At 40.1% G+C, this 72,089-nt stretch overlaps 1 protein-coding gene across 1 annotated transcript; it reads left to right on the top strand.

Moving 5' to 3' along the window:
* The first annotated feature begins 60,729 nt into the window (after positions 1–60,729).
* LOC104210518 (uncharacterized) lies at positions 60,730–70,420 on the top strand. Its single transcript, XM_009759431.2, has 8 exons — positions 60,730–60,872; positions 61,042–61,538; positions 62,352–62,730; positions 63,252–64,642; positions 65,698–65,811; positions 67,995–68,149; positions 68,770–68,880; positions 70,162–70,420. The coding sequence occupies exons 2-7, from the start codon at positions 61,128–61,130 to the stop codon at positions 68,816–68,818; spliced, it is 2,499 nt and encodes an 832-aa protein (XP_009757733.1). The 5' UTR covers positions 60,730–60,872; positions 61,042–61,127; the 3' UTR covers positions 68,819–68,880; positions 70,162–70,420.
* The last annotated feature ends 1,669 nt before the right edge of the window (positions 70,421–72,089 follow it).

Here is a 72,089-nt window from a genome sequence, read left to right as displayed (position 1 = left end):
CAATATTCACTGAAATTTATAGTTCAAAATTAGACGTTGGATTCTATTTTTGCAATAGTAATTTATTTTCTTGAATGTGTTAGACAATTCATATAGTATTTTTTGTTATTAAAGAAATAGTATAACTTATATTTTGTTCGCGAAGAAATAAAAAAATAATCTTCTATTAGTTACGTGACCATATTTGTTTCTCTTCGAAACAACTTGAAAATGACGAAAAAAAGAAGAGCGAACTTGAAATAGTTTTACAAGGAAAAAATAAATTCACATTAAATCATGAAATGCTATATGTTCTTGCATAAACTAAAAAGGAGCCATAGTAATTTGTAAAGTTGAGATGATAAAGTTATAGAATCAGAACTAGGTTTAAGTTAAATATATAAAATAATAATTGATGAATTATATGGAGCAGAATTTCTTTCTTTAGTTGTAACGACCCGATCAGTCGTTTTAAGCTCTAGCGCGTCGTTCAGCGATTTGAGGTCATGAGCAACTTCACTTTAGGTATTATGACTTGTATGCATGGTCGGAATTGAATTTTGGGAAGTTCGGAGTTGATTTGGAGAGAGAATTCTCATTTCGGAAGTTTTAAGTTAAAAGAATTGACTAATATTGAATTTTTAAGTAAACGACCTCGAAATCGGGATTCGGATGTTCCAGCAGGTTTGTGTGATGATTTTGTACTTGGGCGTATGACGGATCGGGTTTGGAAGACTTGGGAATGTTTCGGCACCTATTGTGGAAGTTAGCATTTTTGGAAGGATTTCATAAGTTTGGGGTGAAGTGAATTTAAGTGTTATCGATGTCTGTTTGGGATTCTAAGTCTGGGAATAGCACCATATGGTGATTCGGGTATTAGGAGCGCGATCGGAAGTGGATTTGGAGGCCCATAGATCATTTTGGAGTCATTTGGCGAAAGTTAGAAATTTGAAAGTTTTTAGAAGTTTGACCGAAAGTGGACTTTTTGATATCGGGGTGGGAATCTGATCCCGGAAGTTGGAGTAGGTCCGTAATGTCAAATGTGACTTGTGTACAAAATTTGAGGTCAATCGGACGTGATTTGATAGGCTTAAGCATTGAAAGTAGAAGTTGAACTTCTAAGGTTCATCAAGTTTGATTTGGGGTGTGATTCGTGATTCTAGCGTTGTTTGATGTGATTTGAAGCCTTGAACACGTCCGTATTATATTTTTAGACTTGTGCGGGTATTTTATTTGGAGCCCCGGGGGTTCCGGTGAGTTTTGGAGTAGCTTCGGAGCATTTTGTTGAGAAGTGGGATTGTTGGTGCTGGTGGACCGCATTTGCGAGATGGAGCTCGCATTTGCGAGCCTAGGCTTCTGAGGGGAAAGTTGGCATTTGTGAACCTTGCATTTAAAGAAAATGAGTCCTTTCGAGCTCAAATTCAGAAAATGAAAGTAGCGGCAAAAAATCCAGCCCGAAGCGATAGAGACGAAAAACTCATCGCTAACCTGAAGCAGAAAGTAAATGACTATAGTTTTGATTTGAACAACTCAGAAAGTGAACTAGCCAAGGCTCGAAAGCAATTGGCTAAAAACGCAGATGAACGAGTATGCCTGGTTAAGCAGTTGAGAGAAAGGTACGACGATGAGGTCGCAGGGTTAAAGAAAAGGGTCATCGCCTCGGAAAACAAAATGATCAAACATGCAAAAGACTTCAAAGTTGAAAGGGAACATTGTTATACAGCATTGGCGCAATTAGAAATATATTTGCAACAACTTCAGGAGCAAAATATGCGGCTGAGCAAACTTTGGAAGCCAGGGCCCAACAGATTGGGCGTTTGTTACAAGAAAAAGGCATCATAAGAGAGAGAATTAGAAACATCGCTGACTACATCATTATGAAGTGCCAGATCTGTGAGGATATGACTCGCACTACCTTCTTTGCAGCAGTAATGACATTTGTTAAACAGATAATAAGCGACTTGGATCGACTTCAAAAGGAGCTTGCATATAGGCCCGCGGCGAGACCGAATGATGTCCCGCGGGCACCAGGAGCATTGATATATTCATGATTCTTTCCGTTCGAGTCTGCATTTCCCTTTTGTTAGCGTCTGTCAGTCATGTTGAGTTTGTGTTTTCTTTCTGCTAGAGTCCGTCGAGTTGTTTTCGAGTCTATATTTTCTTCTGTTGGAGTATGATGTCTATTTTCGGAGTCTGTATTTCATCTTTGCATCGAAATCTGTTAGTCTTTTGGAATTTGTTAGTTTTGAGTTTGTAATGGAAGCATTTGTTGTTTTATTTTATGAAAACTAAAAATCCCAAAATGTTTTATTTCGCACTTATCTCCAAGAACTACGCTTGATCTGATTCATGCGGGGTCGTGATACGTAGGCAATCTCTATAGGATTTGACCGTAACCAAATAAATAAAAAAAGAGAGAAAATAAGAAATCAAGAGAGAGTGAAAACAAAGAGAGAACAGAAGCAAGAGTGAAAGGAAGGAAACGAAAAAGTAAGAAAAGGTCGGGATGACGCATGCAACCGATCAAATACATAATAGAGACGGTTAACTGTTTAGGTGCATTCATGCCCAATGTGCGGTTACCAATCTGTTAAAGCCTAATCGCTAACAAGGTTGTTGTTTGATGTATTAAGTCCAGGCAGGTGGTTAGTTGACTGGCATTCTGGAAACTCACTCATACAACACCCGATCGAAAGACAGGCTGAATATGGCCAACTAGGAACCGGAAACAAGTATTTTCGACCCATCGAAGAGGTGGAAGAAATGAACATTAATGCGATGAGGGAAGAAATGTATAAGTTGAAGCAGCAGATGGCTGAAATGTACCAAGCCTCGGCGAAAGGGCACCCACCACCAGTTTATCCCGCCAACCCTACTTATATCCCACCATCAGCCCAACCTCCAGAGCCTCCCACTGTGAACTCATCTCCAGCCTTTCCCCTCTACCAACAATGTCATGGTGCCACTTCCCATACTTCTCAAGCTCCACCACCCAAACAAGTCACATACCCTTCTCCACCAATTACACCTATTTTGTGGCACCTCCACCTTCTACGTTACACCGATCTTCCAGTGAACCCATGTTCCAAACTCACGACAACCAGTACTATCTCCCTGAACCCACCTTCAAAGTTCCAGAACCATATCCTTACACCCCTCATCTTGATATCCCGATAGAGACCGAGAAACCGCCCAAAAATCCCGAGCATGAAGAGATGATCAGAAAGGTCAAAAGTTTAGAACAATCATTCCGAGATATGAGGGGTTTGGGAGGTCAAGTAAGTGTGGCCTATAAGGATTTATGTCTGTTCCCAGATGTTCAGTTGCCAGCTGGATTCAAAATGCCCAAGTTTGATCTGTACGATGGGCATGGTGACCCGGTAGCACACTTAAGAGGATTCTGTAGCAAGATGAGAGGAGCAGGTGGAAGAGATGAATTGCTGATGGCATATTTCAGCCAAAATTTGAGTGGATCGGTTTTACAATGGTATACCAGACAAGATCACAACAGGTGGTACACATGGGACGATTTGGCCTAAGCCTTTCCCTGCCATTTTCAGTACAACCTCGAAATCATTCCAGATCGTCTGTCGTTGAAAAAGCTTGAGAAGAAGCCCGGTGAGAGCTTCAAGGAATATGGATTCCGTTGGAGAGAGCAAGCAGCGAGGGTTGACCCTCCGATGAAAGAAATCGAGATGGTTGATTATTTCTTGCAGGCCTTGGAACTCACTTATTTCGGTCACTTGGTGTCAGCAGTAGGTAAGTCCTTTAATGAAGTCGTGAAAATGGGAGGCATGGTTGAAGAGGGACTCAAGTCCAACAAGATCATGAGTTATTCAGCAATCAAGGCGACCACTCAGGCCATTCAAAACAGTAATGGGGTGTGCTCGGGAAGAAGAAGAAGGAAAACATTGCGACCATTGAGTCGGGAGCTTGGGTTGGATCCAGGAACCTTCCCCGTTACTACAACCAGCCGTGACCCTATCCCCAAACTTACCCCTACACTCCATATAACCCACCACAACACTATTACCCACTACCAGATCCCCATTTTTCTGTCCATCACGCACAAACCTATACCCAGCCGCCCACTCACTCACAATGGCGTGCGCCAGCTCCACAAAACCCATACCAAGCTCCACAAAATAACTATCCGCCCCCAAAGGCCTATAGAAATCCTCCTGGAACGGGTTTTCGACTCAACCAAGCCTTTAAGAATGAGAGGTTGCAGAAGCAAAAGACTTTCACTCCATTGGGAGAATCATATGCTAGTCTATTCCACAGACTGAGACAGTTGGGTATGTTGAATCCAATCGAGGCTAAATTGACGAATCCCCCTCCCAAAAATTTTGACCGTTCGGTGAGTTGTGAGTATTGTTCAGGGGCCCCGGGACATGACACAGAGAAATGCTGGAAATTGAAAATAGCTATTCAACAACTCATTGACACCAATCAGATTGAGGTCCAAGCTCCGGAGGCACCCAATATCAATTAGAATCCCTTGCCAGCCCATCATGAAACAAATATGATTGAGATAGTGCATAGAGGAGGGGAGCCTAAGAAGCCTTCGCAGACCGTCATGATGATTCGGGCTAGTGAAGTCAGGCCATTTGAAAAGTCAACCAGTGAGAAGTCTGTGATAAGTTGAGCAGGGCAAATAATGAACCACCTGTGGAGGTCAAGAGGGGGTTCTCAAGTGACGTTGCAGGAAAACATGAAAAAGCAAAAGTGGTTGTGCCGGGAATGATGAACAAACTTGTGGTAATTTTGAAGGGCGCCCCCACAGATCATGTCATTATCAAACCGGTAACTCAATTACCAATAGTTAACAGCAAGGCAGTCCCATGGAATTATGAACGAGTGACAATGACTTACAAGGGGAAAGAGGTTAGAGAAGAAGTGTGTGAGACTCATGGTTTAACTCGATCGGGGAGATGCTTTGCCCTCGAAGAGTTGAGAAAAGCTAAGACCTCAAAAGATAATCCAGTGTTGGTGAAGAAAGCAGTGACTGAGGAAGAAGCAGAAGAATTTCTGAGAAAGATGAAAGTGCAGGACTATTCCATTGTGGAACAGTTAAGGAAGACACCGGCTCAGATCTCGCTCTTGTCATTATTGATCCATTCAGATGAACACCGTCGTGCTTTGATGAAGATCTTGAACGAGGCTCACATTGCTGACAAAATCTCAGTAAACCACTTGGAAAAGATAGCTAATAAGATATTTTCGGTAAACAAAGTCACTTTTTCTGATGACGAGTTGCCCGTGGAGGGTACCGAGCACAATAGAGCCCTCTATCTGACAGTGAAATGCGAAGATTCTGTGGTTACTCGGGTACTGGTTGACAATGGGTCTAGCGCGAACATCTATCCTCTCTCCACATTGAACAAATTGCAAGTGGAGGATGAAAGAATTCACAAGAACAGTATTTGCGTTCGGGGATTCGACGGTGGAGGGAAAGATTCAGTTGGGGACATAGTGCTTGAGCTCACAATAGGGACAGTTGAATTTACCATGGAATTCCAGGTGCTCGATGTGGCTGTTTCGTACAACCTACTGTTGGGACGACCCTGGATCCATGCTGCCAAAGCAGTCCCGTCTACTCTGCATCAAATGGTCAAGTTTGAATGGGATCGACAGAAAATTGTTATACGCGGCTAAGATAATTTATGTATTCCCAATGGTGCCATTGTTCCGTTCATAGAGGTTGACGATGGCAAGGGACCATGGGTTTATCAAGTTTTCGACACAGTATCGGTAGAGAAAATTTCGGAAGGAAAGTGCGCTCCAACTCCAAAGATGGTTGTTGCATCAGTCATGTTAGCTGTTGAAATATTGAAAAATGGTTTCATACCAGGCAAGGGTTTGGGTGCAACTCTGCAAGGTATTGTGCAGCCAGTTTCTCTTCCAAAGAATCTGGATACTTTTGGTCTGGGGTTCAAGCCTACCGTTGCAGATGTGAGAAGAGCTAGAAAAATGAAACAGAAAGCATGGGCATTGCCAAAGCCAATCCCGCGTCTGTCTAGATCATTCGTCAGGACGGGTATCAGAAAGCAACTGTTGTCAAAGGTTTCTGGACCACTGATTGGTGCCGATGGAGACTTAGAGAAGGGGTTCGAAAGGTTGTTCACCGAGATTAACATGGTTCAGGCTGGGGAAGGGTCCAGCAGGGCAGATGTTCAATTCGTGGGACCACGTGCCAAAGTTAACAACTGGGAAGCTACTCCTCTTCCTATCCGGAGGGAGTCTTGGTAGTGGGTTTTGATTTTCTTTTGTTGTCTGGATTATTCCAGGGTCTGTAATTCAGATATTATGTTCCATCCAGTTGGATGTGTTAAAACCCTGTTATCTTTAAATTCAATGAAATGCAATTGCTCATTTTCCTTCATTTCTTCTAATTTTATTTCTGTTTTCTTCGTTTTGTACAGTTCTTTTTATGCCGATATCAATGATATGACATGCATGAGGAATCTTCGGCCCAGTTTTAAAAGCCAATCTAACTCTGAAATAATAATACAAGAAATTGAGTGTGATGACGAGTTGGAATTTGATGATGATGAGGCCTATGAAGAAATTAGTGAGGAACTAAGTCATTTTGAGGGAAAACCCAAACCTAATTTGAACGATAGAGAAGCGGTTAATCTAGGGACCAAGAAAATGTCTGTGAAACTAAAATAAGTGTACATCTGGAACCTCAACTCAGGGAGGAGATAATTAAAGCATTGTTCGAATACAAAGATATTTTTGCATGGTCCTATGACGACATGCCGGGTCTTAGCACTGATTTAGTGGTTCACAAGTTGCCCACTGACCCGACATTCCCTCCTGTCAAACAGAAGCTAAGAAAGTTCAAAACGGATATGAGTGTAAAGATCAAGGAAGAGGTCACCAAGCAGTTCGATGCCAAAGTCATTCGGGTCACCCGGTATCCCACCTGGTTAGCCAATGTTGTGCCTGTACCGAAGAAGGATGGCAAGACCAGAGTGTGTGTTGACTATCGGGATCTCAACAAGGCGAGTCCAAAAGACAATTTCCATTTGCCTAACATCCATATCTTGATCGATAATTGTGCCAAACATGAGATTGGTTCTTTTGTAGATTGTTACGCGGGTTATCGTCAGATCTTAATGGACGAGGAAGATGCAGAGAAGATGGCATTCATCACGCCGTGGGGAACGTACTGCTATCGGGTCATGCCATTTGGTTTGAAGAATGCTGGGGCAACCTACATGAGGGCAATGACAACGATATTCCATGATATGATACATTAGGAAATTGAGGTATACGTGGATGATGTGATCGTGAAGTCTAGAAAGCAGTCTGACCATGTCAGGGATCTAAAGAAGTTCTTTCGAAGGCTTCGCAGGTACAATCTCAAGCTTAATCCTGCAAAGTGTGCTTTTGGGGTGCCGTCTGGAAAGTTGTTGGGGTTCGTAGTCAGCCGCCAAGGCATTGAACATGATCTATCAAAAGTCAAGTCCATCCAGGAATTACCACCTCCGAGGAACAAGACCGAGGTGATGAGTTTGTTGGGGAGATTGAATTATATCAGCAGGTTCATCGCTCAGCTCACGACAACCTGTGAGCCAATCTTCAAACTGTTAAAGAAAGACGTTGCAGTCAAGTGGATAGATGAATGTCAGGAGGCATTTGATAAGATAAAGGGGTATTTGTCAAATCTACTCGTATTGGTCCCGCCAGAACCAGGGCGACCTTTGATCCTATATTTGACGGTTTTGGACAATTCATTCAGCTGTGTATTGGGTCAACATGACATCACTGGCAGGAAGGAGCAGGCCATATATTATCTCAGCAAGAAATTCATGTCGTACGAGGTCAAGTACACTCAGCTGGAGAGGACATATTGCGCCCTAACTTGGGTGGCACAGAAACTGAAACATTATTTGTCATCTTACACTACCTATCTCATATCTCGCTTGGATCCATTGAAGTATATCTTTCAGAAGCCTATGCCCACAGGGAGGCTTGAAAAGTGGCAGATCCTGCTCATAGAGTTTGACATTGTCTACGTGACTCGAACTGCAATGAAAGCACAGGCCTTGGCAGACCATTTGGCTGAGAACCCGGTTGATGAAGATTATGAACCTTTGAAAACTTATTTCCCTGATGAAGAGGTGATGCACATTGATGAGTTGGAACAAGTCGAGAAGCCTAGATGGAAACTTTTCTTTGATGGGGCTGCAAACATGAAGGGCGTGGGGATAGGAGCAGTACTTATTTCTGAAATAGGGCAGCACTACCCTGTTACGGCTCAGCTTCGTTTTTACTGTACCAAAACATGGTTGAGTACGAGGCATGCATTCTGGGTTTGAGGTTGGCTGTAGATATAGGTGTCCAGTAAGTCTTGGTCTTGGGCGACTCGGACCTCCTGGTGCACCAAATTCAGGGAGAATGGGAAACACGGGATTTGAAACTCATACCATACAGAAAATGTTTGCATGATCTTTGCCAGCGGTTTCAGTCAATAGAATTCAGGCATATACCAAGGATCCATAATGAAGTTGTCGATGATTTGTCTACTCTAGCATCAATATTACATCATCCAGATAAGGCTTATGTGAACCCTCTGCAGATTCAGGTCCGTGATCAGCATGTTTACTGTAATATGGTAGAAGAAGAACTTGATGGGGAGCCATGGTTCCATGATATCAAAGAATACATCAGGATGGGGTATATCCGATACAGGCCACAGGTGACCAGAAAAGAACAATTCGATGATTGACAAGCAAATTTTTCTTCAGTGGAGGGGTGTTATACAAAAGAACGCCAGATCTTGGATTGCTAAGATGCATAGATGCCAGACAGGCCACAGTTATCATGACTGAGGTACACTTCGAAGTTTATGGACCGCATATGAGTGGGTACGTTCTGGCAAAGAAGATTCTCCGAGCAGGTTATTACTGGCTCACTATGGAGCGAGATTGCATCAGTTTTGTGCGCAAGTGTCATCAGCGCCAGGTGCATGGGAGATTTGATTCATTCCCCACCATCTGAACTGCATACCATGTCGACACCATAGCCCTTTGTTGCTTGGGGCATGGATGTTATTGGGCCAATCGAGCCAGCATCATCAAACGGACATAGGTTTATCCTGGTAGCCATTGAATATTTTACCAAGTGGATTGACGCGAAAACTTTCAAATCTGTGACCAAGAAAGCAGTGGTCGATTTTGTGCATTCAAATATCATCTGTTGGTTTGGGATTCCGAAGGTAATCATCACGGACAATGGCGTTAATCTCAACAGTCATCTGATGACAGAGACATGTCAGCAGTTTAAGATTATACATCACAATTCCACCCCATATCGCCCTAAAGCGAATGGAGCAGTCGAGGCAGCCAATAAGAACATAAAAAGATACTGCGGAAAATGGTGGAAGGGTCCAGACAATGGCATGAGAAGTTACCTTTCGCCTTGTTGGGTTATCACACTACTATTCGCACTTCAGTAGGGGCCACTCCTTATTTGTTGGTGTATGGCACAGAGGCAGTAATACCCGCAGAAATTGAAATCCCATCCCTTCGGATTGTCGCTGAGGCAGAAATTGATGACGTTGAATGGGTCAAAACCCACTTGGAGCAATTAAGTCTGATTTATGAAAATAGATTGGCAGCAGTATGTCATGGCCAATTGTACCAACAGAGAATGGCCAGAGCATATAACAAGAAGGTATATCCACGAAAGTTCGAAGTGGGTCAGTTAGTGTTGAGACGTATCTTGCCTCATCAGGTTGAAGCAAAAGGAAAGTTTGCCCCAAACTGACAGGGGCCATTTGTCGTAACTAGAGGGTTGTCCAATGACGCGTTATATTTGACAGATGTGGAAGGGAAATATGTGGAAATGGCTATCAATTCCGATGCAGTCAAGAGATACTATGTATGATTTCTTTGTTTGATTGTACTTGTTTGTATTTGGCATATTTTGAAGATTGAAATGCGAAGGCGTTTTGTTCTGCTATCTAAACACTTGATCCCTCGTCACCCTTTTTGAGCCTTATTTATTTTCTTTCTTACCCCTCTTTCGGAATCAGTAGTGAATATCAGAAACACAAGCGTGAAAGATAAGAAAAGGAAGAAAAGAAAAAGAGAAAGAAAGGAGAGAGAAAGAAAAAAAAGAAGGAAAAGAAAGAGGAAAAGAGAAAAGAAAAAGAAAAACAATAAAAGAGAAAAAGAAAGCAAAAAAAGAGAAAGAAAAGAAAGAGAAAAGAGAAAACCACAACAACAAAGTAATTCCTATGACATGAACTACGTTCGATCTGATTCTTTTTAAGGATACGTAGGCAGCCTCACGGTTCGGTATCATCAAACAAAAATCCAAAAGCCCCAAGCAAGAAACTGGGGCAGAAGTTGTGGTTGTTGTGAGAAACCTGATTCCGAAAGTTGTAACTTAACCCATTTGAATTGTTTTGAGCCTTTTATACCCTTTCTTTCTAACCCTGTCCAAAATCCCACATTACGGTCCAAAGAAAGACCTCCTGATCAGTCTTTGAGAAATGCCAAGTCGAGCAAGTAAAGATAATTCATGTCAGGGGCAACACTCTGGTTCAAGCAGGAAAAATAAAATGAGAGAGTCTTATTGGTGAAAACCTTCACAGGCACCGTAAGGCGACGGGAGTTGAGAGAAATAAAATGAGAGAGTCTTATTGGTGAAAACCCTCACGGACACCTTGAGGCGAAAGTGAGTTGAAAAGTCAACAAGTGAGAAAGGCCTATTGGTGGAAAACTGTTTCAAGGCACTGCAGGATGAGCAAGGTCAAGGTTTGGGTAAAGTAATCAGGTCATGGAAATTCTGAGGCGATAAAGTACGACAACTGAAAGTTGATTAGTTGGACAGATTGGGCCAATTAATCCGAAATACATGTCATGATCATTGGTACCAGTTGTTCTACTCAGATAAGTTTCTTTTTCTTTTTCCCTTTGTAGCAGTTATCTGGTTTTGGATTCTTCTTATCCTTAACCCGCAAAGTCATTGCATTTCATTTTCTTTTGGGTTTATTTGTCTAAGAGGTTTTAATGTCAGTCTTGTCCCAAGTAAATGGAAAGGAGTTTCAAAGCTCACTACTAACTCCCAAAATTGCAAATCACAATGTGGTCAGAGCATACTAAAGACAACATGATGTAAGGTGGGGTACAAGGAATCACCGGAAGTTTCATCGGTGGAATGATTTAGCAATGTCATGGGAGATGCAAAGGTTCAGATAAAGGGGTCAGAGGTGTGAAACAACAACACAAGTATAGAACACTCGGTTCGTCAAAGGCCATGGGATTTGAAAGTCAGTCGGAAAGTCAAAGCGGTTCAGGGCCAGTTCGGGAAAGCCATTCAGAACAAAACAATGCAATGGAAAGATCTCCAACAAGAATGCCATCAGCTAACCGCCACTTTAAACTGACCAAATTTTCTTTGATTGAAACAGGGGCAGAAAATTCATTTGTTTCGGAGAAACTCTCCGTAGGGGAAAGAGCAAGCATCAAAACAGGTTTGACCATAAGCTTTCAGGACCCTCCTGGAAAATGGGACCTAGTTTAAAGTTCAGAAATAGCATAATCTAGCATAAATATATCCCAAGGGGATATACGTTGGCTTAGAAGTTTGCATGTCCCAGATAGGATTCAATTAGGAGTTTCCAGGACCCTCCTAAATAATGGGACTTAGCTTTAAGATTTCGATTGGATAATAACATTTAGCATAAGTTCTGTTGTAGGGTAGTATAATTCAGCCATGAAAGTTGTCACTCTTAAGATAAAACTTGACTTTTGATTTCAAGACCCTCCTAGATAATGGGGAGTAGTTTGAAGACCCTCTTAGATAACAAGATTTAGCAGAAATCACACGTTAGAAGATATAACTTAGATTTTAATTGCAGGACCCTCCTGAATAATGGGATCTAGCTTTCAATTCTTAGTAATACTTGGTAATACGATTTAGTTTTACACTCACATCTGTGCCCAACCACCAAACTGGGGCAGAAAAATTTTCTTTGTTTTATCTATTTTGAAGTCAGGAGACCACCTAGAGAGCAGGGAATACATTTCAAGTTGAAGTCAGGAGCCCGCCTGGAGAGCAGAGAATACTTTCAAGTTAGCAGTCAGGAGCCCGCCTGGAGAACAAGGGAGTATAATTTAAGTTTTAGTTTTCAAATTCTATGTTTTGTCTATCTTGAAGTCAGGAGCCCGCCTGTAGAGCAGGGAATACTTTCAAATGCAGCAGTCAGGAGCCCGCCTAGAGAGCAGGGAATACATTTCAAGTTGAAGTCAGGAGCCCGCCTGGAAAGCAGGGAATACTTTCAAGTTTAGCAATCGGGAGCCCGCTTGGAGAACAAGGGAGTACAATTCAAGTTTTGGTTTTTCAAAATTCTTATTGATATTTGGTAATATGATTCATTCTACACTTACACATGGGCCCAGCTACCAAACTGGGGCAGAAAAATTTTCTTTGGTTTGTCTATGTTGAAGTCACGAGCCCGCCTGGAGAGCAGGGAATATATCTCAAGTTGAAGTCAGGAGCCCGCCTGGATAGCATGGGAATACATTCAAGTTCAACAAACAGGATCCCACCTGGAGAGCACGGGAATGCATATCAAGTTCAGCAGTCAGGCACCCACCTGAAGAAGGGGAAAACATCTCATACTATAATTCAAGGCGGCAACAAAGGAATTTTACCGAAAGAATACAAGACAACAAGGTAACAAGAAACACAAGATCAAGTTTGAAGATCTAGATAAGATTTTGTAAAGAGTAGATCATAGTCTAGTCTAGCTTCTTTTATTTTTGACACGGTGTAATAAGGGGTTCAGTGAGCAGCAGCAGCAGCAGTGAAATTCCAGCTCCATGGTAGTCCCAGCTACCAGACATTCCCGAACTACACTGACCTAATTCCTTTTTAGCCAAGGATATGTAGGCAACCTCGGAAGCAGGGTGCGGTCAAATCTTTCAAAAATGCTTCCCACGGAGTATTCAAACGGGCAAAAATCGCTCGTATCCGCTCACTTATCTTTGCACGAAAACTCTTCGTGTTTCCGCGCAAAGAGGGGCAGCTGTGAGCACGTGATTTTTGCCCTATATGAATTACTCCAACAGATTCAAAACAAAATAATTTCTTTCAGTGTTTGCAATTTTGTTGGATTTCGTGGCATTTCCTGTTAATTATTTGTATTTATCTGTGCACGTTTATTTTATTTAATTCATGAAAAATACAAAAAAATATGTTCCATCTGCATTTAGGATTTAATTTTATATTTTTATATTAATTAGTAAATTAGTTTGTTTATAAAAAATGAAAATCACAAAAAATAATTCATTTTGCATTTTTAATTTTGAATTTTGAATTGTATAATTTTTCTTTAAATTTAGGCTTTAATTAATTATTGTAAATACCATGATGAGTAATTAATCTAATTGGGTAGGTTAATTTAATTTAAAAATTATTAATTAATTAGGTTTTATTTTAATTTTAATTTTGAAAAGAAAAGAATTTTGAAATTGAAAAAGGAAAAAGAAAGAAATGAAAGAAATCCAGATCTAGGCTAAAACCCATTTAATTGTCCAAGCCCAAATGAAAATCACCCAATACCCGGCCCAAACCCACACCTTGACCCGGTCGGTTTCCCCCCCAAATCCAAACGACGTCGTTTCATGGGCAACAGATCAGGACCGTCGAGGTTTCTTGATCGGACGGTCCTAAAGCCCAGGTCCCTTAGTATTTAAATGTCCAAACCTGCCTCCCCACCCCTCACTCATCTCCCTCACAACCCGCCCCTGCCAAACCCTAACGACGCTGCCCCTAAATCCCCCCACTGCCAGAGGCGGCGCCACCACAAACCAACCTCAGATTAACACCAAATACCCTCCTCAACTCCCTCAGTCCAAATCTACAAGCACTTTCCATCGAATAAGCCCAGAACGTCTCGAATCTTGATTTTAAAGAAAATCCTAGCGCCGCCCCTGTGTTCTCCAGTTGCGGCGCCACCTCGGTTCGACCCCAAAATCACACCCCTGAACCCCCATCTCTCCATCACCCTAAATCCCCACTTATATTCCCTCGAATCACCCCAGAACTCTCCGAATGTCAAATCTGAGTTCGAACCCTAAATTTCCGTCAAAGCTGTGGGCATGCATGACCTTAAGCCTCCGATTTGCTCGAGTTTGAAGTCTGATTCAACACGAATTGATGCTGCTCATTTGTTCTTGACAAAGAACAAGTGATTAGCATTAGTTCCGTTCAAATCAAGGTGTCCGACGCCATTTTGGGTTTTGCTAGGGTAAGTTTCCTCCCCTTTTTCTTTACAATCCGAGTTTACCTTCTGTTCCTCTTCTTTTCTTCTCCCTTTCTTTGAGTTTTTTACCTTGATTGAAATTTGAACAAGGTTCTGGACCTAGTTTCCCTTAAGATTGATTTTGCGTTTGTATCTGTTCCGTTGGCTTTTCAGCTTTCTTTTGTTGAAGTTTATGGTCTGGTTAACTTTCATCAGTGCCATGCTTAAATTTCTCATTTTTATCTTTGTTTTGGTCACTAAGCTTAATTAGTTAGCTTAATTAGTTCCCCTCCTGTTTGCAATTGTTAATTAATTGATTTGTTTGATTTTTGGTCTTCTGAATTTGTTTGGGTTTCGTCTTTGGGCTCTTAGGTCAGTCTAAGATCTCATGTTAAAAGTGTTCTGTTTGGTCTGAGTCTGAGCCCATGTCTAGTTAAGCATTGAGCCGTTCGGGGATACAAAGCCCATGTTCAAGTCTGGCCGGGCTTCAAGGTAAAATACAGGGGTAATAGGGGTAAATTGGGTAAGTCACTTAAGGGAATCTTGCTATAACTGACTAGGAAGCTGGGGAAGGGGTTGGTTCTGATTTTCTGTTCTTTTAGTAGGGGTATCTGAGCTATAATGAAAATTAAAAAAGGGTCAAATGTGCAAAGACTAATATCTGAAAGCTGCCCTAATAACTTGCCTATAAAGGCAACTTTTCTTGCCTTTCAAGGCGGACCCAAGAGAATTAACAGAAAAATCAGAAGAAAAACAACAGCGGTTGAAAAATCTCATAAAAAAATCACTGTTTCATTCAGTTTTCCTTTGTGATTCTTGAAGTCATCAATTTCTGGAATAATTTTCTTGACTCATATGGGGTAAAAATGGATTGAACTTGGTATTGAAAGAGCTGGTTTAAGTTTGTTGAATTGTTTACTGTTCCATCGATTCTTCTGAGTGGATTATCACTGTTTCAATTGCTGAAGCTGGGCTGACTATTACTGTTTGTTGCTGAATCCCTCATTTTTCTGTTTTGATTTTAATTCCAGGTACATTTTCTGAACTTTACTTGATGTAAGTCTCAGTATGAAGATGGAAATGAGAGGTTAAGGGAGGGCAGCAGATTTACCAGAGTTTTGTTTACTTTTTTTATTGTTTGTGATTTAGATCACATGAATCATTGTGCATTCTAGCTGGTTTCCATTTGAATGGTGAAGTTCCTATAGCTGTATTTGGTTTGAGACTATTGGAATGTTATGTAAAGGACTCAATCAAATTATTATATTCCAAATGTGTTTGAGCCTTAAATGAAGTAAGTAGGTGTGCTTGGTAGTGTTCTCATACTTGAATTGATGCTAACGAGACTAAAAGGAAAATGATTAATATTTGGTATGCTGTTAGAGGATTCTGTGGGGGTATTGAAACATAATAGTGTTGTTTGGAAATGAGATTGATTAGCTGATGTAGCATCAAAACTTTAAATTGATAGTCTGGGTACTGTCAATATTGAAAGAACTTGACTGAGCATATTTGATTGTTTTAAAGTCTTGGATATTTGATCTTTTAAGTTTTGTTGCTGAGAAGTCTAAATAAGGTTAAATTCCCATGTTAGCACTGTAAGCTGATTCAAGGCTTTAAAAATTAAGAGCCATGTGTCGCGTAGTCTCTCAAGAATTGAGTTCTAATTGTTTTCAAATCATGGAGTTACTAAAGCCTCTTGTAATTATCCATTGGTCCGTCAAAGGGTGATTTCAAATTGTTGCGTCTGTTAGTTCAGCATCAATTCCCGTTAATTCGGCCCCTGCTTGCATGCTGTAAGGACTCGATAATGAGTCCAGTTCGTTGCAGCTGCAGGTGATTTGAAATTGGGCTCACCTTGGGCCCAAATGCGTGGAAATAGGATCTGGATCCTTTTGACGCCATTTCAGCCCTGTTTTCTGATCATTAGTCCATATTAACTAAGGCCCATTCGCCTAAGTTGAACAAATCCCCCATCTCGTAATGTTCAATTAGTCATATTCTTAAATAATTTCAAGAGTTGCTATTAAATAGAAGATAGTGTGTGGCCCTTGTGTTTAATTTAGAGACCTCTTGATTAGAATAAATCGAGGTGCGCCGTGCCAAACAAAAATGACAAGTGCATGGCCTTCGTATGAATAATTTTATTTTGATCCTTAGAGTTCGAGGTGTTCCATTTAGCGAATTTTCCATGGTCCTCGCAAAGTTAAAGCGCATAGTTGCTTTAGGCGCTCTATTTTAATAATTTACCTTCCTAAACTCGGGTGCGCATTTCATGTGACCCAAATCAAATCTTAAAACGTTGAATAAAATAGTTTTAGGACTGCGGGTGTATTTCATGTCGCACGATCCGAAGACGTGTTTTAAACGACTTTCAATCTTCCTTAAAATGATTAAAAATGGTTAATAAGTTAACAATGCACCATAGGCTCAAACTTGTGATTAATCAGATAATTAGGCCAATGTAATAGTTGAGCGACCGTGCTAGAACCCTGTAACTTGGGAATTCCTAACACCTTCTCCCGGGTTAACAGAATTCCTTACTCGGATTTCTGGTTCGCAGACTATTGAACAGAGTCAACCCTTTCCTCGATTCGGGATTCAACCGGTGACTTGGGACACCATAAATCTCCCCAGTGGCGACTCATCTTTTAATAATAATCTCGTTTTGATTGTCCTTTAATTGGAAAAACTCCCTTATACTTATACCCTTTACGGGGTGTAGGTCAAAAGGAGGTGTGACACTTACTGTTATAAAGTAATGCCTTTTGGTCTCAAAAATGCTGGTGCAACGTATCAAAGATTGGTAACCAAAATATTCCAAGAACATTTAGGAAAGACTATGAAGGTCTACATAGATGATATGCTCGTCAAAACTCAACATTCAGGGGACCATATATCGCACTTGTCTGACACGTTTCAGATCTTGTGAAAATTCAATATGAAACTAAATCCTGAGAAATGTGCATTCGGCATTTCATCAGGAAAGTTTTTGGGTTTTCTTGTTTCTAACCGTGGTATTGAAGTAAATCCCTTGCAGATTAAAGTCATTGAAGAAATCTCTGACATGCTTACGAGTAAAAAAGAAGTGCAAAGGTTGACAGGAAGAATTGCAGCCTTAGGGAGATTTATTTTCAAATCATCAAAAAAGTGTTTTAAATTCTTTTTAGCTCTTAAAAAGCAAGATCAGTTCGAATGGACTGAGGAGTGTCAACAAGCACTCAAAAACTTGAAGACATACTTGTCAAATCCGATGTTGCTCGCAAAACCAAAGGTTGGGGAAAATTTGCTGGTTTATCTTGCTGTCTCCGAAGTAGCCGTAAGTGCTGTTTTAGTTCGTGAAGACTAAGGTAAACAATCTCCAATTTATTATATCAGCAAATCATTATTATATGAGGAGACTTAGTATCCTCAATTAGAAAAGCTTTCACTTGCACTAATCATGGCATCTAGAAAACTAAGGCCTTATTTTCAATGTCACCCTATTGCCATAGTAACTGCTTATCTTTTACGCAATATATTACACAAGCATGAGTTGTCAGGTAGGTTAGCCAAACGGGCTATAGAATTAAGCGAATATGACATCACATACCAGCCTAGAACCGCGATAAAATCTCAAGTGTTAGCAGATTTTGCGGCTAATTTTAGCCAATGAATGCAATTAAAAGCAGAAAAAGAATTACAGGTGTTCAACGGATCTAATCCAGGAATTTGGACCTTATTTACTGATGGCGGCAGGCTTAGGAATTATTTTGGTACCACCTACGGGTGAAACCATTCGACAAGCCATTAAATGTCATTCTATAACTAACAATGAGGTAGAGTATGAAGCTGTGATTGCAGGTTTAGAACTGGCACTAGAACTCGACATTAATCAGATTGTAATCAAAAGCGATTCGCAGCTTGTAGTTAACCAAATGCTGGGGACTTAAACAACTAGGAAAGCATGAATGCAACAGTATTTAGAGAAGGTACGGGATTTGATTAGGAAATTTCAAACCTGGAAGGTCACGCAAATACAAAGAGATGAAAATGTCGAGGCAGATGCCCTAGCCAATCTCGCATCTGCGGCAGACGTGGCAAGCAATGAAAATGGTTCCATAATTCATTTGTTTCATTCAGTACTCGATCTAGACAAAAATGAGGTAACTTTTAAAAACTTAACCTGGGATTGGAGGAACGAGATTGTTGCTTTTTGCAGTATGATACCGTCCCTGAAGATAAGAAAAAAGCTCACGCGCTTCGAAAAAAGGCTGCTCGATATTGTTTAAAGCAAGACAATCTTTATCGAAAAATGTTCGGTGGTCCCTTAGCAAGATGCCTCGGTCCTTCTCAGACGGAATATGTAATGAGAGAAATACACGAGGGGCATTGTGGGAATCACACCGGAGGAAGATCACTGGTAAGAACCATGATTAGGGCAGGTTATTATTGGCCTAAAATGGAAGAAGAAGCGGAAAATTTCGTGGCTAAATGTGATAAATGCCAAAGATACGGTAATAACATACATAGACCAGCAGAGTTGTTACATCCGATCATTGCATTGTGGCCTTTTATGAAATGGGAGATGGATATCGTGGGTTCACTACCACAAGCAAAAGGACATGTAAAATTCTTACTTGTACTCACTGATTATTTTACTAAATGGGTGGAAGCAGGAGCATTCAAACAGGTGTAAGAAAAAGAGGTCAGAGATTTCATTTGGAGAAATATCATATGTCGATTCGGTGTACCAAAGAAAATCGTGTGTGATAATGGCCCACAATTTATAGGCACACAAATCACAAAATTTTTTCAAAGTTGTCAAATCAAAAGGATTACATCTACGCCTTACCGTCCGGTGGGTAACGGACAAGCTGAATCAACAAATAAAGTTATTGTTAACAATTTGAAGAAGCGATTAGAAGAAGCTAAAGGCAATTGGCCAGAATTATTACCTAGTGTTTTATGGGCATACCGCACGACAATGAAAACAAGCACGGGAGAAACACCATTCTCATTAGTATATAGAGCTGAAGCTTTAATTCCAGTTGAAATAGGGGAGCCAAGCGTGAGGTATACGCAAACGTCAGAAGAATCCAATGAAGAAGAAATGCGCATAAACCTTGATTTACTTGAATGAAGAAAGGAAGCTGTACTAATAAGAATGGCAGCACAAAAGCAAGTCATGGAAAGATACTACAATCGAAGAGCACGATTAAGATACTTCAAGATTGAGGACTTCGTACTCAAGAAAGTTTTTCAATCCATGAAGGCGGCCAATGCGGGTAAATTAAGTCCAACCTAGGAAGGACCTTAAAAGATTCATGGTATTGTAGGGAAATGAGCATACGAGCTGGAAACAATGGATGACAAGATATTACCTTCACATTGGAATGTCGTTCACCTGAAGAGATACTATTTCTAAGGAGTACCCACGGTCAGGTATCCTCAATTTAAAATTCTATTTTTGAATTATTAAAATTTTACTAACGATTTTAGATGATAGGCAAAAAGCTATCCCGTACTAAATGATGAATCATGACCTGCAAGGCACGTGGAATAAATTAAAATTTTCGGTCTAGGGTTACACCTATCTGATAGAAATTGATACGGGTTAAGCAGTCTTCATCTATTATCATAACTCCGGAGTCCCGTATGTTTTATTCCTTTACAAGAAAAGGATCAAGTAAGAGAAGTAATCAAGTGATCGAGACTTCATACTTCAAAGCTCAAACACTTGGGGACCTATATAATATACATGGACATATGTATAAAGAATGCAAAGAAGATTGGGAGATAATCAAAGTTCAAGCCTGAAAAATTTATTCATTGAATGAGTCAAGTGCAGAGCAAAGTTACGAGCTAAGATCAAAGTTACAAGCTAAGGCTAAAGAAAAACCTTATCATAGTTAGGTTAAAGGCAATGTACTGAAACGGGTTATAAATAAAAACCTGTATGTTATTTTCTTTTTTGAAATCTGTTGTAAGGAAAACAATTACGAAAAAGTTATAGAAGTTACTTAAATACATGTAAGGTAGAAATCGACAAAGTTAACTTGTCGAGGTTATTCCAAAAAATATGTGTATTCCTATTTCTTTTATCGTATATTAACACCATTATGAAGTTGAGACGTCTTCTTCATTAAGTGTCGGATATAAAAGGGCCCTCTTTTATAAAATTCATGATTGATTTAAAACATTCATGTAATTAAGAAAGCATTTTACTAAATAAAAGTGCAAATTATCGAATAAGTCTTTAAATATAAAGGCAAGACAGAAGTTCAAAAAATAGCTACGAAAACTTCTTAATATTAAAAAGTTTAGACTAAGTATGAACTTAGTCATAAACTAAGAGTTGCTTATACAAAATGCCCCGAAAAAGGTCTGGGGACTTAATCTTTTCAAACCCTAAAAAAAGACCAAAGGTTGCAACCACATTCCACCAAAGAAAAAGAAAAAAAAAGTCACACATCATTGACTTGTCGCTGAGGAGTTGAAGAAGGAACCAAAGCATGGTCTTCAGCAGCAGCAGGCTCAATTTGACTTGAAGGAATTGGGGTACCCATATCATCTTCAACATCGCCAGAAGCTTCAGCCACGGGAGAAGGAAAGTTTTGGCTCTGCTGAGTCTTTTCAATAGTCTCTTTGATTTCGGCTAACTCAGATTCCAAGTTAAAATTCTCCTGGCTAACTTCAACAAGGGTATCATGGCGAGAATTTAAAAACGCCCAACTTACTTCAATTGTTGTTTTACCTTCAAGAATCTCGTAATCTCTTTCCCAGTCAGCAATTTCATTTTTTAGCTTCTCATGCTTAGCCAAGGCAGAATAATAAGAAGTTTGAAGAGAAGCATGTGAACTTTTTAAGGAACGAACTTTATCAGAAGATACCCGGAGGTCTTCTTGAGTTTGAGTCAGGGTCTGCACGAGTTCACCAGCATATGTTTCTTTCTTACCTAAGAGAGCCTTCAACTCTCTGATCTCTTCACTTGCTTTGGAGAATTGCTCGGAAAAATAGGTTTCAAGAAGATTCTTCTCTTTACCTGCTTGATTTGATGAAGCCTTTTCAACCGCCAACTCTGAAGTTAAAACCCTTACATGTTTCTCTAAGGAACATTTACTCTTTTCTAATATTTTCATGTTGATTTGAAGACTTTCAAACTGTTCCTTCCAATTATCCGCCTCCACTTGGTAGTCAGCGCTAATTGCTCTGAGAGGGAAACCCTCTTCATCATCTCCGTGCCAATTAGATTGACATAAAAAAAAGGGAAAGATGAGAACCCTAAAATAAAAAAAGGTAAAGTAAAGTTTGAAAAAGGAGTACCTTTAAAGAAGCATGCACTATATCGTTCATCAAAGTCAAGGAACTGTGGCCATCAAATTTAGATTTTTCAACTGCACCAATCAAAGGTTTCAACCACACATCAGCTCGACCTTATTTCCTCAAAAGGTTACCCTCAGCAGGAACTTCAATGGTAACTTGCCTCATAGCTTCACCTCTACTTGAGGAACCAACCTCGGTATGATGGATAGTTGAAGTAGGAACTGAAGAAGGAGGAAATGTAGAAGGAGTAAAAATAGCCTGGGGGAGTAGAAACAACTTGGGGAGGAGCAGCAACAGTAACAGTCACGACTGGCAAAGAGGGTATCAAAGGAACGGGTGTAGAAAAAGAAGCAGGGGGTGCTGCATCAGAAATTGGCCCAAAACTTTCACTACCAAACCCGCTGGCAAAAAACTGTTCAGCAGAAACATGAGCAACAGCGAGAGTATCATCATCAGAAATCACCAACGAGGCATCAACAGGCTCGGTGGAAGGAATAGAATGAGGGGGAGATTCTTCATCATCTGAAATAATTCTTCTTCTAGCCCTTGGCCTTTTTATCAAAGAGCCCTCATCTTGTTCTTCTTCCTCCCCCGAGTCTTGATCAACAGAAGCTTTCCTTTTTGATGAAGAACCCAAAATTATCTCTTGGGCCATTTCCATAGAAATTCTGGAAGCTGCAACGGCCTCAGCACTTACGCCTCGAAGTTATTCATAATTCCCACTTTAATAAGGTCCACTTCCCAAATATTCTATTGATGAATAAATGGCAAGTGAGGGGACTATCTGTATTGGAAAAAATTAAGTTTATATATGGAATTCATTATAAGGTGACATGTCATGACATGTGGACCAGTTAAAGAAGAACAAGTGATGAAGAATAATCAAAGAGGCACGAGCTTCAACAAGCACGGGCAGTCATTCAGATAAAGGCAAGGAAGGCAGGTGCTCGAACCTCTTTATGACGGAAGAGAATGAATCTGATAGAAATAAGGAATAGATACGAACTATTGGGCATTAAATACAGAAACATTAAGGAATCTGTATTGAATCAAATATGATTGTCGATTGTAACGTTACATTAAATGTCATTAAATGCCATTAATTGACAATAATGACTCAATTATAGAAGAAACGAAATGTACCACTTAGAAATAGCTATAAAAGGAGAAGATTGATCATTTGTAAGGACACGAAATATCACCGAAATATACCGATTTACTTTGTTTTTTGTTCATCTAATTATTATCAAAGCCAATTTCTTTTATTCATTTTATATATTGATTATCAGTAACCCGAGTTCTTCTAAAATAAAGTTTTGACCGAAATTACTATTTTTGGTTAAACACATTCTCCCCCTCATTTCTCAGTTAACTTTTCAAAATACCTATTTTAACATTTATATTGTCAACATTTATTTATTTTAATTTTTAATTTTTTACCTTTTTAGTATCATAATAATTTTCTCTTTTCTAATATTTATGCTATATATTTACGCTTTATTTATGCTATGAACATGCCCATATAATAACTAAATTTAAATTTTAAAATGGAAAAATAAAAATAATAATAAAGCATATAATTTAATAACATTGAATACTGAAAAGGTTGAGCAGAATAAAACATAAAATAAAATAATTTGCTCTTACCAATAATTTTGTTAATAGCAATCATATTTTAAAAATTTATTTACGCAATAAAGAATAACCTTATAAATATATACTCAATCCAGGATTCCAGGTAATACAATCTCTTACATTTATTAAAAGTAAAAGCAAATTTTATAACAAACTCCTAAAATATTATCTATTTAACACTAAGAAAATATAACTCAAATATATATTTAGTACGCGTTATAAAAAATAAAAATTGTAAAGTAGAATAAATTTTGTGATAAATTAAGGAATATTCTATTTGTAGTTAATATATTTAAGTTATAATTTATAATAAAATACAACATAATTTAAATTATAGGTAAAATCATAAAAATAGCATATATAATAAAAAAGGATAGAGGAGAGAATTGAAAATAAATTGGAAAAATGGACATTGTGTAGAATAAATGGGGAAGAATGATAATTTAAAGTTGAGAGGGGAGTTTGATTTTTAAAGCAAAGTTGGGGGTGTAAATGATTTTTAAAACTAGAACAATTAGTAATCGAATATTTTAACGAATGACTGAAAACTTTTATGGGGTAGTTTTTCCTTTTATTGAGTTAGGTACATGGTCAATATTATTTATTATTTTCAGGAACATATATTTTTAATTTATATATCAAATATAAATATTTTAATATTCTTTTATCAATTGAGAATGTACACGCACAACGTGCATATCGTAAAACTAGTATACTAACAGACAAAATTCGTTCTTCAAATTTTTTGTTTAATTTTGGTCTCTCAATATTAATTGTGAATAAAGAAAACATCTAGAATGTTGAACACGTTTGCTTTCTTCATTAAAAGTTTTCCTATCAATTTTTGAGATAAGAAACATGTGCTTCGTACTAATTATTCTATCTTGAATAAGTTAGATATCCCTTTATTTTAGTTATAAAAAAATCATTAGGCCATCTCCAACCCTCCCCTATTTTTTCATAATAGGGGCAACTTTTGTCAAAATGGAGCTCCAATTCTCCCTCATTTTTACCTCCAACATGGGGGATGAATAGTGATCCTCCAAATATGGAGAACACTATTCATCTCACCCATTATTACTGTTACGCGGCGCCTTCCTGAGATTCCTTGGAAGGGCGACGTAAGGCTAAGCAACTGATGTCAGTGCAGTTGCTATCCGCCAACTGAGGTCCCCTCCGTACGCTAGACTAGATTGTCAGTGTCATACGGGAAAACCAATGTCAAGAGCAATTGAGAGAACAGAAATGAGAATTGAGAATGAAAGAAAGCTTGATTGAATTAATGAAAGTTATTACAGAAAGGCAACGCGGTGTCGAGGGGGAGAGACACTAGTACAGAGAATTGTTTGCTTGCTAGAAAGTTTGATTGCTTGATCCCCCTAATAATACTTAAAAAAAATAAACCAAAGCTACAAGACTAGAATTGATTAAGCTAGAGAAACATAATGGAAGTACATGGAATAAAACTACTCTATATTTACAATGAAAAAGACTTAGTTTTCTATAAGGCAGAAACAGGTCCGTTGACAGCAGCATAGTCTTTGGCATCAGGGTCTGTGCATGCGGCGTTGTCTGCGCGCGCGGTGTTGTTGGCATCCGCCTGTGGTTGGGCACTGGCGAGGGATATCGGTGGGGCGACAGAGGCACATGCGCGCTTGTCACTTGGCGCGGCTAAGACCACGGGGCCGTCCGTGGCGCTAGGCATTGGGAGGCTTGCTAGGACGCCACGGGGCACGCCCAAGGGGTCATGGGGCACGGCTGGAAAGCCCCCCATGACATTCTCCCCCACCTGAGTTGGCGACGTCCTCGATGCCTTACTTGCAAGATAATCTTCAATTATGCTCTTGTAGGCTTTGAGGTTTGTTCCCAGTGTTCTCCTCTGCATCACAACCTTGCAATTTCACCAAGAAATCTTGGTGATCTTTCCTTGAGGCATGAATCACTCTATCATCAAGGATAGCTTCAACACGCCTTTTCCTGGTTGAATTGGGCCCTCGAATACTGGGTATTGTGAGCTGGCTCCGTGAAGGATCCTCCATGTCTTCCCGAAAAGGTTTCAGGAGGCTGACATGGAAGACAGGATGAATTTTCCACCAAGCTGGGGTATCCACCCGGTATGCAACTTTTCCAATGCGCCTTTCAATGAACAAGGGTCCAATGTATTTTTGCAATAGGCGAGGGTCATGGACCCCCGCAAATAAGTAACGTTTTGGAATTTTAACAATCACTTTGTCTCCTACTTGGTATTCAACAAAGCGACGATTCTGATCAGCATGCCTCTTCATCCGCTTTTGAGCCTTGACAAGATAGCTCTGCACTATCTCCAAATTTCGCTTCCACTCTTTTGAGAAGCTAGCAGCTCAAGGAGATTTAGACATATTTGGTGCATTGACTGTGTGTGGGAGTAGCGGTTGATATTCGGTAACAATTTCAAAAGAGCTTTTGTTTGTACTAGAGCTCTTTTGTGAATTGAAACACAGTTGAGCAACATCCAGAAGCTTCACCCAATTCTTCTGCGATCCGGTTACAAAATGACGGAGATATTCCTCCAACATACCATTGAACCGCTCCGTCTAGCCATCAGATTGCGGATGAAAACTTGAGTTGTGACTCAGCTTCGACCCAAGGCACTTAAAGAGTTAGGTCCAAAAGTTACTAGTAAAACGTGAGTCACGGTCACTAACAATGTCTTTGGGCAGGCCCCAATCTTTGACGACATGAGAGAAGAAGAGTCGAGCTGTATCTTCTGCTGATATATATTGCGGGGTAGCAATAAAGGTAGCATACTTGGAAAACCAATCTACCACAACCAAGATAGTTGTTAGATCTCCGACCTTGGGCAATCCGATGATGAAATCCAGGGAAATACTTTCCCAAGGTCTCTTTGGGACAACTAGTGGTTCCAAGAGTCCCGCTTGTGTTAAGCGGTCTGACTTGTCCTTCTGGCATACTAGACATGTCTTCACATACTAAGCAATGTTATCGGCCATTTGAGGCCAATAATATGCACGGCGAAGTAACGTCATGGTGTGTTCCTCACCGGGATGGCCGGCCCACAGAGTATCATGACATTTAGCCAGAAGAGTCCTTCGCAGATCTTCTCCTTTAGGAACATAAAGTCGGTTCCCCTTCACTTTCAGAAAACCATCTTCCATGTAGAACTAGTGAATCTTTCCCTGTCCTACCAAATCAACCAAATACTGTGCAGTAGGATCCTTGATGAGTAAATCCTGTATCTGGTCCTTGATGGAGGTGGCTACTTCGCTCCCCCTTAGGGTGGCGAGTAGGCACACCGATGCTAGATCAGCTCTCTGACTGAGCGCATCAACAACATGATTGGTCTTCCCACTTCGGTACTCTAGGTTGAAGTTGAATTCAGCTAGAAGTTCCTGCCACCTGGCATGTCGACCATTCAACTTCGGCTGGGTCATGAAATGGCTAATAGCTGTGTTGTCTGTCTTGACCATGAACAGGGTCCCCAGCAGATAGTGCCTCCAGAGCGCAAGCAGTGGACGACAGCCAATAATTCGTTCTCATGGGCGGCATAGCGCCGCTCTACATCTTTCAGCTTCCAAATTTCATACGCTACAGGATGCCCTTCTTGTAGCAAGACTCCACCGAGGGCATAGTCAGATCCATTTGTTTGTACTTCGAATGGTTTGGCCAGATCAGGAAGGGCCAAGACGGGGCTACTAGACATAGCCGATTTCAATGCGTTGAAGGCCTCTGCTCGCTTGGGTCCCCATTCCTAAGGCGTGACCTTCTTGAGGAGTTCTGTCAGTGGTACTGCAATGAGGGAGTAGTTTTTCACAAATCGCCGATAGAAATTGCATAGACCAAGGAACGCCCTCAAGGCGTGGATATCCTTAGGCGGCGGCCAATCTGTGATTGCCTGAATCTTCTGCTGGTTCATCTTGATCCGCCCTTCCTCGATGACATGTCCGAGGAAGTCAATTTGCTTTTAAGCAAAGGAGGACTTAGAGAGCTTCGCATATAGTTCATGCTCCCGCAATCGATCTAGGACCTTCCGCAAGTGCATCAGGTGTTCCTCCAATGTTTGTCTATATACCACAATGTCATCCAAGTAGACCACTACTAATTCATCAATGTACTCTCAGAAGACTTGGTTCATCAAAGTGCAAAACGTAGATGGGGCGTTAGTCAAGCCGAATGGCATAACTAGGAAATCGTACGACCCATATCTTGTCACACAGGTCGTCTTGTACTCATCACCCTCTGCAATCCGAACTTGCCAATAACATGTCTTTAGGTCTATTTTGGTGAACACCGTTGCACCACCCAGTCTATCGAACAAGTCTGCCATTAGCGGAATAGGGTATTTATTCTTCACAATAATTTTGTTTAGAGCCCGATAGTCCATACAGAGTCGTAAACTACCATTATGTTTCTTTTGGAATAACACAAGAGACCCGTATGGGGATTTGGAGGGCACGATAATCCCTGTGTCTAGCATTTCCGTCAATTGTCTCCGAAGCTCGGTGAGTTCGGGTTGTGACATTCTGTAAGGCGCTCGGGCGGGTGGCTTCGCGCCCGGCACCAGCTCAATTTCATGGTCCACAGTGCGCCTAGGCGGTAGTCGCTTTGGAATGTCTTGTGGCATGACATCTTCAAACTCTAGTAGTAGCTCCTTCACGGGCTCAGGAATGGGACCCGAGGAGCGTTTTACATCTTCAATGCAGAGGGTTGCCAGGAACGTGGGTTCATGTATTTTGACCCCCTTCTTCAACTGCAAGTCTGAGATGTTTTCAACGGCCATTTTCATGGGCATGTGTCGCACCTCCTTTTTCCGCACCTGCGGGGCGCGTAGGGAGTTTTCTCCAATTGAAGGACAGTCGAAACGGGATTTGTTTATTTGTTTCAGAGTCGCCACCTGAGAATTTTAAGGCGTCCCAAGTCACCAGTTTTAATCCCTGAATCGAGGAGAATATGACTCTGTTTGTTATTCTGCGAACCAGAAATCCTGAGTAAGGAATTCTGTTAATCCGGAAGAAGGTGTTAGGCATTTCCGAATTCCGTGGTTCTAGCACGGTCGCTTAACTGTTTTTATTCTTGGCTTATCTTGATTTTACATTTTTTATTGCAGGATTTTGTCACCGCTTCTGTTTATTGTTTCCAATTATATAAACGAATTACGCATATGTATATTCGTATTATATACCTTTTATAATTACAGAGGATCGTGCCACGTATACGTGTACACAATAAAATTGACCATATTATAGTTTTATTAAAAATCATATGTTCAAAATTTAAAATAAAATTAAGAACATCATCACCCTTGTATTTAGACAATGAACTGCACATCTCGGGTTATATGAGATTATTTTGACATCCTCGGAGAAATCTTTTTTATTAAAATGCTCACTCGAAGTTGCGCGAACGCATAATCTGAATTGCTTTAGAAATATAATCAGGTTACGCGAACGTATCCCTAATCACAAAAATATTCTTGATGGTAGTGTAAATTTGTTTACAAATGGTTTATTACATCCCTATTATTTTTATATGAAAGGTCATGGTAAATCACTATTTGAGACGCCTCTAAATTTCTTGAAGAGAATTCTCAATTTATTGAGTGTCAACCACAGATTATATATATATATATTTTATGAATTATATTCCGCAAAAACCATTCGTATTTATGGAATAAGAATGAACAACGCGTAATTAATACTACCATTTTTCTCGTAAATGCAATACCTATGTGCCAAAAATGAATTGCGTATGAAACTAAAAAAAATTGATTTATGAAAGGAAGAGATGTTTTCGAAGAATTTTCATTATTTTATTTAATGCAAACTCTATTTCTACATACCATTGATATAAAATGTTGCAATTCGTGCTTATACATCCCATCTCATTCTCATATACTTGTTTTTAATCCAAAATTGTAATTGTTTGGTTAATTGGTTTATGATGGTAGATAGGCATCAAGTTGATAAGAAAGGAATTATTATACAAACCGATTCAATAAAATTGCCTTACATGCAACCTAACTGTACGTCGGAAACATTCATAACATTCTAACATCGTAACGAGCTATATCAAATCACCTTTCGCTAATGGTCATACACACATCTGTTATCTTATATATGAAAAACACCACCAACACCATTTTAACCTTATTTAACAACAGAGGTTAGTGATGTAGTTTTCTTGATATTTCTACATTACTCTTTATTTAGCTAACAACACCATAAAATTTAAATAATGGCCAACTTTATGCCATGTTCCCTACCTTGACAACTTAATTATATCTTCCCTTAATGAAAATCTCGAAATTAACCTTATTACAACACTTATACAAACTTCAAGAAATGACATTTAACTTATAGTTATCACGTCAAAATATAATACTATTTAACCAACATGAAACAAAGCTGAAATTTGAACTAATGAGCTTAAACGAATAGAAGATAGAATTACAATTCAAGCTTCATTTATTTGTCATGTTGAAACTCTTCACAACATGAGTTTAAAAGATATGTACCTGAAAATGAAGGTAGACGGAGTAAATTTCAGCAATAATAGCAGCAACAATACCAGCAGAATAGCAGTATTTCCACAGATTTGAGCAATAATAAGACCCGAGGAACCCAGATGCACAGTAACAGTATTTTTAAAGAAACTTCAGATTTTAACTGAACAATGGGATCAAATAAATCCGGACAGATTCAGTGAAAGAATAATATTTCTGATTTGAGACTTAGAACAAAGCAGACCGAAAAAAAACTTTCAATTTCAAAACACAGAATCGGCTTCAATACTAGTTTCCGATGTAGAATTCTGGTTTACTGTTTCTATTTTCCTTTCTTAACTTCTATCCAGATTTTTCTCTCTATGTATATGTATTTCTGTGTGTATTCCCCTAATGCCTTAAAAATCAGATCTCAACTTTTCTTTCTTTTCAAACTCTCTGTCTAAAATCTGATCTTAAGTCCTCCCCCTAAAATCTGTCATGCTTCCTGTATTTATACAGGTCTGCCCCTTTCTTTTTTAGTGCAGCTTGGACCCCTTCTTTCTTTTAAAATCAGAAAATCATATCCAAAATCTGCTTTTAAAAACTTTAAATCCCATTAAGTGACCCTTTTCCTGATTTGCAGCATTCCATTACCCTTTGTTTCCCATTATCCCATTAAATTAAAAGCCACTAACATTCCACTTTCAACCCACTATTATTATAATATTACCATCACTGTTTTATCCCAGAAATCCCTTAATATTACTGTTATTACTGCCCCAGACCAAAACTGCCTAAACCTTAACCAAATTATCTGAATTAAAACTGTTTAGCAGCTAATAACCCATTCCTAAATTAAACAATCATTCTGTCTTTTCAAAACCAATGTCTAATAGCTACCGGACAAAAGCTAAATTCAGATTGAACACTGAACTTGCATACAAACATATTAACAATATTCAGAACTCAACAGGACATTTCAAACTGAAATTCAAAACTGAACAAAGAGCAACTAATGCAGTAGCATTATCAGTATTGATACTGCTTGAAACTTACTACCCACAAATCAATACACACAACATCCATTTGACGGACTTATTGATTTACAAATGAGTATTAATCAACTGACTATCAAATAAGAAACAACTGATTACAACAAAATAATCCATCCAAAACAGGTTGTTTCAATCAACATCTGTCTAAACAGGATTTATAATATAACTAGTCAACGAACTTAATCGAGTCGATTACACACATTGTAAATAACCAACAGAAACAATTCACATTTGGATCAAGTAGACGGGTAGGAGACAGAATCACAGAATTAAACAAAAATATGCAATATTACACAGGTTACTGAAACAAACATATAGAATACAAAAAGGAAATAGAAAAACATACCTCTGAATCTTTAAATTTACCCGGACCCAAGCTTGACTTTGAATTCGGACCCTTTTGAGGCCAAACAGACTTTATTCGAAGTATTCTCAATTGAGAATACTTCGATTAAAGTCTCTTAGACCTCAATTCCTCACTTGAATTGGAAAAATTCCATGACTGGAAATTTTTAGGGTTCCAGATTTTTTTGATTTCAAAATCCGAACATTTCTAGGTATATTCGAATCAAACCAATGGTGTTCTAGGCACGAGGGAGGTCAAGTGGGTAACTGGTGTGAGTTTGAGGTAGGTTGGGATATGGTCAGTTTTTACTCGAATCTTCAAGTGAAGATTCGAGCAGTTCCAATAGGATTCGAGCCATGCAACTAACAGATCCGTGGTGAGGGTATCTAGGGGAAGCTGTGGTGTTATTTTGGAAGCCATTGGAAAGGGTTGAGTTTTCAGACTAACCTTCGATTTAAGATTCGAAGAGTTGGGGTCTGATTCGAAGGAAACTAAGGCCAGATCCGTGAAGAGGGGGTTGTGAGGAGTCTGGGGTGTTAAGGTGGTGACTGGCGGCGTTGTTGCCGCCGGGTTTCAGGCGATGGGATGCTAGGGCGGCTAGGGTTAGGGGTGGGTTTTTGGAGACGATGATGAACAGTGGAGAGGGGGTGTTAAGTTAGGGGGCCGGGGTAGGGATTTGGACTTATATAGGGACGGGGTGGATTGATGCTGACCGTTAGATCAATCAGAATGAAAGGCCAGGATCTATTCACTTAACCAAACGATGTCGTTTGGTTTAAGTTGGGGGGACGGGTTGAACCGGGTATTGGATCGGGTAAGGATTACGGGTTAGGGTGATGAGATCTCAACCGTTGGATGGATTTGATCCAACGGCCATTGATGAAATACGACCAAACGTTGTCGTTTTGGCTCGTTTAAATTGGACCGGACAGGTTTGTTTGGACTGGGCTGTGGGGCTTACTTTGTTTGGGCCTGGATTTAGGTCCAGGTCCGATTATTCTTTTACAATTTATTTTTTTATTTTCTAATTTTATTCTTCAATTTATTAAAATCCTAATTAAAATTATAAAAAACAAAATTATTATTACAAAAATACTGATTACTTTTAACAATTATTAACAGATAGACAAAACATTAATCACACAGTGAAACATTTAAAATAGAATCAATGCATATTTTTGTGATTATTATTTTTGAATCAATTATTAAATGCATAATTAAATCCTAGATATGCATGAAACATGTATTTTTATTTTTATTTTGTTTAATTATAACAAAACAAACATTTACGGACAAAACACAAATATTTAATAAATGCCACACAAATTCTAAAAATTGCACACTAAAAGAAATTTATTTTATTTTTGATTTATTTTGGAGTAGTTTTCGTGAGGCAAAAATCACGTGCTCACAGCATGCACGGGATAATGCAGGGCTTGGTCTCGTTTGCTCCCATCATCAGTAACATGTCAGCATACGGTACAGGCATGGTATTGGTTTGCCTCAGGAATTCCAATCCAACTATCAACTCGAAGTCATCTATGATCACCACGCGCAAGTTGAATTTTCCTTCGTAAGGGCCAAGCTTCATCGGTACTTCTTTGGCTATTCCACCCACTGGCTGGGGAGGTGAGTTGATAGCCTTGACACGGCCTCTACCTTTCCCTACGACTAGACCAAGGCGCTCCACCTGAGTCGAGGCTAAGTAGTTGTGGGTAGCACCCGTGTCTACCATGGCCCGAATGGGCTTGCCATTCACCTTCATCTCAACGAACATTAAGGTCCTCTCGTGCTTAAGAGGAGTCTCATCATCCGCCTTCTTTTTCCCTTTCTTGGTGACGGGACATGGGTCCTTCTTCTTACGGATACCAGCACTAGTCTCTGCTAATGCCTCAGAAATGGAGCCAACAATTGCATTGAAGGCACCTACGGGTTCAGTCTGATCCGCATCGTCTGAATCGTCATCTGTCCCATCATCAAAAGTCTGATGGGCATTCATCTGTGCATGTGGGCACTCATTGTTCCAATGTGGTCCGCCACAATGACGGCACCCTGAAGGAGGCTTCCTCCCCCGATCATTGTTGTTAGATGCAGCACTGTTGCTGCCTGTGGAGGGAGCCTTAGGTTTGGTTGAGCTTCGATCTCCCCCACTTCTGCTAGGGCCACCATTGCTAGACTGGCCCCCTTTGAATCCCGCTCGGGTAGGCGGTTGAGGCCTATCCTTCCGGGCTTCCATTTGATAGTCCCCAAGGCATTCAGCTGCTTGGATCGCCTTGGGCAGGGTATCTACCCGTTGCCTTTGTAGCTCCATACGGGCATAAGGTTTCAGCCCTTCTAGGAAAGTGAAGAGCTTGTCTTTGTCCCCCATGTCGCGTATGCTTAGCATGAGCGCGGAGAATTCCCGCACGTAGTCCCGCACAGATTTGGTCTGACGGAGCTCCCGTAGCTTTCTCCTTGAATTGTATTCAACATTTTCGGGGAAGAATTGTAGGCGGATGGCTGCCTTCAGTTCTGCCCATGTTTCGAGAGCATCTTCACCGGCCTTGATGGCTTCGTATTTCACCCGCCACCAGAGTTTAGCATCACCCTAAAGATACATGGCAGCAGTTGCTACCTTCTTAGCTTCTTCTAGGCCCCCAACAACATCGAAATATTGTTCGATGTCAAAGATGAAGTTCTCCACTTCATTGGCATTCCTAGCTCCACTGTATGGCTTTGGCTCAGGAATTTTCAGTTTTTGTGTCGCGGAAGTGGGGTTTGCAGCGCCCCCGATTTGGTTACCACCGCCTCGCAGCAGGCCCTGTAAAGCAGCATTGACGATATTGAGCTTGTCTGTCAAGTCGTCAATAGTTTGTTGCATGGCAGTCACTCTGTCTGCCTCTTGTGCCTTGTAAGCTAAATCCTCGGCACGCTCCTGTTGGAGTCCCTCGAATTTGCCAAAAAATTCAGCTGCCTCTGTGGCTGCCGTTTGCAGGTCTCCCTCGGAGTCACGACTGATGTTTTCTATATCAACTTCGGCCTGGAGCACCCTGTGGTTCAGGTCGTCCAACCTTTGCCCTAGGATGGTTCTTAGTTCAGGCACCGTATCCATGATGGGCAGTAATCCATCGACCGTCTGTTCAAGGGCCGCAATGCGGTCCCCATGATTCACCATGGTCAGAAATTGTGGTAATGGCAATGCGTTCCCTCGTCCGATGTCGAGCCTAGGCTCTAATACCAACTGTTACGCGGCGCCTTCCTGAGATTCCTTGGAAGGGCGACGTAAGGCTAAGCAACTGATGTCAGTGCAGTTGTTGTCCGCCAACTGAGGTCCCCTCCATACGCTAGACTAGATTGTCAGTGCCGTACGGGAAAACCAATGTCAAGAGCAATTGAGAGAACATGAATGAGAATTGAGAATGAAAGAAAGCTTGATTGCATTAATGAAAGCTATTACAGAAAGGCAACGCGGTGTCGAGGGGGAGAGACACCAGTACAGAGAATTGTTTGCTTGCTAGAAAGATTGATTGCTTGATCCCCCCTAATAATACTTAAAAAAAATAAACCAAAGCTACAAAACTAGACTTGATTAAGCTAGAGAAACATAATGGAAGTACATGGAATAAAACTACTCTATATTTACAATGAAAAAGACTTAGTTTTCTATAAGGCAGAAACAGGTCCATTGTCAGCAACATAGTCTTTGGCATCAGGGTCTGCGCGTGCGGCGTTGTCTGCGCGCGTGACGCTGTTGGCATCCGCCTGCGGTTGGGCGCTGGCGAGGGATATCGGTGGGGCGACAGAGGCACATGCGCGCTTGTCACTTGGCGTGGCCAAGACCACGGGGCCGTCCGTGGCGCTAGGCATTGGGAGGCTTGCTAGGACGCCACGGAGCGCGCCCAAGGGGTCATAGGGCACGGCTGGAAAGCCGCCCATAACACTACTCATGCATATTTTATTATTATTTTATTATTTAACTCTTTTAATTTATTTCTTAATATATAACTAATTATGTTTATGTAATATCTTTATAATATTAATTTTACATCTTAACTTTGGCGTATAATTTTGCTAAATTAATTTCGTGCATTTATTATTTTTATGTAAAATTGTAAGTTAATTTTATTATAAGTTATAATTGTACAAAAAATATATAATCATCTCAAAAAATGAATGGTGCAAATATAAAATATTAGATGTTGCTAAAATTGAAAGGTACGAATATAAAATATTAGATGTTGCTAAAATTGAAAAGTAAAAATTGAAAATACATTAAATAAAAATACATTAAAATTGGAAATACATGAAAATTGAAAATACATAAAACTTGAAACTACGGTAAATAGAATTAACTTCGTAGGGAGGTATGTCGTTTCCAGATACACCAAAATCATTATAGTGAAGTGCTATATGATATAATGATTACATGTATTATACTGCACAACATGATAATCGAGAATGAGCGTGATCTTAATGCACCAATTCAAGATGATTTAGAAGCTCCACCTCCAACAGTAGAAATGACAGTATATGAAAATCAACGATTTCAAGATTTTTTAGCTCGACATAGAAGAATTAAGGACAAAGATGTTCATTTTGCACTTCGTAATGCATTAATAGATCATTTATGGGTGAATACTAGAAGTAGAGCTTGAATATTTATGTAGTATTTCGAATGAATTTTATCATTATGTAATATGTATTTAATTAATTATATATCGCTTTATTTGAATTATTAGTTAATCTATAATAATTGCTTACAAATTATATTATTTAAAATTATATGAAATTATTTTAATGGAAATTACAAATTAATGAAAATAAAATATGGAATTTGTTTAATGAAAATTAAAAAAAATTGAAATAAAATATAATAATATAATATAGAAGAGAGAGAAGAATATAAAAAAGAATATTCTCTTTTGGCGGAAAAATGGGGAATGGTTGGAGTAAGTTGTCCCCAAAATAGGGGTAAAGGTTGGAGATGCCCTTACTAATATTTAAGGTTGCATTACAGGCATAGTGGTACTGCTATTGGTAGTAACCATCAGTGCAGTAATAGTTGTAGTAGTAATAGTACTAGAGTGACTAATAATACATAGATTTCCTAGCGTAGCTAAGCTATTACAAACATTAGTAGAGACTAGTTTAGTAGAGCCTAAGCCTTCTGCATCTTATTGGATAAGTTTCAAAATAGTGATAGATGGAGTCAAAATAGCGGACCGGTTGGATGGAGCTTCCCTTCTTCCTTATTGTGCTAGTGCATAGGCTATTTTTGTTCGCGCATAATAGAAGCAGGCGTAGATTTTTAGCATATCAATGGATTTTATTTCTCTGAAAAAATTTATTTCTAATAAAAACAAGTTTCTACACCTCAAATGAAGTTGACAATTCATGGATCAGATGTAAGGCATGCGACTTTTTCGGGCAATGTGTCACGGATACCCACTTTTGGTGTCGCTACTGATATATATACTTGCATTGTAGTTGCAAAATTTACCCATCGGGATATGAAGTTCCTTTATCTCTTCAATGTAACTTCAAGAAATCGAATTTTAACTAGTTTTATCTCTTCAATGCAACTTCAGAATCAGATATGAAGTTCTTCTATCTCTCCAGTACAACTTTAGAAAAATCGTATCTTAAGAGCCTGTTTGGACATAAAAAAATTCTCTTTTTTCCAAAAAAAATTTACTTTTTTTTCGAAATTAGCGTTTGTTCACAAAATTTCTAATTTTCACTTGAAGATGCATTTTGAAAATTTTTCAAAATTTGAAAAACTCCAAAAAACTGTTTTTCAAAACTTCACTCAAATCACTCACAAAAAATGGCCCAAAATTAAATTCATGTCTAAACGCAACTCTAAATTTCGAATACCATTTGCACTTAAAATTATTTTTTACCCTTTTTTGGAATTTTACAAATTCTTATGTTCAAACGCCCACTAAGTAGTTCTATCTCTTCAATACAACTTCAAAAATCAGATCTTAAGTTCTTTTATTTTCCTATGCAACTTTAGAAATGTCACCGACCCAAGTTCTCCCTCCGTGAACCGTCGTGACGACACCTAGTCTCTACGACTAGGTAAGCCTAACATTTGCAGAAAATGAAATGAAAACATGAAAGCTAACAACTAGCAGGTAAATTTTAATAAGAAGTTTTGATGTCGCTCGACATATATAATAATCACTCTCGAAATGTACATAAACTCTCCCAAAATCCGGATTATCGTAAGTCACAAACTACAGAAGAAAACAATATTTCTATACTCCAGAGTCTAACAAAAGGAAATACAAGTAGTGTTTGACATAGGGAAGAGTAGATAGGGACTCCAAGGTCTGCGGACGCGACAGATATACCTTAAAGTCTCTACAGTTGGCTCGCCTCATTGATAATACGTGTGATAAGAGCTACCTGGATCTGCACACGAAAATATATGCAGGGAAGGGCATGAGTACATCACAATGGTACCCAGTTAGTGTCAAGCCTAACCTTGGTCGACTAGTGACGAGACCTGGTCAGGGCCCTACTGGTGTATATATAATAAAATAAGATAGAATGAAATATCGCAGTAAAAATTACTGTAAGTTAACAAGAATGTAATCATAGAAAGGCAACAGCTCAGAACGTAGAGATAACAACAGGGGATCTCCTAGGATACCGTCTTGTAGTCCCAAATGTAAATGTGCAGGGGAATCTCCCGGAATATTGTTCCATAGTCCCAAAGTAAATATGCAGTGCTGGGGGATCTCCTGGAATACTGTTTCGTAGTCCCAAAATAAATATGCAGTACAGGAAGATCTCCTGGAATATCATTCCGTAGTCCCAAAGTAAATATACAACTCAAACAATAGAATTACAACTACAACACAGAATCCTACAATTTAGACTAAGTACACGTCGTGACATTAACAAAGAAGCAGGAAATTACTAAGCATGTTGCACAAAGTTCAGATAAGCAATTAAGACACGTAGACATGTTGTTCTATATTAAACAAGATAATTACATATGCTAGTGTAGCTCTGTTAAAGAAAAAATAAGGATTTTACTTAATGAAAATGGAGTTTTTCAATAAATAGACCGTGTACGCACTCGTCACCTCACGTACACGATGCTCGTATATCAAACGGTACCAAATCCTGAGGGGAGTTCCCCCACATAAGGTTAGGCAAGCCACTTATCTCGAACCAAGCTCAAATCAATCTGTAAGAATGCTCTTTCCAGGAATATCCGATTTCGAATGGCCCAAATGTAGCCAACATAAATTACATAACATAAATATAACTACAAAGAACTAATCTAGTTAATGAAATCAAAGCTAAAGCAAAAAATTCGAAAAATCGCCGAAAAACTCTCCCTGGGCCCACGTCTCGGAATCGGGTAAAAGTCACAAATTATGAACACACATTCACTCACGATTTCATTTGTACCAAAATTATCCAAATCCGATGTTAAAATCCCAATCAAAACTCAAAATCGTAGTTGAAGAACTTCTTCTCATTTTTCCCAATTTTCACCCCAAATCTGAAATTAAATGATAGATTATTGGGATATAACTAAAATCAAGTGTAGAATCATTAACCAATTGATGTCTCTAAAAAACCCTCAAAATCTCATCCAAATCCGAGCTCCCAAACTCAAGTTTTGATAAAGATGGCCAAACCCTCATTTTTGAAATGTTTAATGCTGCCCAGTGATTCCTTAATCGCCATCGCGGAAATGGCCTCGCGATCGTGAAGAACAATGTGACGACCCAAAGGGTCATCACCGTAATTCTTCCTTGTTTCGTGCTTGCAAGGACTTGAAAACCTCGTTGTTAGTTGCCTCGATTTGCGTGCACAGTTCGGGCGCATAGCCGGAAAGCTTTTATGTTGAAATATGCGAATTATGTGAAAAATTTGATGAATTTTGATATTAATATGCATAATATTGACTTCGGTCAATATTTTGGGTAAACGGACCCGGACCTGTGATTCGACGGTCCCAGAGGGTCCGTAGAAAAATATGGGACTTGGGAGTGTGCCCGGAATCAAATTCCAAGGTCCCAAGCCCGAGAAATGAATTTTTGTGTGAAATTGTTTTCTGAAATTAATTAAGGAAAAGGAAGAAGAAAATTGATCAGAAAACTATGGTATCGGGCCCGTATTTTGGTTCCGACGCCCGGTACGAGTCTTAAATATATTTTAAGCACTATCTGTAAAGTTTGGCTAAAAACGGACGTCATATGACGTGTTTCGGACTTAAAATGGGGTATTTGAGTTTTATGAAAGTTGAAAGAAAATCATGTGTTTCGAGGCTTGATCTTATGTATATGATGTCGTTTTGGCGATTTGATCGCACAAGTAAGTCCGTAAGGTGTTTTCGAGATCATATGAATGTTTGGTTTGGAGCCCCGAGGGCTCTAGTGAGTTTTGAGTGGGGCCCGGGAGGTCTTAAACTTTAAAAATGCAGGTTCAGATATTGTAGGCCCCAGTGCGGCCGCGGCCATTTCCGCACGGTCCGCGCTGGCAGCCACACGACCGCGGTGCTTTTCTGTACGGTCCGCATGGCAGGGTTCAGAGGGTCGGTAGCCAGGTCGACCAGCGCGACCGCGCACCAAATCAGGGCGGTTCGCGCTGGGTGGGTTTAGAGAGCCCACTTCTTCCCTCCCTCAGCGCGGCCGCGGTACGTTTCTGCGCGGTCCGCGCCAGCCCCCAGCAAAGTATATAAACTCGGGATTTTTAGTCATTTTTCCACTTTTCAAAAACCCAAAACCTAATAGGCGATTTTCCAAATAACTTTTCTTCTCCAAAACGATTGGTAAGTGATTTCTAACTTAATTTCGTTATTCCTTGACATCTTTTAACTTGATTTCAACTTGAATCAAGGATTTTCATAAATGGGAATTGGGGGTTTTGGTTAGAACTTAGGTTTTTCTTAAATTTTGGGAGTTGGACCTCAAATTGAGGTCCGATTTCAACACTAAGCATATATTTGGATTCATGGGGGGATGGGTAACCGGGTTTTGGTCTGAACCTCGAGTTTCGACAATGTGGGCCAGGGGCATTTTCAACCTTTTTTTGGGGGAAAAACCTTGTAAAAACCATTTTTATGCATTGGGGTTAGTTCCAATAGTATTTATTAATGTATTCAAGAAATTTGTGACTAGATTCGAGCGGTTGGGAGGTGAATTCGAGGGGTAAAGCTATTCTAGAAGCGTGAGTTGAGTTTGGAGCATTCGAGGTAAGTGGCTTGTCTAACCTTGTATGGAGGACCTTTCCCCTTAGGATGTGCTATATTTGATAATTGAAATGCCATGTACGTGAGGTGATGAGCGCGTACTTGAGCTAATTGTTGAAAATCCGGTTTTTCCTTAAGTATTTCAATTGAGTTCTTTTCTTGTTTTATTCTACTTGTGAATTTAGTATGTTGCTAGTTTAGAAAGGCATGTTTAGTTGACTTAATTGCCTATTTGCTTAAATTGCCTGAATTGCATTACGTGAAGCATGTTAGGCTAGAAGTAAATGTTTACTTGGTACGAAATTAGCGTTTAATTTAATATTCTTGTGTTGTTGCTCTGTGTTTTAAATTGGGACTACGGGTTAGATTCCCGGGAGATTCCCCCTGCACATTTAAATTGGGACTACGGGTTAGATTCCCGGGAGATTCCCCCTGCACATTTACTTTGGGACTACGGGTTAGATTCCCGGGAGATCCCCCGCACATATATTGAGGATACCGAGAGATCCTCGGGATACCAAGAGATCCCTAGTATAAGAGATCCCAGCTACCAAAATTTCCCGAACTACATTGACCTGATTCCTGTTTCAGCCCAGGATATGTAGGAAACCTCTGAAGCAAAGGTTCGGTCAAATCTTTTTCAAAAAATGCTTCACACGGAGTATTCGGACGGGCAAAAATCGCTCGCTTATCTTTGCGCGAAAACCCTTCGTGTCTTCGTGCAAAGAGGGGCAGCTGTAAGCACGTGATTTTTGCTTTACGAGCAATCGCTCCAAAAGAAAATAAAAATAGTGACAAATGATTTCGCTGTACAATTTTTCGATCTTTCCGTGACATGTGTTGTTAGTCGTTTGTGAGTCTGTCCATTTTGCATCTAGTCCTTATCAAACAAAAATACAAAAAATATATGTGGCGTTAAGAGAAAATTCAAAAAAAATATATAAATATACGTGCATCGTCCGTTTTAGGTTGTGATTTAACTTACTTGGTATGATAATTATGTTGAAATGCCATATTGTTATTTGTTTTAATTTCATTTGTTTTATTAATTATTTTTATTTTTATTTTTATTTTTATTTTAAATTGGAAAACAAAAGAAGTTGAAATCAGTTGGGCCCAAAAAATAAGACAAAAACAGGCCCAAACCAACGATCTGACCCGGTCCAAACCCAGCCTGCCCAGGCACGGACTCAAACGACGTCGTATCGGCGTCCCCATTTGAAGCCGTTGATCTGATTCAAAGGAACGGTCCAGATCAGGTTGTCCAACTCACCTCAACGACGCCGTTTCAGGCAAGTTGAATCTGAGCCGTCCAACCTCATTGATCCAACGGTCCCTGGTTCCCTCATGACCCGACCTATTTAGCCGGTTTAACCCAACCCCTCACCTAAACCAAAACGACCCCGTTCCCATACCAAACGACCCCGTCCTGTTACCCACCAATAGATCTAAGCCGTTCAGATCACTTGATCTAACGGCTCCAATCTCTCTTCCCCTTCCATATATAAACTTGACCCTTTACCCCGCACCCCCTATCCGAACCCCCCCTTTCAGTCATCTCCTTCCCCGAACCCTGAAACCCCCAAACCCTAACGCCGCCCTGGTTTCCTTTCCACCAAAACCCGGCGGCACGAACGCCGGTGACCACCCCCTTCACACCCCTAAAGCATCCAACCACCCTGAACACGAATCCACTAACCACGAACCTCGAATCACTTTCGTTCGTCTCGAATCTTCATTTGAAGATTTGAGTCGAACCCGGATCTATGCCAAATCATCCCATCTTCATACCAGACACTCCCCTGACCTTCCTCGTGACCAAACCAAACTTGGTTTGGTCCGAATCTACCCACAACTCCCAAAAATCCAGATCTGGAAATCCAGACTTTAGAACACATGCACTTGGGGAATCCGGCCGGTTTGGACATAGGTTTGAGGTCTAATAGACCTTAATCAAGGTGTTCTCATGTGAGAACACCCTGATTAAAGTTTGTTCGGCCTCAAAAGTTCGAAGTCGAGTTTGATTTGAGTCCGTTTGATTTCAAACTTTTTCAGTAAGTTTCCTTTTCTCTTTGTTTGGTTCTAATTAAGTTGTCAGCATATTTCTTTGTGTTTGTTTGTTATTTTGTTATTTTTCATTCGGATTTCTTCCATCTCTGTTAAAGGCCTTTTATTTGGCCAATTGTCTTCTGTTTGTGTTCTGAATATACCCTGTGATATACGTGTTCATCAATTAGATTAATCGTCAAGCGAGTTTAATTCATATAAGTTCCTAGTGTTTGAACAAATTTATCTGAGGTCATTCGGGACTCTATACGTGTTGTTTATATGAACGATTGATTGTTATATGTTACGATTAATATAGTCGAGTCGATATATGTCGTCAATTAGTTTCAATCGTTAATGGTAACAACTTGATTCGTATTGCTTATTTCTGCTGTGATCGTATTTGAGTCTCATTAGGAACTGAATTGTATTGCCTGTTGATTTTGTTCAAATTAAATTAAAAGAACATCTAGGGGAAAGGTTATAATGGCAGATTCAGATTTTGGTTTTTAAACACAATGCCATTTGGTTTGGACTGTGGGCAGCATGTGTATGGTTTGCTTTAAGGAATTAAAATAATCGGACAGCATGTGCTGTCAGATTATATTCCTACTGCCCATACTTTGTTTAAACAAACAAGTGATCAGTACACTTTAACAACCAAAAAGAGAGAGGGGCTGTCAGGGATTTCATGGGGGCTTGGTTATTTAAAACAAGTGAGTGGAAAAGCAACATGGGGGGGGGGCAATTTTGAGTTGTAAAACAGACTGTAAAGTGTTAAGGTTAGGCTATAAAAGAGGAGACCATCCGTTAGAAAAGGGGGTTGATTTTTGAGTCTTGAGGGAGTCTATGAGTAAGAAAACTGGAAAAGAAAAAAACAGGAATAAATTTCAGAACATTGTGAAGGAGTATTGCCTAGAAGAAACTGTGTAAGAATCCAGTTTGATCAGATTGTCTTCGTGGCTTTGCTTTTTCTGTCGTTTGCCAAGTTTTCTTGTGGTCATTGGATTTCTGTTGCTGTTACATTCAACATTCTGGGCTGTTATTTCCTCCTCTGTTTTACTGGGATTGTCCATTTGTTGTTCGACTCTTTGCTGAGCTTCATCATTATTGGCTGGTTGTTTGTTGCTGTGTTGTTGCTGTGAATCTGCTGATTGCTGTTGTTTGCTGTGTGCTACTCAGCTGACCCTTTTCCTTCTTCTTCTGTTCCTCTACATCAGGTACACAACCAAGGCACTATCAAATGTAATTAGAACATTGAGCATGAATGCAAAAGAAAGGAAAAAGACTTGAAGTTGATTTTCATATATATACTGTTATATTAGATATCATGTATTGTATGATAATTTTCATTCTTGTATTGACAATCGAAGCAGCCTATATGCCTAATGTATATTAATATAAGTTAGCTAAATGGTAGCTTACATATGTATGCTGATAGGTGATAATATGTTCAATGAGATATGTTGCATTTCAGATTCTAGTTTACTTTGCAGTATATGTTGATATGTATACCAAGTATGAACACTGTACATCCTGGATTAAGTTCTTCCTTTTTCGGATTGATGGTCTCATATAACTAGTAAACCACCTGTTAAGACAAAGAATACCAAACTTGCAATATCAACCCCGTAAAGGTCGAGTTCAGACCAAAACAGGCCTAGCCGGCCTGCTTCGAGCAAGCAGGGGCCCAGGTTTGGCCCATCACGCATGGGTCGAATTTGGGCCCATGACTACTTATTCGACTGACTGTGCGCGCAGCCTTGTTCCTGATTTTAGCATTTCCGAATTCTGTCATAAAATAACTTGCAAGCATTAATTAATTAGGATTATCTACTGCTTTCGATTGATAGAGACAAACACGACAAGAAACGTAGTTGCTATAGGATATCCTTTAAAAATAAGAATGAGATGAGCCTCGCCGAATAAAAACACAGATTGCGGGGCCCTCAGTAAATACTTGTTTTAAATTACTTAGAATTCAGGAGGGCCGCTTAGTGAATTCCGTGGCCTTTCCAAAAATAATAACGCGATAGTCTTTTTAGGCGCGTGTTTAATAATTTATTTTCTTAAGACTTAGGGTGTGCATTTCATGCGACCCAAATCCAAATCCCAAAACGTCAAGTAAGATATGTTCCGGATTGCGGGTGCATTTCATGTGACGCAATCCAAAGACATGTTTTAAGCGACGTTCACATTCCTAATAATGATAATTAATAAAGTGGTTAAAAGATAAAATTTGCACATGGTTCATAATTGTATTTAAAAATCAGAAAAATAAGCCGAATATAACAGCTGAGCGACCGTGCTAGAACCACGGAATTCGGGAATGCCTAACACCTTCTCCCGGGTTAACAGAATTCCTTATCCGGATTTCTGGTACGCAGACTGTAATATAGAGTCATTATTTTTTCCTCGATTCGGGATTAAAATTGGTGACTTGGGACACCCTAAATCTCCCAAGTGGCGACTCTGAAATAATTAAACCAATCCCGTTTCGATTGTCCTTTAATTGTAAAAAAACTCCCCCTGCGTCCTCCCGGGCGCGGAAAAAGGAGGTGTGACACTGACATCTTTATATTTTATATAACCTCAGTAGGGCCCTAACCTTCCTCGTCACTACCCAACCGAGGTTAGGCTTGGCACTTACTGAGTACCGCTGTGGTGTACTCATGCCTCTTCTGCGCATGTTTTCATGTGCAGATCCAGGTACCTCTACTCAGGCGCACTATCAGTGAGGCAGGAGGACTACGGAGACTTCGAGGTAGATCTGCTGCGTCCGCAGACCGACGAGTCTCCCTCTTTATTCTATCTTTAGTACTTAGTTCTCTTTCCTTCCGTTTGTTAGATATTTTGGAGTTTGGAGCCTCACTATACATTTTTGTAGCCTGTGTTTTCCCGTGAGTTTCCGGGTTTTGAGATTGTTTTAGTCTTGAGATATTGAGTCGTATATGCCGAGCGACATTCAGCACAATTTCCTTTTTAGATAATTAAATATGGTATTCTATTTTTCCGCAATTATTATGTTTCCGCAAGTGTTAGGCTTACCTGGTCACGGAGACTAGGTGTCGTCATGACATGTTCACGGTTGGTGAACTAGGGTCGTGACAAGTTGGTATAAGAGCTCTAGGTTCATAGGAGTCACGGAACACAGGCCGGTTTATTAGAGTCTCGCTGATCGGTATGGAGACGTTTGTACTTATCTACGAGAAGCTATGTAACTGTTTAGGAAAAATTCTTCAATTCATTGATCTCCTTATCGTGCGATATTTTTGACATCAATTCTAAATTTCTGTCTTCTATTCTCTCACAGATGGTGAGGACACGTGCTACTCGGGACGATCAGGCACCCGCACCCCCTCCTGCAGCCGTCAGAGGCAGGGGTTGGGCAGAGGCCGTGGACGCGCACGGGGTGCATCTAGAGCACCTGCGCGAGCTGCCGCTAAGGTACCGCCAGCAGATCCAGCCGGAGTTCAAGCACCCGACACGCCTACAACCACTACTACTCCAGCCCTTCAGGAGACATTGGCACAGTTTATAAGTATGTACACCACGCTGGCTCAGGCAGGGTTGCTTTCCCTTGCTGCAGCCACATCCCAGGTTGGGGGAGGGGCACAGACTCCCGCCTCCCGCACTCTCGAGCAGCGAGTGAAGGTTAAGAAGGTCCCAGAGATCATTCCTGTACAGACTGCAGTTCTAGTTCAGTCCGAGGATGGGGCAGCTGCTTCTGAGGATGAGCAGCGGAAACTCGAGAGGTTCAAAAAGTATGATCCTCCGGTTTTCAGTGGACTAGCGACAGATGATGCCTTGGGATTTCTGGAGGATTGCCACCGTATTCTTCGTACTATGGGTATTACCGGATCGAGCGGGGTTTCTTTCACTGCTTTCCAACTTCAGGGAGCCGCCTATGAGTGGTGGCACACCTTTAGACAGTCCAGACGAGGCTGCTTCACTGACTTGGACCCAGTTCTCATACATGTTTTTGAGAGAGTTCATCCCTCAAAGCGTTAGGGACGCATGACATGAAGAGTTTGAGCATTTGGGCCAGGGTGCTATGACTGTTTCAGAGTATGCTATCCGTTACACCAGATTGGCTAGGCATGCTGGTTGCTACTGTCCGCGAGAGGGTTCGCCGGTTTATTAAGGGGCTTATTCCTCCTATCAGATCTAGCATGGCTCGTGAGTTGGAGATGGATATTTCTTATCAACAGGTAGTGAGCATTGCTAGGAGGGTTGAGGGTATGCATGCTAGGGAGAGAGAGGAGAGGGAGGCCAAGAGCTCTCGTGAGTCGGGCCATTTTTCTGGTGCCCGTACCCCAGCTGCAGGTCGTCATGGTAGGGGATATATGAGTCGCCCCATTCATTCATCTCTTCCAGCAGCCAGCAATGCTCCAGCTCCTCCCAGATCTCAGGAGCCATATTATGCACCTCCAGTTTCTAGCGCACCTCCTGCGCGGGGTGCTTTCAGAGGTCAACCTAGCAGACCTGGCCCTAGCCAGTCACAGCCACCACATCCTCCCAGAGCTTGTTTCGAGTGTGGTGAGGGATTGCCCTAGACTTGGGAGGGGTGCACCTCCACACACTTCTCAGCCAAAGCGTGCCCCGCAGAGTTCTCAAGCTATAGTTATAGCTCCAGTTACTACCCCACCTACTTAGCCAGCTAGAGGTAGAGGTCGGGGAGGTAGAGGTCGCCCTAGAGGGGAAGGCCAGGCCAGATACTATGCCCTTCCTGCCCGTACCGAGGTTGTTGCCTCTGATTCCGTCATCACAGGTTTTATACTGGTTTGTCACAGAGATGCATCGGTTCTATTCGATCCAGGCTCCACTTATTCTTATGTGTCTTCTTATTTTGCTCCGCATTTAGGTGTAGCCCGAGATTCGTTGAGTTCTCCTATTTATGTATCTACTCCTGTGGGAGATTCTATTATTTTGGACCGTGTTTATCGGTCGTGTTTGGTCACTATTCGTGGTTTTGAGACCATAGCAGACCTATTATTGCTCAACATGGTTGATTTTGATATTATTCTGGGCGTGGACTGGTTGTCGCCCCATTATACTACTCTTGATTGTCACGCCAAGACCGTGACGCTGGCTATGCTAGGTATTCCATGTGTTGAGTGGAGTGGTACTTTAGATCACACTCCCAGTAGAGTTATCTCTTTTCTTAAAGCTCAGCGTATGGTTGAAAAGGGGTGTGCCGCGTACTTAGCTTATGTGAGAGACGTTAGTATTGATACTCCTTCAGTTGATTCAGTTCCAGTAGTACGAGATTTTCCTGATGTGTTTCTAACTGATCTTCCAGGCATACCACCTGATAGAGATATTGATTTTGGCATTTATCTATTGTCGGGCACTCAGCCCATTTCTATTCCCTCATATCGTATGGCTCCTCCTGAGTTAAAGGAGTTGAAGGATCAATTGCAAGAATTGCTTGATAAGGGTTTTATTCGGCCCAGTGTATCACCTTGGGGTGCTTCTGTCTTGTTTGTAAAGAAAAAGGATGGTTCTTTGTGTATGTGTATTGATTATCGCCAGTTGAACAAAGTTACAGTTAAGAACTGTTATCCTTTGCCTCGTATCGATGATCTGTTTGACCAGCTTCAAGGCGCACGAGTGTTTTCTAAGATTGATTTGCGCTCAGGTTACCATCAGTTGAAGATTCGAGAACCAGATATCCCGAAGATTGCTTTTAGGACTCGGTATGGCCATTACGAGTTCCTTGTTATGTCATTTGGGCAGACCAATGCCCCAGCAGCCTTTATGCATTTGATGCACAGTGTGTTCCGGCCATATCTTGACTCATTCGTCATTGTCTTTATTGATGATATTCTGGTGTATTCCCGGAGTCAGGAAGATCATGAGCAGCACCTGGGAACTGTGCTTCAGACTCTGAGAGAGAAGAAGTTATATGCTAAGTTCTCGAAATGTGAGTTTTGGTTGGATTCAGTGGCATTCTTAGGCCACGTGATTTCGAGTGAAGGTATTCAGGTGGATCCGAAGAAGGTAGAGGCCGTGCAGAGTTGGCCCAGACCATCCTCAGCTACTGAGATCCGCAGTTTCCTTGGTTTGACTGGCTACTACCGTCGTTTTGTGGATGGGTTTTCATCGATTGCAGCCCTTATGACCAGGTTGACCTAGAAGGGTGCTCCATTTCAGTGGACGGAGGAGTGTGAGACGAGCTTTTAGAAGCTCAAGACAGCCTTGACCACAACCCCAATTTTGATACTGCCTACAGGTTCGGGGTCTTATACAGTCTATTGTGATGCCTCGAGGGTTGGCCTCGGAACGGTGTTGATGCAAGATGGTAGGGTGATTGCCTACACGTCCAGACAGTTGAAGATACATGAGAAGAACTACCCTGTTCACGACCTTGAGTTAGCCGCCATTGTTCACGCCCTAAAGATTTTGGCGCCATTACTTATATGGTGTGACGTTAAGGTGTTCACGGATCATAAGAGTCTTCAGTATTTGTTCAAGCAAAAGGAGTTGAATTTGAGGCAGAGGAGGTGGTTGGAATTGTTGAAAGATTATGACATTACTATCTTATATCACCCGGGAAACGCCAATGTGGTGGCTGATGCCTTGAGTAGGAAGTCAACCAGTATGGGCAGTCTTGCTTATATCCCGGTCGGTGAGAGACCGCTTGCTTTGGATGTTCAGGCTTTGGCAAATCAGTTTGTGAGGTTGGACATTTCTGAGCGTAGTCGAGTATTAGCTTGCACGGTCGCTCGTTCTTCGTTATTGGTGCCTATCCGTGATCGGTAGTTCGATGATCCCCATTTGTGGGACTTGAGAGACACGGTACAGTGTGGAGGTGCCAAGAAAGTGACCTTGGAAGATGATGGTGTATTGAGATTGCAGGGTCGAGTTTGTGTGCCTAACGTGGATGGGCTTCGGGAATTGATTTTAGAGGAGGCACATATCTCTCGGTACTCTATTCATCCGGGCGCCGCGAAGATGTATCAGGATTTGCGGCAGCATTATTGGTGGCGTATAATGAAGAAAGATATTGTGGCATATGTGCCACGGTGTTTGAATTGTCAGCAGGTTAAGTATGAGCATCAGAGACCTGGTGGGTTGTTTCAGAGGATTGAGCTTCCCGAGTGGAAGTGGGAGCGAATCACTATGGACTTCGTTACTGGACTTCCGTTGACTCGGAAGAAGTTTGACGCGATTTGGGTTATTGTTGATAGGCTGACCAAGTCAGCGTATTTTATTCCCGTTGCAGCCACCTATTCATCCGAGATATTAGCTGAGATTTACATCAGGGAGATCGTCCGCCTTCATGGGGTGCCCATATCTATCATTTCGGACCGGGGTTCGCAGTTTACCTCGCATTTCTGGAGAGCAGTTCAGCGAGAGTTAGGCACCCAGGTGTAGTTGAGCACAACATTTCATCCCCAAACGGACGGTCAGTCCGAGAGGACTATTCAGATTCTTGAAAATATGCTTCGAGCCTGTGTTATTGATTTTGGAGGCTCATGGGACCAGTTTTTGCCTTTAATAGAGTTCGCCTACAACAACAGCTACCAGTCCAGCATCCAGATGGCTCCGTATAAGGCGTTGTATGGTAGGCGATGTCGGTCTCCAGTTGGATGGTTTGAGCCGGGAGAGGCTCGATTATTGGGTACTGATTTGGTTCAGGAGGCCTTGGATAAAGTCCGGATTATTCAGGATAGACTTCGTACAGCTCAGTCCAGACAGAAGAGTTATACAGACCGCAAGGTCAGAGATGTTGCTTTCATGGTTGGTGAGCGGGTATTACTCTGTGTATCGCCTATGAAGAGCGTGATGAGATTTGGGAAGAAGGGCAAGCTCAGCCCTAGGTTCATCGGTCCATTTGAGATTCTTGATCATGTGGGAGAGGTGGCTTATAGACTTGCCTTGCCACCTAGCTTGTTAGCTGTGCATCCCGTGTTTCATGTATCTATGCTCCAGAAGTATCACGGCGATCCATCGCACGTGTTGGATTTCAGCACTGTCCAATTGGACAAGGATCTATCATATGAGGAGGAGCCGGTGGCTATTCTAGACCGGCAGGTTCGACAGTTGAGGTCGAAGAGTTTTCCTTCAGTGCGTATTCAGTGGAGAGGTCAGCCTCCTAAGGCATCAATCTGGGAGTCCGAGTCTGATATGCGGAGCCGTTATCCTCATTTAGTTCCTGACTCCGGTACTTCTTTCTTTTGTCTGTTTGAGGACGAACGGTCATTTTAGAGGTGGAGAATGTGACGACCCAAAGGGTCATCACCGTAATTCTTCCTTGTTCCGTGCTTCCGAAGCCTTGAAAGCCTCGCTGTTAGTTGCCTCGATTTGCGTACGCAGTCCGGGCACGTAGCCGGAAAGCTTTTATGTTGAAATATGTGAATTATGTGAAACATTTGATGAATTTTGATATTAATATGCATAATATTGACTTCGGTCAACATTTTGGGTAAACGGACCCGGACTTGTGATTCGATGATCCCGGAGGGTCCATAGAAAAATATGGGACTTGGGAGTGTGCCCGAAATCAAATTCCGAGGTCCCAAGCCCGAGAAATGAATTTTTGTGTGAAATTGTTTTCTGAAATTAATTAAGGAAAAGGAAGAAGAAAATTGATCAGAAAACTGTGGTATCGGGCCCGTATTTTGGTTCTGACGCCTGGTACGAGTCTTAAATATGTTTTAAGCACTATCTGTAAAGTTTGGCTAAAAACGGACGTCATATGACGTGTTTCGGACTTAAAATGGGGAATTTGAGTTTTATGAAAGTTGAAAGAAAATCATGTGTTTCGAGGCTTGATCCTATGTATATGATGTCGTTTTGGCGATTTGACCGCACGAGTAAGTCCGTAAGGTGTTTTCTAGATCATATGAATGTTTGGTTTGGAGCCCCGAGGGCTCGGGTGAGTTTTGAGTGGGGCCTGGGAGGTCTTAGACATTAAAAATGCAGGTTCAGATATTGCAGGCCCCAGTGCGGCCGCGGCCATTTCCGCGCGGTCCGCGCTGGCAGGTGCTTTCCTGTGCGGTCCGTGTGGTGGGGTTCAGAGGGTCGGTAGCCGGGTCGACAAGCGCGACCGCGCACCAAATCAGTGCGGTCCACGCTGGGTGGGTTCAAAGAGCCCACTTCTTTCCTCCCTCGGCGCGGCCGCGATATGTTTCTGCGCGGTCCGCGCCAGCCCCCACCAAAGTATATAAACTCGGGATTTTCAGTCATTTTTCCACTTTTCAAAAACCGAAAACATAAGAGGCGATTTTCCAAACAACTTTTCTTCTCCAAAACGATTGGTAAGTGATTTCTAACTTAATTCCTTTATTCCTTGACATCTTTTAACATGATTTCAACTTGAATCAAGGATTTTCATAAATGGGAATTGGGGGTTTTGGTTAGAACTTAGGTTTTTCTTAAATTTGGGGAGTTGGACCTCAAATTGAGGTCCGATTTCAACACGAAGCACATATTTGGATTCATGGGGGGATGGGTAACCGGGTTTTGGTCCGAACCTCAAGTTTTGACCATGTGGGACCGGGGGCATTTTCGACCTTTTTTGGGGGAAAAACCTTGTAAAAACCATTTTTATGCATTTGGGTTAGTTCCAATAGTATTTATTAATGCATTCAAGTAATTTGTGACTAGATTCGAGCGGTTGGGTGGTAAATTCGAGGGGTAAAGCTATTCTAGAAGCGTGAGTTGAGTTTGGAGCATTTGAGGTAAGTGGCTTGTCTAACCTTATGTGGGTCCCCTTAGGATGTGCTATATTTGATAATTGAAATGCCTTGTACGTGAGGTGACGAGCGCGTACTGGAGCTAATTGTTGAAAATACGGTTTTTCCTTAAGTATTTCAATTGAGTTCTTTTCTTGTTTTATTCTACTTGTGAATTTAGCATGTTGCTAGTCTAGAAAGGCATGTTTAGTTGACTTAATTGCCTATTTGCTTAAATTGCCTGAATTGCATTACGTGAAGCATGTTAGGCTAGAAGTAAATGTTTACTTGGTACGAAATTAGCATTTAATTTAATATTCTTGTGTTGCTGCTCTGTGTTTTAAATTGGGACTATGGGTTAGATTCCCGGGAGATTCCCCTGCACATTTACTTTGGGACTACGGGTTAGATTCCCGGGAGATTCCCTTTGGGACTACGGGTTAGATTCCCGGGAGATTCCCCCTGCACATTTACTTTGAGACTACGGGTTAGATTCCCGGGGGATCCCCCGCACATATATTGAGGATACCGAGAGATTCTTGGGATACCAAGAGATCCCTAGTACATATTGAGGATACCAAGAGATCCTCGGGATACCAAGAGATCTCTGGCTTATATTGAGGATACCGAGAGATCCTCGGGATACCAAGAGATCCCTAGTACATGTCGAGGATACTAAGAGATCCTCGGGATACTTAGAGATCCCCGGTTACTTTCCTTATGGTTTGCTTTCATCATTGTTTCCGTTATTGTATTCTTATTATCCTGCATAGATTCTTACTATAGGTTCTCAATTGCACTACTTATCTTATCCTGACATCTTTATATTTTATATAACCTCAGTAGGGCCCTGACCTTCCTCGTCACTACCCAACCGAGGTTAGGCTTGACACTTACTGAGTACCGTTGTGGTGTACTCACGCCTCTTCTGCGCATGTTTTCATATGCAGATCCAGGCACCTCTACTCAGGCGCACTATCAGTGAAGCAGGAGGACTACGGAGACTTCGAGGTAGATCTGCTGCATCCGCAGACCGACGGGTCTCCCTCTTTATTCTATCTTTAGTACTTAGTTCTCTTTCCTTCCGTTTGTTAGATATTTTGGAGTTTGGAGCCTCACTATACATTTCTGTAGCCTGTGTTTTCCCGTGAGTTTTCGGGTTTTGGGATTGTTTTAGTCTTGAGATATTGAGTCGTATATGCCGAGCGGCATTCAGTACAATTTCCTTTTTAGATAATTAAATATGGTATTCTATTTTTCCGCAATTATTATGTTTCCGCAAGTGTTAGGCTTACCTGGTCACGGAGACTAGGTGCCGTCATGACATGTTCACGGTTGGTGAACTAGGGTCGTGACAAACAACTTCGCTTTCCCCATAATTTAACTCTATACGAATGCAGAGCACCACACGCGAACCCGATGCACTGGTTGCTCACACCTACGAGATTGCGATTGTCCTTACGCGACCGTGAAGAGAAATACTTAAACTTCACTGCTGCCTCACTTACTCTACACGAACGCGTCCTAGCACACGCATTCGCGATGCACAGTCTAATAACTATACACGATCACGTCCTCATATTCGCGAACGCGAAGAACAACCTTAGCTGGTCTCTCAGGTACTCTACGCGATCGCGAGACCTCCCTCGCGAACACGATGAAGGAAATGTCTGCAACAAAACACCAGAAAATTTTCCAACTCTCAAAGTCCAAAAATGATCCGTTAAGCATCCGAAACTCACCCAAGGACTTCGGGACGTCAACAAACATTCCAACCAATCCTAAAACACCATACGCACTTAGTCGAGCCCTTAAATCATATCAAACAATTCTAAAATTCTGAATCACCTTCCAATTCAAACTTAAAGAACTTGAAACTTCAAATTTCTACAATTGATGCCGAAACCTATCAATTCACGTCCGAATAACCCCAAAAATTGCATATAAGTCATAATCAACATTACAGACCTACTCCAACTTCCGAAATGGGATTCCGATCCCGATATTAAAAAATCCATTACCGGTCAAATCTCCAAAAATCTGACTTTCGCCATTTCAAGCCTAAACAAGCTACAGACCTCCAAAATACAATCTGGATACATCCCTAAGCCTAAAATTACCCAACGGAGCTAACGGAATCGACGGAACTCCATTCTAGAGTCGTCTTCACACAGTTCCGACTATAGTCCAAATTCTAAGACTTAAGCCACTATTTAGGGACTAAGTGTCCCAAAACACTCTAAGAACCAATATAAAACCTCCCGATAAGTCACAATAGCAGAAAATAGATACCGGGGAAGTAGTTAATAGGGGATCAGGGCTATAACTCTCAAAACGACCGACTAGGTCGTTACAAAAAAATAAGATATTAAGTAGTTCGATCTCTTTAATGCAACTTAGAAATTGGATCTTAAACATAAAAACTTGTTCTTCAAATTTTAACAATCTAACACACGATTAGATGCCCAAATCTACTCTAAATGAGCTCAAATTTGAATTAGTACTTTCAAATATCATAAAGAATAAATCATAATTATCAAATTGACAAAACAACAACAAATCTATCACTCATTTTGCAACTAAGAAGAAGAAGAAATCCTAAGCACAACCTATAATGGTGTTTTTCAATTAAGTAGAAGAAGACATAACCAGCTTTTGGATATATGGGACATGGAGAAGAAGAAAGCAACATTGTATAACGACACAACCGTTCGTTTTGAACATTTACATTTCGTTCAGTTGTTTGAAGTCTTAAGTAACTTCATAAGATGTATTATGGCTTGCGTGAATCGTCAGTTTTGGTTTTCAGGTGATGCACGATTGATTTGGAATAATGATTCTCAACTAGGAAGCTTTAAGTTGGACGAGTTGATCAAGTTTGACTTTTATGTATATGAACTCAGATCGGAATTTTGATGGTTCTGTTAGGTCCGGATAGTGATTTTGGACTTGGGTGTATGTCCGAATTTGCATTTGAATATTTCTAGAAGGTTTTGGCACTATTTGGCAAAAGTTGAAAACTAAAGGTTTGGAATGTTCATAAGTTTGATCGGGAGTTGACCTTGATGATATCGGGTTCAGATTGTGGTTATAGGGATTGGAATAACTTCGTTATGTCATTTGGGACTTATGTGCAAAATTTGAATTCATTTTGAGTTGATTTGATGAGGTTTGCCACGAGTTTTTGAAGTTGAAAGTTCAAAAGTTCTTCTAGTTTGATTTGATGTGCGATTTGTCGGTTCGATGTTGTTATGTGTAATTTGAGGCCTCAAGTAGGTTTGTGTTATATTTTGGGACTCTTTGGTGCATTCAGACGGGGTCCCAAGGGGCTCGAGTGAGTTTCGGACGTGGTTCAGATCATTTTGGATCATTTTGGCTATACTGGTTTGGCTGGGACCTAGTGTGACAGCATCTGTGGATCCTTGGGCCTAGGTGCGAAGTCGCAGAAGAAACACTTATGGCCAGAAGCACAAATTGGAGCTTGGGGCAGGAGTCCGCAAATGCGGTGATTTCATCGCATCTGCGAAGGCGCAGACGTGGTATCTTAGGATCAAAAGTGCAATGGGTGTTGATGCAGAGCATTTCCTCGCACATAAGAATGACCATAGTTGATTTGGGGGCCCATTGGTAGGCCCGATGAGGATGTGTATTTCTATACCGGGTCAGATTTGTTGACTCAGCACTATTAGTGTTGAGGTGTGTGTCATTCGGTTAGAGTTGAGCTTGTTCGTGCTCTGATATGTTCTATGTGTTACTCTTCTATGCTACGATGAGTTATGATCTGTTGGTCATATGCACACATTATATGGTTTTGTTTGGTCCTTGTAGCGGAATTCAAGCGAGATGGCTCTTGGGATGTTAAATGGTTGATTGTACCTTGGTTATGATCTTTCTGAGTTTTGATATATTGTGTTATTCGCTTCTCCATGGTTATGGTCATGCACTTCGTGTACTTGATGTCGAATTGCCTGTGGTTGTTGATTTTGAGCATTATAACTCGGGGTATTTCATGTGGACCGATGTTTAGATTGGGTCATGCATTGCAGGTGGAGTTATGTTGGGATATGATCCTTTGTGTTGATTTCGCGTGTTTTGATTCTCCCTTGTATGATGGATTCATAGCATTGTGCTTGTGGTGGTATCTGTTGAACTTGCGGAATGGTCCTCTCATTTTAGTTATTTTCCATTTTTGAGTACATTTGAATTGTTGTTTCTTGATGCACGAATTGCATGGTTTTATGTTGTATTGGTGTGACATATTAGTAGAATAGTTGTGTTTGATGAGATGAGGTCATTGGACCTAGAAGGGGTGCTATCGGATTTGATTACGATATATTTGAAAGAATAATATCAGAAGTTGGCTTAGAATTTTGCTATGGTTCTTGTCGGACGAGAGAGAACTCCATGACTTGTTGATCCGACGAGTGATTATGAGTTTTATTCGTGTTTCATTCACCATTGGCAGGGTACGAAGGCTTGGAATAAGGTTTTAGTTGATATTAGGTTTGTTACCGATACCAGGTTTGTTTTGAGGAAGCTATTGTGGTCAGAAGTTATTGCTATGAGTATATGAGTTTATGTGGTATATAATGTGATTACATCTTGGGTTATGGTTATAGCTCGGTACAACTTGTTCAGACTTATGCAGTGTTTGGACTTGGGAATTGGGTCTTATAATAAATTTCAGATGTTGAAAATTGGGTTTCAAGGTTTATGGACTAAGGTTGAAGGAAGAATCTTCAGTTATGTTGAGTTGGTGGACTTATATGGATTGGGGTGACGTGGGATCACCCTCGAGTGTGTGCATGGTAAGGTTACACCGTGATTTGATGGTTTTGTAACGACTCTTGGCACGTTCGAGGACGAACGCATATTTAATGGGGGCGAATGTAATGACCCGATCAGTCATTTTGAGCATTTACATTCCGTTCAACTGTTTGAAGTCTTCAGTAGCTTCATACGATGTATTATGACTTGTGTGAATCGACAGTTTTTGTTTTCAGGTGATGTAGGACTGATTTGGAAGAATGATTCTCAACTAGGAAGCTTTAAGTTAGAAGAGCAGACCAAGTTTGACTTTTGTGTATTTGACATCAGATCAGAATTTTGATGGTTCGGTTAGGTCCGGATAGTGATTTTGGACCTGGGTGTATGCCCGAATTTGCATTTGGATGTTTCTACAAGGTTTCGACACTATTTTGCCGAAAGTTGAAAATTTGAAAGTTAGGAATGTTCATAAGTTTGACCGAAAGTTGGCCTTGATGATATCGGATTTGGATTGTGGTTCGGGAATTGGAATAAATTCATTATGTCATTTGGGACTTATGTGCAAAATTTAAATTCATTCCGAGTTGATTTGATGAGGTTCGGCACGAGTTTTGAAAGTTGAAAAGTTCTAAAGTTTTTCAAGTTTGATTTGGTGTGCGATTCATCGCTTCGATATTCTTATGTGTAATTTGAGGCCTTGAATAGGTCCGTGTTATATTTTGGGACTCATTGGTATATTCGGACGGGTCCCGAGGGGCTCGGGTGAGTTTTAGACGTGGTTCAGATCGTTTTGGCTATGCTGGTTTGGTAGGGACCTTATGTGACCGCACCTGCTGAGCCTTGGGCGCAGGTGCAGAGCCGCATAAGCGGCACTTGTAGCGCAAAAACGCAAATTGGAGCTAAGGGAGTCCACAGCTGCAGAGATTTCATCGCATCTGCGAAGGCGCATATGCGGTATCTTAGGCCCAAAAGCAGGACATGCGCTGATGCAGAGCATTTCCTCGCACTTGCGATGTCATAGAAGCGAAATATATTCCGCAGGTGCGAGATGTCTGGGATCTATGATTTGTCGCAGAAACGGAGGTGTTGTTACAAAACCGTGATCGCAGAAGCGGTATGATGCTGAGTTGGGTCATTTTCGTAAAAGCAAAGGTTGGGGCCGCACATGGGTTCCGCATAAGCGGGAATATTGTCGCAAGTGCGACTTACCTGGGCAGACTCACAATATATCGAGGTTTTGGCTCTTTTTATCATAATTTGAGATTTGGAGCTTAGTTTTGGCAATTTTTGTAGAGGATTTTCATTGTATGGATTGGAGTAAGTATTTTTGACTCGATTTTTATTATATTCCATGATTCCATTTTCGAGTATAGTATTTGATTGATGATTTTAGAAGAGAAATTTAGGATTTTTGTCTAAATTTTTCTAAAGTGAATAATTGAGATTTGAACATCGATTCGGAGTCAGATTTGAGTAAAATTAGTATGATTGGACTCGTAATTGAATGAGTTATCAGAATTTATGGGTTTTTTCGGATTTCCATGTGCGAGCCCGGAGTTGACTTGGGGCTTTTGATTAAAGATTCAACCTTTATCGATTAGATTTGTTCCCTTTGATATTATTTGATGTTTTTAGCTGTTTTTGACTAGTTTCGAGCCGTTCAGAGGTTGATTTGCACAGGATGGTATTTCTAGAGTGTTATTTGGCTTGCTCGGTATTTATTTTGACTTGTACGAGGTAAGTAACATTTCTAAACTTGGAATTGAGGGTAATTATCATTTGGAACTATGTTATCTATGATGTGTTGAGGTGACACACATGCTAGGTGACGAGCGTGTGGCGTACACCATGGTAATTATGATTCAAGTTGACTTTTAGACTAGTACCAAACTTGTTCTGCTATCATGTCCTGTTATATCCGTATTTTCCCCTACTTGTTGGCTATTTGAGCTGTGATTCATGTTAGAAATTATGTTTAGGCTATATGCTGATTCGATTGAGAATTAATAAGGCTATTTCTATTATTTTGAGTTATCTGATTTAATTGTAATTATATACTCAGTCATGGTTCTTACTTTGCATATCATATCCAGTCTTTGTTCACCATTCATTGCTACATTGCATGTTATCATTGATTTTCCTTATGTGGAGTTGTTGGGATGAGTGGTATGAGATTGCGAGCCCTTGAAACTTGAGAGGTTGATGACTGAGGTGGGCCGTAAAGCCGTGTTGAGAGTGTTGTTGTGAATCGGGCTGCACGGCGCAACATGCCATACTGGCTTCTTTATTATTATTATTATTATTATTATTATTATTATTATTATTATTATTATTATTATTATTATTATTATTATTATTATTATTATTGTGAATTGGACTGCACGACACAACAAGCATTATAGACTTTTGATTAGCGCTTAGGCGGGATCCGCCCCTCCGGAGTCTGACATACCAGCAGTGAGCGCAGTCATAGTGATATATATACACGTGCTTTGGTGAGAGGCTTATGGGCCAAACACCCGTACATTGCTGAGTAATTGTGTGTATGGGATGTAGTGGGTATTTGAGACGGACAACGTGAGTACGTTGAGGGTGAGAGTACCTGGGGATATCATCGTAAAATTATTCATTTGACATGTAGGCATTGAGATATATTCCTCATGCTAGATGGTATATGATAGTTGATGACTTGACATGTAGGCACAAAGATGTATTTTTCTCATGCTAATTGGTAACGAAAATTTTTATTTGGTGTTGTGAATTGGGAATACAGTTCTTTTGATAAACTCATGTTTAGTTGATTTTTAGTTGTAATATCTGGACTTGACTATTATACTTGGAAAACATGTCTATTTTTTCGTAAATGTGAACGAGCTAAGCATGATATCTTTTGAGTTGTTACTTTTACTGCCTCCTTTATATTATTATGAATTTATATTGGGTATTGATGTTGGACACTAACCTTCTTCCGAGCTCGTCATTGCTTTTAACCTAAGGTTAAGTTTGTTACTTATTAAGTACATGAGGTCGATTGTACTCATACTATACTTTTACATCCTGCGTGCAAATTTTAGGGCTGATGTTGCTATGTTTGGCGGGAGCTGACATCGAAGAGGATCCTGCTTCCGGTTATAGCTGCCTCTTATTCTTGGTAGCTTTAGATTTGTTAATCTGTTTATGTATATTTTGAACAGATAATGTATTTATTTTGTACCAGCTTTGTAAATTCTTAGTCTTAGAAGCTCATAACTTGTATTACCAATCCTTAGAATTTTATATGTAAAGCTTAGTTAGTTTATTTATTGACTCCTGTTATCCTATTTGAGTTGTGTTGTCTATCATTTGGCTTACCTAGCGGGTTGAGTTCGGTGCCATCACGACTAGCGGGATTTTGAGTCGTGATAGCCTCTATTTAACAGTCATCATCACCAAATAAAGCAAGTCAATCTTCTCCTTATCTCATTCGCTAATTCGGCAGGGTGATGTGGGGTTTGAGGGGGAGAGGTGCTAAGATTAAATGCAATTACGCATAGTAATAGGCATGGCTGTATTGGGTATTTTTGTTTGGGATTACTTTTCATATCGCAAGCGTTCGATAATATTCAGCTAATAAAATTATTTTATACAATGTCATAATTTTGAGAAATTTAGATTCGTCAAATACTTAACCATACTATTTAATATTTTATATAGCAAAATAACTTTTTAACTATTATTAATGTTTTCTTCCGTAGCTACTAATGCAATGCATAGTTCAATTATATTTTAAAAAATTGTATCTAGTAAAAAATCTTCATTAAAATGTGATACGATGGATTAGGGCATAATATAATAATAATAATAGGTGTAATAAACGAAGAAGAGATTAGCACGGAAATAGGGCGTGCAGCAACTAGTGCTGGAAAGTAAGAAGGAAAAAAAAGTAATAATACTAAACCCGGGTTCGAAGTCGAGCTCCATCGGTTTTTCTCTCTCTAAAAACAAAAACGAAAGGCTTCCCTGCTCCGAGGTTGCGACCCTTTCTCTCTCACGCACACACCTACTCACTTACATTACACACTTCACAAATTACACCACCAAAAACAGCACAACTCGCAACACAAAAAGGTAGAGTATAATTTTTAACCCATCCCTAAATCTTAATCCCCCTTATTATTTTTTCAAATTTTCTCACAACGTCACTCCCTCCCTCTTCCTCCCTCCCCCTTTTTTCCTCTCTAGGGTTTCTGATTCTCCCCTTCCCCCCTATGGCTTCTTTTTTCTCTCGTCTTCACAGGTTTCGCGAAGGTTCCACACTAATTCAAATTGCATTGCAACGGCGTCGTTTTTGTTGCGTCGTCCATCAGGACTGCCTAGGGATTGATGGATTCAACGGTAGATATTCAGGCGGAGCTCAGATCGGACGGTGTGGGAGATAAGAGGCCGGCGGCTGATGATGTGGAATTGGAGGATGCACCGGCTCCGAAGAAGGCGAGGGGCAGTATGGTGATAGGGACTATGAAGAAGGTTGCTGAAATGGTGCTTGTACTTGCTTCTATGGGTAAGATACGAGGAGGTAGGGTTCCTACTGCTGCTGAAACGGAGATGATGGCGGTGGCAAGGGAAAAGTTGGCTCATGTATGCCAAACTTTCGCACCCAAGGATGTGTTTCCACGCGATGCTTTTGGTGCTGTCATTGAGGATCTTGGTCTTAATAAACTGAAAGAACAGAGGTTAGGGTTTCGCCCTCCCAAAATGTCCATTGCTGACAAGTTACTGATGGCTAAAAGAAAGGTAGCTCAACTTTTTGTTTCCGTATCCGCTCAAGTCGTATTTACTTTTTCCACTGATAGAATCGAAATGAATGATGTATTTTAGTGTTTTAAACAAGTGTATGTGCATAGCAAGTATATTGAGTACATAAGCGTGCTTGTTGTGTTTAATTAGTGGATTGTTATTGGTATGCTCGTTTGTTAGTTATGATACTTCCGGGAAAAAATGATTGCCCCAATGTTTCTCAAAGAAGGGTGGTGAAGTTGGAGGTTGTGATCTTCTTTCTAAGTGTAGGGGTTGAATAGCATTTTTCAATATACTTATGGTTTGAGCCGTGGAATCAGCCACTGACGCTTGCGTCAATGCAGGATGCCTACTTCATATTCTCATGGGATGCTGCCCTCTCCCCCCCTCCCTTCCACCGCCTTTTTTTTTCTTTTTCTTTTTCTACATATGCTTATGATTTTTCTTGCAGAAATGCAAGGTAAGGCTACGTACAATAGACCATTGTGGTCCGCCCCTTTCTCGGACCCGCGTATAACGGGAGCTTAATGCACTAGGCTGCCCTTTCTTTTTTATGCTTATGATTTAGATATCCCTAATTTAATAGGACATCGGAGATGTATAAATTTGCCTTTTTGAGGGATAGGGATTATATCCGGTGCATGTAGAACTTGATTTTGAAGTTGCAAATTAGATTCACTGTTCTTCAATTGTAAAGTCTTGCAATTTAGGCGATTATAGTTCCAATATAATCGAGTGGAAATTGATTTTATTGGGCTGTGGCTTATATATCTTATTGAGTTCTACTTTATCTTTCCCTTGTGCTTATAGTTGGAAAAAACTGAGGAATTTTCTGTACCCTCTGCCACATATTCATCTCAACGATCTCAAGCTAATACGGCTACAGCAATTGAAAACCGTGGTCCATCACATGTTGCCCGTATGGTTCCTCCCGATAAGCCAAGTCATGTGATAAATCCCTCTGGAAGCTTCCAACCTGCTTCACCTTTGGTTCATGGAACTTCGGCAAGCTCTGGGACTTTACCTTATCAACTGCCTACCAGTGAGGTCAGGCCAGTAATCTCTAGTGGAGTTGTCTCTGGTAATCCTGTAAGGGATTCTTCTCTAGTTGCATTGCCCAGAGTTGAAAGGCCAAATTTCAGAATGGATGGACGACCAAATGGATATTCCCATACATTGCAAGTTCAAGGTAACAAAAATACGTTCCTTTTAACTGTCAAAGGTGCTCAAGGATTTACCCTGGACTTGTATTTTGACTTCCTATATGGGGGATCTCTTATCCAAATTAATCATGGATATATATACAGAGGTAGCTTGTGGTGGTAGTATAATTGCTATACATGGTCATTTCATCCAAAAAGAAAATTGCTACACTTGGTCTCGTAGTTGTACCATGCATCAAACAACTTATAAAAGGGAATTCTATGTGGTTTCTTCATTAAGCATGCTTACTGATTTGCATCCTTCTCATTCTAGAAATTGATTCCAATATTAAAGATTACCATTTGTATATCATCATAGGAGGCGATCTCATTCTACCTTTATTTCATCTACTAATTCTTGTCACTTTTCTTTGTAGTAAGATGCATATAAAGCAATTTAGTATTCTGGTGTTGGTACGAGGACATTAGTGATTCCATCTTGTTCGTTGTTTAAACTTTTTATTCTTACTGTTGATCTGAATCGTCACAAGTATATTGTTTTTTACAGCAACTTCTGGAGATCACTCAGGTGTAAGAACTCCAACCTGGTCGGTGCAACCTGCGTCAGTTCCAGCAGCTAAACGTGGACCAGATAACAGGATAACAGCGCAGACAGCTATTAAAGTTGAAGGAGGAGCTGATGCCAAATCAGGTATGGCGCCCCAAATAACAGCATCTAGGCCATTTATTTCTCAGGCCACAGCCGGAAATCCACCAACTATTCACCCACGTTTACAAGGAACAAGCTTTGTCCAGTCTCCGCCTATGAGCAATGCTCATGCTGAAATTGGCAAGATTGTTCAGAAGTTTCTACAACCCCGGCTCTCGGAGCGGCCTGCCTGGACTCCTCCGTCTCGCGACTATATGAATGAGGCTTTGACTTGCCAAATGTGCAAGTCAACGATAAATGAGGTTGATAATGTACTTGTTTGTGATGCTTGTGAGAAAGGGTATCACTTAAAATGTCTCCAGACGACAAATCAAAAAGGAGTTCCTAGAGGGGAATGGCATTGTGGAAGGTGCTTATCGATGACTAATGGGAAACCGCTGCCTCCTAAATATGGTCGTGTAATGAGGAATATCAATGCCTCTAAAATGTCTACAATTGCATCAGCTGTTCAATCATCACCAGATAAAAAAGCTTCTGGTCCAGATGAGAAGGTCATTCAGCAGAAGATAATAGCAAATGGAAAGGTTCCTTTGAAGAACTCTCCTTCTGTTACTATGGCAAATAACTATAGGAATCTACCATCTGAGCCAAAGATGGAAAATGACAAAGAAATGGGAGGAAATATTATCACGTCAGGTAAAGAAAATATGGAGAATAAAGATTCCTTGAGATCCTGTTCAAATAATCTGACAGTCATTTCCGGTGATAAGTGCCTTGCTACATCTGCTGGTTCATCAGTTGATAGATCTTGTGAAGAGAAAGTGGTCGAATTGAAACCTCAGGCTCCTGTAAAATCTGAGACAGTTTGCCATTCATCTGATTCCTCGCAAGCTCTTAATCACCTGCAAGCTAATGACTATGCAGGGGTGGCAAACACGACTGAGATGCCATCTGAGCAGTATCATGAAACTCAGCCCATGGCCAGTGATGCTAGAGAATACAGCGCTAGAGCAAGTGTAGGTAACAGTTCAAGTGATGAATCTAAAAACATAGAGCAAGCTGTTGGGCAAATAAATCCTGCTGAAACTTCTGTAGCCAACAAGGATGCTGAGTGTGGTAGCTCATCATCTGATCAATTTCAAAATGTTGACTGGATTGGAAACGTTCTTCAAGTTGCAGATGACAAGTATTATTATCACTCTTGCCGTGTTAACGGATTCATATATAATGTTCAGGACTATGCTCTTGTTCGTTTTGAAAATGAGAGATTGATTCCTTCAAAGCTTCTGGTAAGAATTTACTTCATCTGAGTTTGACCTTTCTTTCCATTTAAAAAATTTATGATTTCTTGGTTTTTTGGGTAAGGATGATATCCAGGTAGGGGTAAGGTTTGCGTACACATTACCCTCCCCAGACCCCACTTGTGGGATTATACTGGGTATGTTGTTGTTCTTGGGTAAGGATGATTTACTTGTTCTTTATGTCAGTGTATGCAATATTTTGGCTGATTATCAAGTAAAAACTTTCTTGTATAGGGTCAACGATAACACTGTTTTCTTAACGAAATGTTGAGCATTATTTGTTCCAATGTTATAGCATTTCTGGCGTTATAACCGCTCTGAATTGTACCTCAACTAGGTTCAATGCTGAGAGTATTGCCTGTCATATTCTGATATGACCCATGTAGCTATGTCAGTAGCTTGTGCAGGTTTAGCATTTGCGTGCAAGTTAACATATTTCAACTTTGAAGTCCTACCAATATGCTTATGCAAATAATTCAGGATATCTTTTACTTAATTTCAGTTACTGTGACTCCTCTATTTTGGGATGTTTCAACATGCTTGACCCCTTTCCACTAAATACTAATAGTATACTTTAATAATTTTTAAACAGCCTTTATGAATACAAATTTATTCAACTATTCAATTTTTGTACTTGCTGATCTAATAGTTGCTCTGTCAAACTAACTTTATAACCATTATGTTAATAATCTTCTACGATTGCTAATATAGCATTTAAGTCACATGACATCTAAAAGGCTGTGTCCAGTCAATGCTGTCATATATAATGGAAGGAAGGAGTATAAAGATAGAAACTTTTATTTCTGTCATTGGGTGTGTGCAAATTTGTGCTTTTCCATATTGTTTGCTAACTGCGATGGTTCTGCTAACGCTATTTGCCTAATAAGCTATTATGTAAATTTTCCTGTTAGTCTTTGCGAGCATATCAAATATCGCAACCTCTGCATAATTATGGCCTCGGTAGTCTTGTTACCACATATATACTTTCTCTTGATATGTATCCCCGTGATTCATTTGGAGAAGCCTCGACTTTTTACTTGCAGACTATGTGGGAGGACAAAAAAGCGGGAACAAAGTGGGTCACTGTCAATCAATGTTACTTTGCACGGGAATTACCACAATCTGTAGGCCGCCCGTGCATGGAGAACAATAATGAGGTAAACAACTAATTAAATTTTGTTTTCTCCTTGTGTTTTGGTATACTTACTATGGCAAGGGATGCCATGATTTTTGATTTTTCATGATTGTGTGGTCTTTTGTTGTCATCATCATGCATGTAAATTTTGCTTTAGATAAACGCATATCTGCTTGAACGCATTGATGTGCTGGAGATGCAGTGTACTTGTGCATAGCTCATTTAGGGTTTAAAGCATTAAGGATGAAAATGAAGATGCGTCATCACTAGTAATGTCTGTTGAAGTTATTAGTGTCACCACCCTTTTTTTCAATTTGTGCTTTATCCATTTGGGTGTTGTATTTGTTTTTTTCTGAATATGGAGCTCAAATGAAACCTTGAATGATTCTAATCTATGTGGGAGGTTGCTATGAGTCTCAAATGTTATGAAGGGTTGGCGATGGTGAATGGTGATTGCTGTAGATTTGATTTGTTTAACTCCGATGATACTGATTTTGTACTCTTTTCTGTTAGGCTCTAGATAATTTCCTGTAAGAAGTCAAGTTAGAAACACCCTCCAAAATCCCGTCTGATGACCCCCCATACCTATATCTATTCAACCTTGCCCTACTGGCCCACAGTCTTCTACCATCTCATCCCATAGCTGTCTGCCATCCCCATACCCCAAGCCCTAATTTTCAACCCCACCCGTCCGTCCATTTCTTTCCTTTTTTTCACGCATTATTTCTTCTCTTCTAATTTGATTATTTATGTATTTTTCCCCTGATCTTCTAAACCCCCCCTCTCTGGCGACCGTCTTTCCAACATCTCTGATACCTCACCTTGTCATCACACTAGTCTCCTTTGTTCCTATGTCCCCAAGCCCTAATTTCTCTTCCCCACGTCCGTCCATCTCTTTCTTATCCTAAAATACATTACTTCTTCTTCCAGTTTATTCTTTTTAAGTTTTTTGATCATATCTTGTTTAATGCTAATAAAAGATTTTAATTTCTTGTTCAAAATTGTCATCTAAATTTTCTGCTGTTTCCTTCTGCACTCATAGCTCTAAATTATCTTTTTTGTTAATTGTACATTTTGGCTTGTCGAACCTGTGTTCTGATATTTTCTTCTGTAATTTACCTGGTGAAATTTTGTAAAATTTGCCTAGGGGTATTTCAACTACAACAACAACAACATACCCAGTAAAAATCCCACTAGTGGGGTCTGGGGTATTTCAGGAATGAAAATCACAATCCATTATGTAAAAATCCCAATTTGATGCATATTCTTTTATACACTTCAATATGACAGGATATGATATCCCCCATAACCTCATCCTGCGTGCCATACGACAACTGGGGAAAAGGGTTCTTTAATCTTGACTTAAACCGATGGAACTTGGGGAGGAGTGATAAATTAGAGAAATAGTGTTGTTTTGAGACTGGAGGGACTATGAAAACATGCAGAAACTGAGAGTTGCTTAGAAGAAATTAAGAGAACTAAGAAAGGGAGAAGAGGGAGAGGAGCATAATAGAGCCTAGACAGGAATCACATGAGAATATTTGCAATATTCTCCCCTCAAGTAGTTTTGGGATAAGCCTTTACTAGGGGAAATTACTTAGTGACCAGGTAGGACTTGAAGGATAAGCTGTCCAGCAACTTTTTCAAAAGATCTCCAACCATTTGTCAACTAATCTTGCTGTCCATGTTTCAATACAATAAAATAAAGCTTGGATTGACCAAAATATGAAGCAATCTAAAGGCAGACACATACATGACTGGACTTGGAAGAAAACTACCCTAAACATTTTCAGGTGTAGAGTCCTCCTAAAAGACAGTATGAACTTATTGAGGTTTATCTTACATCATGTACTCTGTTTGAGAGATTCTAGTGTTCACTGCCGTTCTGTAGCAAGGGGGCCCTTTTTAAATTTGCAAGCAAAAAAGCGTGCTCTTTTTTGGTTGTTTGTTATTGAAAGCATCTTGAGTGATGAGTTGAGACATTTTTTATGGTAAACTAATGGAACAAGATACTGAATCATAAAGATGGTTGCATATGACTACAATTAATTGACTAAAGCTACAAGATTTTGCAGAAAATTTATCACATATAGCTTACCAACCTGCATCTTTGTCTATCCTGCTAACAATATAAATTTAGCATGCAAGAGATAATATATGTTCCATGCTGTAGAATCTTACGTATCACTGCATGTCCTTATACAGGTTTATTTGTCTACTTATATTAGCGTAGTAATGGCTGGCTCGATACAAGGCCCGTGTGAAGTACATCCTCCAAGAAAGTTTACCGAGGAAAGTGAGAGGAGAGCTCGCCTAGCAAAGGGGTCTAATGATGTATCACGACCTCTTTACATATGCAAGTATGTTGAACTTTTTTCATTTGCACTTCTCTTTCTAGCCGTGGAGCAATTTCTAAATGTTTGATATATTTTTGGTTCTTCTGCTTGCTTCAACTTAGATTTGAGACATTTACAATGAGTTGCAATTTTGTTTGAGTTCTGGTGGAGCAAGGAGGAATCTAACTTCGATTGATTGTTTCATTAATTGGTTTTTTAAATATTAATTGCATCTTCTAAGTTGATTAGGGGTGATGTGGTAGCAAACTGTTAGATTGCTGGAATCAATTGTGTTGATAAACTACTACACTTCAATATAAATGAGGTTGCTCTAGTGGAAACAACACTCCATCTCCAAACACGAGGTTGGGAGTTGGAGTTACCAAGGGAGCAAAGTGCAAAAAGGGCCACTTTAAACTTCTGGGCATGGGTTTGCTAGGTGGGGTTTAGCATGTCAAAAGAAAGGAATATATGATACACTTCAGATTTTTTGGATAGAGAATTGATTATATGCAGCAACCTACTTTTTTTAAATAAAATTGATAAGATGCAGACAAATCTATGAGCAGTGGAACCTTGGAGATTCCCTAGTTTCAGATCTCTCATTTGTAATGTTAGTTGACAAAGTCAACTTTTTTATGCAGATGGATTTATGATGAATCAAAAGGGCTATTTCGTGATATCTCTTGTTGATAGAGGTCAGATGATAATTATCTGTTTATTGCAACTGCTGCTTGGCTCGTGGCTTCTATCAGGTACATGAGATATGGCACATCTATTTTTAATTTTTAGCTATCTTTCTTTGTTAATAATGGAAAATATTGGTTCTCTTTCTCGCTTGTTTCACTTCCTTCCCTCCCCCCTACTTTATTCCTGTTGGCGTGTGGGCCAGAGAAAGGTGGGGATTCATGCATTATATCCAAAGAAATCTATCATTGTGGCAAAAATGGGAAACCTCTATAACCCAAAACTTTAAGCACATGATAGACATTATTTTGGAACGCTGTATTATGTTCTACCAGATGTAGAGTCGTGACCTTATTATATACGTAGTTGTTTGCTTTTCACAGTTAATTTATTCAATCTGTTGTTTTTAATTAATGATATTATCATCTTATATCAAACAGTCACTTTTTCAGCTGCATCGGCATACTTTTTTGTTGCCGCTCTTCTTCTTTTTTTTTTTTGTGGGGGTGGGGTGGGTAAAATGGTGTCCTTCTCTCCTTTTAAGGATATGCTTCCTCCATCATTTTGGGTGCCCTATTTAGGCTGTACCCTTGTACTAAGCTAAAAGATTTGAAAATCTTTTTCCATTTATTGAGAAGACAAATTTATTATTTTCCCGTATGAAATATGATGAAATGGAAAAAGAAATTAGATGTTTGGAAAAAAAAAAAATATATATATATATATATATATATATATATATATATATATATATAGAGAGAGAGAGAGAGAGAGAGAGAGAGAGAGAGAGTTTTGTGGATTTTATATCTTTCTTAGGGGTTTACAGAAAGATTACTTTGTGGAAGAAGACATACTTTTTGTACAAGTCAAAGTAGTAGGATAATAATGGTAGAATATCATATGTACGCCTTTGGACATTGGTCCCCAAGAAAAGATTATCATTTGCACCTAATTCTCGTGGTTGAAACTTTTCCCTGTGAACTTGCGTCTTGCTCCATTTTACTTGCCAGGTTAACATGTTTCTCCTGTCGGGATTTTCAAGTTCACATTTACATTTGTCATCCCACAAATTCTTTCTTCTGGTTGATTTGAACTGTGAACTTTCAAATCCTAAAGTTTTGTTTAGACTGAAAACTGTATAAGTTGCTAAACCTGTATATTAGGGGTAGGTGGAGGAGCGGCAGAGGAAAGAAGTGAGGAGGAAAACATGAAGAAAGTTTTTTACAGCAACCTAAGATTTTTAACTAATATCTAAGTCATTTAAATTCCACTTTTTCTTACAATATTGCAAATTAGCTCTTCTAGTATTGTTTTATGATTTTAACTTGCATTTAATTCTCTAAATGCAGCTTGTTGCAGCACTGACCCCTTGACATTTGTGGAGGAAGTCTCAGATGGTGTACAATATTTAGCTCTAGGTCCAACCTGTATCATTCTTCCAGTAATTGTGTCCTGACCCTCTAGTTATTTCTATTTTGTTAGATTATAGCAATTTGAAGAGTGAGAAACAAATCCTTTTATATGTTGTAACTGCCATCCCAATAGAACAGTAGGTTAAATATCATTCATCCAGCAAAGTATGAAATAAAAATGCCCTTGCTTTCGACATTCCATTTTACATTCATAGTTCTCAAATCACTCCTGTCCCCGCCATTCCCCTGGATAAGCGCACACACTGTCAAAAGGCTGTCATTAGTAGCGTTGATTGGACATCCAGAATAAGATTCAATATGCTATGTTCCTTCCTAGTTCAGTTTGAAGATTTATCATCAATTTAATATTCACTTCTCTTTTAAGTCTAAAGAATGTTATTTGCACTTGTGACATATAATCAAGTGGTGGAGCCTGTTGAATTGAAGGTCAGTGAGTTCTTTGCTGTGAGAACCTCCTGGATTAGAAAAAGAAGTTGATTATGGCTTGTTACAATGATAATTGTAGTTTTAACAGTTTTTCCTTTTAACAGTTATTGAAGGCATGGAAATTATGTTAGGCTATAAGATTTTTGGTTGGAGAAAGTCCTTTGTACATATCCCAGCACTTGCTTAGTGCTGCAAGTAATTTTGATTCTTCTTTCTAGATGATATTGACTTGCACTTGCAGAAGAAAAAAAAGGTTAAGATTCTTTTGAAAAGCTACGGGCCAAATAAAAGAGATATGACTGGAGTTGTGCCACCATGAATTAAGAATTGGAAGGGTTGTGGCCTTTATCTAGCTGGACTATCGATAGAGTAAGCTGAATAGGAATGACAATGGGGCGGGGCGGGGCGGGTTTATACATATGCGGGGCGGGGCAGGTTTATACATATGCAGGAGGGTCGGCAACATCAAAACAAATTCAATTTTTTGCGGGTGCGGTGCGGGTTAAGAATTACAATTTTCAAATAAGTACAACTTTTCAGCTATCGATCACTAATATTCAACCAAGAAACATTTTTTTCCGATTTTCAACTTATAATTCCGTTCTCCTACGAATTGGATCATTGTAGTCTCAAATTGATTTAGTTATTTAAATTGATTTATAGTAGACGTCTATTCAGTTGATTGTAAATATGAATGTTTCTGCTAATTGCATCACTGGGAAGAAAAGCTTGTTTAATATTTTATTTACTGTTCCAAAGTCTCACTTTTAACTATATAGTTAATTTGTTTTAAGCTAAGTTCATGTATATGATCTCCTTACATTTTACAATCTGAATTATATATTAGAATGAAATACTAATAGCATCCGGTAGGATTTATAGTTATTCCTTAGTTATGGCTAATCAAAATATAACTTCTTTGGTTTGCCACTGGATTCTGATGGAAACTTTTACATTAGCAATGACATATATAAATATAATTGAAAAGACAAATAAATATAAGACAAATTGAAAAAAAAAGCGGAAAATTTTGCAGGGCGGGTAACGCGGGTGAAAATGTAATGCGGGATGGGGCGGCTTGAAATTTTGCGGATTAAGGTAGAACCCGCCCCGCGCTGCGCCAAATCGTTTGCCATCTCTAAAGCTGGATATGCTATTCCATTTGTAATTCACGTCTTTTTAATTGTCTTTAACGTTTGAATCATGACTAAAGAATCCAAATTGAAGAGATAAAGGGCAGTCAAGCCAACTCCTGTTCATTTGCATTGGGAAGTGGGAGGAATATTGTATCTGGGCTTGTCGCGTTGATTAAACTTTAGCGAGATTTTAGTCCATGTGGTAGTGGCTAAGGTTGTAAGCTTGAAAGATCTAATTTGCTGTATGAAATTTTAGGTTTAGCTTTTGTTGTTGTTTCTGGT

The sequence above is a fragment of the Nicotiana sylvestris genome, chromosome 6, assembly GCF_000393655.2.
Source record: "Nicotiana sylvestris chromosome 6, ASM39365v2, whole genome shotgun sequence".
Taxonomy (NCBI): domain Eukaryota; kingdom Viridiplantae; phylum Streptophyta; class Magnoliopsida; order Solanales; family Solanaceae; genus Nicotiana; species Nicotiana sylvestris.
This window is presented reverse-complemented; position numbering and strand designations above follow the sequence as displayed.

Bases quoted from the DNA above. Each gene is read 5' to 3' on its own strand.
- LOC104210518 (XM_009759431.2), top strand. From the start codon at position 61,128: ATGGATTCAACGGTAGATATTCAGGCGGAGCTCAGATCGGACGGTGTG. The intron at 61,539-62,351 runs GTAGCTCAACTT...TTGTGCTTATAG, and splicing joins TACTGATGGCTAAAAGAAAG to TTGGAAAAAACTGAGGAATT. The intron at 65,812-67,994 runs GTAAACAACTAA...GTCCTTATACAG, and splicing joins GCATGGAGAACAATAATGAG to GTTTATTTGTCTACTTATAT.